Here is a 72,089-nt window from a genome sequence, read left to right as displayed (position 1 = left end):
CTGAAGTTATTTAGTTCATTTGCTAAAACTTCAGACTAAACATGCTGAAGTTATTTAATTCATTTGCTAAAATTTCAGACTAAACATGCTTACGTTATTTAGTTCATTTGCTAAAACTTCAGACTAAACATGCTTAAGTTATTTAGTTCATTTGCTAAAATTTCAGACTAAACATGCTTAAGTTATTTAGTTCATTTGCTAAAATTTTATATTAAACATGCTTAAGTTTTTTAGTTCATTTGCTAAAACTTCAGACTAAACATGCTTAAGTTTTTATTTTGTCGTATGTAATTTTCTAATGAGTTTTTGCTAATGCATGCTGAAGTTATTTAGTTTATTTGCTAAAACATCAGACAAAACATGTTGAAATTTTTTAGTTCATTTGCTAAAACTTCAGACTAAACATGCTTAAGTTTTGTCTTGCAGTATGTAATTTTCTAAAGAGTTTTTGTTAATGCATGCTGAAATTATTTAGTTCATTTGCTAAAATTTCATACCAAAACATACTGAAGTTTTGTAACGTAGTCTACAATTTTGTCCTGAGTTTTATCCGAAATTTCAGTCTAAACAACCTGAATATTTTTAGTTTATTTGCTAAAACTTCAGCCTAAACATGCTTAAATTTTTGTCCTGTAGTTTGTCAATAGTCTTTTATTAAAGAAGGGTAAAATCGTCTTTTTAAAACGCATTTAATAAAAAATGGGTACGAATGCAAACGAAAAAATAAAATAGGTATAAGTAAAAAATGGGCGACCAAATAGGCTCCCCATGTAATTTTTACACTTGACATGGACCGCATATCTAAATTTCAGCTTTTATGTATTTTTGTTGCATTTTCTTTGAAACCATGGTATCTTCTGCTACTTAATTGTCTCACCTCATTATGTTCTATACACTATAAAGTTTGTACTTATTTTCACAAAACCCATATTCACAGGGGCGGACATATGGTGGACGAAGCGGTATCACGCGACACCGCTTCATCGAAATTTTTTATTAAGCATATGTAATTATATTGTGTTGAGACCAGTAACAAATATAAAATGACATTACTTGACATATATTCTTGTCCGGCATGCTAGTTAAGTTCCTAATTTTGCTTTAAGAGGTCCGACTAGAACATATTTTTATCAAATATTTGAAGAGCCTCTTGTTAAAAGTTGTGGTTAAGTAGAACTGAACTCGAGACCTCTTTTAACATAAGACTCCACAAAATTAATGCACTAAGACTATTACTCATTTAGAAATACGATAATTAACGTTATTTATTTTACACTTTTATGTAAATATCGACACCGCTTTACAAAATATTTTGTGTACACCCCTTATATTCATATTTGCTTATGAGCATAGGAAAACTCGCTTAACTCTGTACTTTTATTTATAGGGTAAACCTCTATTTTTTTCTTTATATTTGTCAGACTTGAGCATGTTCAAAAGAGCTTTTCAGTTTTCAACAATTACAACAATAATAATAATAAATTCAGTATAATCCCACAAATAGAATTCGGGTAGGATAGTATGTACGCAGACCTTATCCCTACCCTAAACAGATAAAACGACTATTTTCGGTTGACCCTCAACTCAAGAAAAGATAGAAAAAAAAAGTGGTAGTTAAAGGAGCTTCTGGAAATTGTTATATTGGGCTTGAGAGGCCTCACATGTTACCTTAAATGTGATTGTCCAGCAGAGTAGTCCAAGGACAGCTTGCAGACGATAATACAAGTGTTGGGATCCAAGAAGACGGATAAATAAAGCCCTTATATTATAGTAGTGCTGGCCCATGAGTTGGTAATATCATCTATAATGTGTGATTTAATTCTCAAAGTTAAAAATAGTAGTTTAGGGCAAGTTATCTAATGATAGTAAAGATATGTCATGTTTTTACCACGTAGTTATGTCACTACTAATTGTGTAATTATATAATATATCATTGTACAATTACAGAATAGCAAAGACATGGAAAGAAAGATCCCATTGTCAAAAGCTCTAAAAGTCATCAATAACTTTTTATTAATAATAATAAATTCGGAAAAGGGAATAACGATGACCCCACAAACACACAATGTTATGAAAATTACTAGAAAGACTCTCTGTTAAGTCTTCTCCATTATTTAGTATATGTATTTTCGTTTTATCTACTATAAGCCTCTCCTCCTTTTTCTTTGTCTTTTTTATTTTTATTTTTTATTTTCAATAGTAAGCTCTCAAAAGATTGTTTCCCAAAATCTGTTTCATATGCATGGACTACTTAAAGTTGAATAATTGTAACAAATTAAAGTTTAAGAATAAACCTATCATATTTGATGTTTTCTCAGTGTTATGAAAACATCCCAGTTACCTACTATATATTATTTGAGAGAGAAAAGCAAGTATTAAAGTATCAAACGGCAAAGACATTTGCAGAAAAAATCTACAATTAAAATTAGCTTGCGTTTAGCCAAAAAGTTACACTGAGAATTGGTGAACTTTAATCGTTGCTTCGATTACGTCCTTGGGCAAAGAAATCAATAGAAGCTTTGGTCAAAGGGCATTAATAATATGAGAAATTGAATGACTTGTTTCATGGTTGTATTAATATCGAAAGAAAAGGATAGGGGAAAGGAAGCCAAATGCCACTTAAATAAAAAATGTTTTAAAGCAAACATTGAAATACTTTTTTGGAAAAGCTTCTTCCAATCCAACGTAATTACAGAGAAGTCAGGTTTCTAGTTTTTGCAACCAAAAGGAACGCTTTATTTTTTATTTTTTTGTGAAACAAATGCCAGATAAAAATTGTTTTTAAGGATAGTATGAAAATTAATCATCGAAATACTTTCCAAAAAGATAGTCTAAATGTATAAAGAGGAATGGACTCATATGCAAAGACGAGAGGAAACGACAGATGTGATGATTCCTAAGTGCCATTACATCCTGGAAAAAGAGGACCAAAGAAAAGTTACGATGACCAAGACTATATAAACCAATGAACGTTTAAAGATCAAAATGCTCCGTACCAAATCTTTTCTACCTTTTGTAAAAAGTTATTCGTACCATATATTTATATATTAACCAAAATGGATGCATAATACTTATTTGAACATATATTTTATTTTTACTTAATTTTAATTTATTAATATTTAATTTTATTAAATTATTTAAGTATAATAAGTTGAATTAATTTAATATAAACACCCTATACATATTAGTATTTATAATTTCCTCGCCCCCACCATTCCCCGTCTTCTAACTCTTGCTTCCCAAGTTTGATTTCACATATGACACTAGTAAGGCAAGTATATTTCGCTGATAACGGATGCCGACATGAGCTTTTCCAATTTCTTGCTTCTTTCCTTCCATTTTTTCCACAATGCCGTTCATTATTTTATACTCCACATAGCTTGTTTGACAATAGATTACTGATCATTAACAATTAAGTTGTACTTTAAACCTGTATTACACGCATAATAGATAGCGAAAAAATGACTTTAAATTAATAAGTTCTAAATTAATAATATTATATATTTAATAAATATTTTATACCAAATACATAATTTGAAATAAAGTTATTATGTTCGACCGAATCCATAGCCGCTAGCTCCGCCCTTGAAATTATACATGTGTTAGTTTATACTTTATAGGCACAAAATGACTTGTAATTAAATAGGATTGGGTGCGTATGCCTATGAAGATTTTAAGACTTTATTTCAAGTAACAAATTGACATTTACACTTTGTATTGTTTTCTAGTAGAAATGGAAAACATAAAGGGAAAAAGAGGGAGGAAAAAAGCATGGTAATTGTCCTTCCCAATATTCGTTGAAAAAGACATGAAAAGCAGTGAATACATTTAAATCTCATGCAAGTCGCTCTTCTTAATTCCCTGTTTACCTCCTTCTGGGCGAAGTTTCTTTCTTTTTCACATTGACTCATAGATTGTGTGAAATAGAAATGAAATGGAACGGAGATTTGTTCATGTTGAAGTTTACGCTTTAGATAGTTATGTATAGGTCAAAATCTGCTTAAGGATGTTCGACACGAAGTGGCATTGCAGAAAGTGATTTGACCGAGGTCGATTAATAACCAGTGGAACTCACAGCCGAGCAGTCAATCATGGCTGAGGTCAAGTATCGAAAGGGGTAGTAACGACTAGTTTAGTGAGCGGATATTTAAGAGAATATTCCGTTGAATATTCTCTATATTTATACTTTTAGGGTTAATTGGGGGCATGTCCCTTATAAATAGAAAGAAAGATAAGGGGAAAATGGGACAATATTTTCTGATAAGAACATTCTTGATAAGGCAAACTTTCTACAAACACTACCATTCTAAAGAGATTTGATTGTTGATTACTCTATACTTTTTCCATCAGATCCGAGAAAGGTCCCGATATTCTTGTATTTGTCTGTCATTCGTCATTGTTAGAAGGAGAAATCACCCACCTCATTCAATATTGGATGAATCATTCTCCTTATTTACCTTAGTGCCATTTATTGTTATTTATTGCTTGATATTCCCTTTTCATCGTTGATCTTAACATTATATGCACACTGCATTTAACTTTCTTTCAACGCTGCTCAACGTTATTCACATAAATCGATTATAGATCTGAAGTTATTATCATTAATTAGGTTTAACCCCTCATTACATAAAATTAATTAGTCTAACTAAAAGTTTATAATTTTTTTGGTCAAATAATTTGGCTCTGTCTGTGGGGATTTCCTAGTAAGAATTTTAGTTTCTTCTAGATCTATTACTGGAAAAAAAAAATGCAAAACCCCTACTCCCTTGTACACACAAATCTGTCATGGCCGGTAACGAAGGAGAAAGGATGAAGGCAGTGGCTGACCTCACTACCAACCTCTTAAATACCATCAACGAGGTTTCTGAAACGGAGGGTGAAGATGTAACGCCAAATGCCTCTCCCAGGCGAAGTGGTTCACCCCTACCTCATGGTACGTAGTATCACAATGTCCCACGGTAAAGGGGCTTCCAAATCTACAGCAGAAGAGGCGCCACCGGTAGTGAAGAAATTACTTGAGGCTTGGCTGACAAACACGTTGACCAGCATCCTCGACAAGCCCGCCCAAAAGGCGATCAGAGAAAATGCAAGAACTGGCGTTGCACCAGTAACGACCTAGCAACACGGCCCTCTCCCTCCAATAACAAGTACCACTCATAATGTTAGTAATGCAGGTGCCGACACCCTCACAACCATTTTGAAGAAGATGAAAGAAATGCAAAACGAAAACAAAATGCTTAGAGACCAAATGAAAGAGCATCAAGAAAGGGTAGACAAAATACCGGGGGCCCCAAAACTCTTACCAAAAAGAGATGCTGGTCGGTTCGTTGAACAACCTTATAGTAATGAAGCCGCCCTGCATGCCATACCCAAAACCTTCAAAATGCTGCCGTACTTAAAAATATACGACGGTACGACCGACCCTAAGGATCATGTGACTCACTATGTCATCGCAGTAAAAGGCAACGATCTCGCCAAAGAACAAGTATCCTCCATCCTATTGAAAATGTTTGGCGAAACCCTCACCGGGGGCACATTAACTTGGTATTCACAGCTGCCTGCGCTCTCCATTGAAACATTCGAAGAGATGGCTGACAAGTTTGTAACGGTCCATGCCGGAGCTAAAAAGGCGGAAACAAGAGCGAATGATATATTTGCCATCAAGCAATCACCTGGAGAAGGACTGAGGGACTTCCTCGCTAGATTCAACTATGTAAGGATGACCTTACCAAATGTATCAGAAAGCATGGCTGTAGCAGCTTTTCAAAATGGGCTGAGCAGAAACGGTTCGAGGGCGACCAAAAAGTTGCTGAGTCGGCTTATGAATATCCCCCAACCACTTGGGATAAAATACACAATGCCTATTGCGCCAAAGTCCATGCTGACGAAGACAACCTAAATGAACCAACCCAACAGTTGACCTCAGTACAAGCCGAGTCCAGAAAAAGACCGAACAAATGATACTCGAAGGGATCTAGCGATTCCACGACCCAACCGAGAAAGGCCTCAGCCATATATTAGGGGCGCCATCATGCCTCCCTCCCGTCACGAAGAGGGCCCATCTAGGCCAAGGACATGGACTCACCGGAGCGAGAGAGGTATGCCCCCTTTACTATCTACTCACAATTTTTGTGTCTCACCTTCAGAAATAGTCTACGCAATGGAGAAGCTCGGCCCAAAAGTGAAGTGGCCACAAAAGATAAGGTCCGACCCAAACACCAGGAAGTCAAACGCCCTCTGCGAATTCCACCAGGAACGAGGTCATAAAATCGAGGATTGCATCGCCCTAAGGAAGGAGGTCATAAATATGCTTCACCAAGGACACTTGAAAGAGTTGATGAGCGACCGAGGAAGGGCCAACTTCGCCCGAGGACGTGAACAGCACCAGGGGCCGCCAAAACCACCTTCACCAACTCGCACCATTCAAATGATCATTGGAGGTGGCGATGGAGCATCGATTAACAACGTAAAGTTCACCACAACCCACAGACTCAAACATTCGATCACTCATGAATGGTACGACGAACTCGAAGAAAGTATCATCTTCGATAAGTTAGATACTCACAATTTGGTTTTCCCTCACTATGATGCTCTCGTTATCACTTTACGAATATTAGATACATATGTGAGATATATTACAGTAGACGATGGGATTGGCGCGTGCATTATCCACCCTCAAGTGCTTGTACAGATGAAACTCGAGGATAAGATAGTGTCACGCTACATCATGTTAACTGGTTTTAACAATGCACTTAAACGAACATCTGGAGAAATCACACTCCCCTTCCTTGCCGGAGGCGTCACCCTGGAAACCATATTCCACATCATGGATCAGGACATGGCGTATAACTCCATAATAGGTCGGCCTTGGATATACTCCATGAAGGCCATCCCCTCCAGCTTGTACCAGATTATCAAAGTTCCCACCTTGTGGGGAGTGTTCAGCATACGAGGCGAACAACGCACGTACCGAGAATACCATTGCATCACCCAGGACTGCACATACACCCAACAAATAAAGGGAAAAGTAAAAGAGGCATAGCAATTAACAGGGTCGAGGTCGAGTAATGATGAAAGAGCGGACGTCATCAAAGACCCCGAAACAATAGAGGCCACAGGGTCAACCGTAGAAGGCCTTGACCCCATCTAATTTGATGATAACGACCACAACAAGAAAGCTTATATTGGTTGCAAGCTGCAAGAACCAGGTAAATTCCGTCATTTCTTAATTAATAACGCATACTTGTTTGCTTTTTCCCACACAGACATGCCAGGTATCCCAAAGGAGGTCGCGACACACAAGTTGAACGTATACCCATTCTACCCACGGTAAGGCAAGTTAGGTGAAAGTTCAATTCCATAATAAACGATGCAATTCGTGAGAAGGTTGAAAAATTGTTGAAAAACGGCTCCATCAGAGAATCAAAATACCCCCAATGGGTCACCAACGTGGTCTTGGTAAAAAAGAAGAACGGGAAATGGCGGATGTGCGTATACTTTAGAGATTTGAACAAAGCATGCCCAAAAGACTCATTCCCGCTACCCCATATCGACCAGCTCATTGATGCAACAGCCGGGCACGGATTGCTAAGCTTCTTAGATGCATACCCGGGCCATAACCAGATCCACATAGAAGAGGAGGACTAGGAGAAGACCACCTTCATCACCCACCAAGGAATGTATTGCTACAGAGTGATGCCTTTTGGACTGAAAAATGCGGGGGCGACATACCAAAGGTTGGTAACAAGAATTTTCAAGGACCAACTCAGCAAGACCATGGAGGTCTACATAGACGATATGTTGGTCAAGTCCAAAAGGAAAGAAGTTCACACCGACCACCTAAAAGAGACCTTCGACATACTCAGGCGATATGACATAAAACTAAATCCAGAGAAGTGTGCATTCGACGTAACCTCAGGAAAATTCTTGGGCTTCCTGGTATCACAAAGAGGCATTGAGGTCAATCCCGACCAAATCAAAGCCATAGAAGGAATACCAAAACACTTAACCAGCAAATAACAGGTTCAGAAGCTGACCAGCCGCATCGCCGCCTTATCGAGATTCATCTCATGATCGTCTGACAGATGTCATAAATTTTTCGGCCTGCTCAAGAAGGACAACAACCTCCTATAAACATCTGAGTGCGTTCAAGACCTGAAGGAGTTAAAAACTTATCTATCATCACCGTTGTTGCTTTCCAAAGCAGAACATGGGGAACGCCTACTAGTCTACCTCGCCGTATCCGAAGTAGCGGTGAGTGCAGTCCTGGTCCGAGAAAATAAAGGTACACAATCTCCCATCTATTACATTAGCAAAACCCTAATCGATGCCGAGACGAGGTACCCCCACCTCGAAAAATAGGCCTTGGCCTTGGTCGTAGTTTCACGAAAGCTTAGACCCTACTTTCAGTGCCATCCCATCTCGGTAGTCACAACTTTCCCCTTAAGAAGTATCTTGCATAAGCCCGAGCTAGCGGGAAGATTAGCTAAGTGGGCCATAGAATTAAGCAAGCATGATATCACATATCAACCACGGACGACGATAAAATCATAAGTCCTCGCCGACTTCATCTCAAAAATAATGCCTGATGTCGAAAAAGAAGTCGCCCACGCTTCTCTGCAAGCACAAGATCTATGGATTTTGTACACCGACGATGCTTCTAATACATCGGGGTCCGGACTGGGACTCGTGCTCGAGGTCCCGACAGGCGAAGTGATTTGCCAATCCATAAGGTGCCCATACATGACTAACAATGAGGCTGAGTATGAGGCGTGATCGCAAGATTACGGCTAGAACTCAAGTACGGATCGAGGCGAGTCATCCTACGCTGCGATTCTCAGCTCGTCGTCAACCAAGTCACTGGAACTTTCCAGATCAAAGAACAAAGGTTGCAAAAATACGAAGCCAAAATATGCAAATTACTGCTCGAGTTTGATGAATGCCAGCTCGACCAAATCCTTCGGGTCGCAAAACACCGAAGTCGATTGCCTTGCCAAATTAGCGGCAGCCACTAAAAGCATAATCGGAGAAGGAAACGTGATCACCCTCCTCCACTCATCGATAGATCAAATTGAGGTAAGGACTATAAATCTAACTTGGGACTGGCACAACCATATTATTACATACTTGTAGGATGACATACTCCCAAATGACAAAAAAAAAGCCAAGAAACTTCGGATGCAAGCAACCATGTATAACATCATTCATAACGATCTGTACAAGAGTACGTACGGCATCCCCCTAGCGAAACGCTTAGGCCCCAATCATACGCGGCATATCCTAGAAGAAGTCCACGAAGGCCACTACGGGGCTCATTTCGGCAAGCGAGCTCTGGTAAGGTGTCTCATACGAGCCGGTTACTACTGGCCTACTATGAAAAAAGAGGACGCAGACTTCGTGAAAAGATGCGAGCAATGCTAAAAATACGCCCCTATGATCCACCAAGCAGGCGAGAAACTCCACTCGGTCACTTCCCCTTGGCCTTTCATCAAGTGGGGAATGGACATCGTCGGTCCCCTCCCCGCAGGACAAGGTAACATACTTTTCCTTTTAGTTTTAACTGATTATTTTTCTAAATGGGTAGAAGCAGAAGCATTCACTTAGATACGCGAGCAATTAATGATCACCTTCATATGGACGAATATTGTGTGCCGCTTCGGCCTCCCCAAAGAGATTAGCTGCGACAACAGACCCCAATTTACTGGAAAAAAGGTCACCGAATTTTTCGAAAAGTGTCATATCAAAAGAATACTATCCACCCCATACCACCCCGCGAGCAACGGGCAAGCAAAGTCCTCAAATAAATCAATACTGAGCATCATGAAGAAAAAGCTCGAGGACGCCAAGGGACTTTGGCCAAAACTACTGCCAGAGGTGGTATGGGCCTACCGCAAAACACCAAAGATGAGCACAGGAGAAACTCCCTACTCGTTAGTCTGTAGGACTGACGCAGTAAGACCAGTCGGAGAGCCCCGTTTGAGATACTCCCATGAGAGCGGGCCGAGGGCAAGATCTCGATGAAGCCGAAGAACGGAGAGACATGGCCTACATAAGGATGATCTCCCAAAAACAACAGGCAGAATGCTACATTCGACTGGCAAATGTACGTTGAGCCCGAAAAATATGTAAATTTCTCTAAGTATGAGCAAACACAAATGTACGTTTGCCAGAACAATACCTCAACATTTACCCGGCCTACGTCCGCAATTGAATAAATTACATTCGACCTCGATCGAATTAAATTACATTCGACCTCGTTCGAATTAAAAAACATTTGACCCCGTTCGAATTAAAATACATTCAACCTCGTTCTAATTAAAATACATTCAACCTCGTTCGAATTAAAATATATTCGACCTCGTTCAAATTAAAAGACATTAGACCTCGATCGAATTAAATTACATTTGACCTTGTTAGAATTAAATTATATTTGACCTCGTTAGAATTAAAAAGCATTCGACCTCGTTCGAATTAAAAAACATTCGACCCCGTTCGAATTAAAATACATTCGACCTCGTTCGAATTAAAAGAGACTCGACCTCGATCGGATTAAAATATATTCGACCTCGTTTGAATTAAAATACATTCAACCTCATTCAAATTAAAATACATTCGACCTCTTTCGAATTAAATTACATTCGACCTCGATCGAATTAAATTACAGTTGACCTCGTTCGAATTAAAATACATTCGACCTCATTCGAATTAAAATACACTCGACCTCGTTCGAATTAAAATACATTCGACCTCGATCGAATTAAAAGACATTCGACCTCGTTTGAATTAAAATACATTCTACCTCGTTCGAATTAAAATACATTCCACCTTGTTCGAATTAAAATACATTTGACCTCGTTTGAATTAAAATATATTCGACCTCGTTCGAATTAAAAAACATTCGACCTCGTTCGAATTAAAAGACATTCGACCTCGTTCGAATTAAAAGATATTCAACCTCGTTCGAATTAAAAGACATTCGACTTCATTCGTATTAAAAAATATTCGACCTCGTTTGAATTAAAAGACAATCGACCTCGTTCGAATTAAGAAACATTCAACCTCGTTCGAATTGAAAAAATATTTGACCTCGATCAAACTGACTAACATTCAACCTCGATTGAATCAAATAATATCGACCTCGCTCGAATTCACATTCGACTTCGTTCAGGTCAACTGCAGGTTATATTTTACTTTGTCTGAATTAAGCTCATATGAACCTCGGCCATTGTTGGGTTTAGGTCACGTTCGACCTTGCTTATATTAACTAAGTTACATTTCAAACTAAGCTTCGACTATGTTTGATTTCGTTTGACTTAACACTTATTGGCCCCAGGTTGCGATTACCAAGTTCGACATCTGACCTCGTTCAATATACGAGCCGAGCTTCTACAACTAAAAGCAGCCAAATGGCAGGATCAAGGAAAAGAACATACAAGCTCAAACAGAAGAAAATAACATTCAATACTATCAATATTCATTACAAGGGCTAATACAGACGCCCGCAAAATTGTACACAAAATCCACAACAAAAAGAATAATTACTCGCCACTTGATCTAACAACATCAAGCTGCACGCGCCTCTTCCTCGTACCAAGCCTCCTGCTCAATATCGTCCGCATCCTCGCCGTCACCAGCCATGGGGGAAGCAGGGTCATAGCAGCAGGATTCGAGCTGCACGCGCCTTAGTATGAGTATCTTCAAAATCAATTTCAAGAACTTTCCTGGTCGCCATCAAACTTTTAAATATATCTTGTTGAGCCTTGACATGGATCCAATTCTCATATAAATTCCGTGGGACATCAAGAAAAGTAGAAGCATGAGAGGAGGATGGCTGAGCCAATAATTGTGATTTCTCGGCCTCGAGAACAATGACTTGGTAGCCAAGACTAGAAACCTCTTTTTCTAGCTCCCCTATCTGTTCATCAAGCTGAGATTCTCTAAGTTTAACCGTCTCCAAATCGTTTGCCCGCTCGGACTGAAGAATGCGGATCGCAGTCTCCAAAGCCTCTACTTTTGCTGAATCTGCCAGCCTAGCCAACTCGACCTTATCCAAGTCGGCTGTCCTCTCAACAACCTACGCTGCATTCTCGGCAACCTCGCCACTAATAAGTGGGAAATTTGAGTACTTATTTGCGGCTTTTGACTTTCGTTTTAGTTCAAAAATGCATAAAGGTATTCCCGAAAACTGATGAAATATGCTTACTTGCAGAAGTATTGAAAAATGAGCCAAAGTGATGAAATTCAACTCAAGAAGGAGTGATTTTGGACAAGGACAAAAATCAAGCAAAATGGCTAAAGTGCGGACCATAGAATTTTGTCTGCGGCCGCTGAACAATAAGAAAATTTGACAGTGCTGCAATGCAAAGTGCGGACCGCACAATAATTGTGCGCTCACAGAAGTCAAGGTTGAGAGAGATGGGAATTCAAGACAATCAAGATCTGTGGACCGCACTATAATTGTGCGACCGCACTCAGAATTGTGCGGTCCGCAAAAACTCAAAATGTGCGACCGCACCCAGAATTGTGCGGTCCGCAGAACTCAAGAAGTGCGACCGCAGTTTAGAATTCTGTGGCCGCACAAACCACTCCTGTCAAGAGCTGCACCAAAGTGCGGACCGCACACAGAATTGTGCGGCCGCAGAACCTCCTAAAGGGCAATTTTGTCCGAAAATTCCCACTTTGTATGAATAGACTACTTTCACGAAATTAGGTCATGTTTTGGAACATCTGAAAGTTGGTAGCCGTTTTTCTTTACTATTTTATGAAACTTTATCACTGCTTGTCAATTTTACATTGTATTTTCATCTATTTATCATTAAATATGAGTTTAATCATCTTTTCTTCTTTATTTTCTTCATCACCCACTATGAGTAACTAAATTTCTAGCTAGGGTTGTGATCCAACCCTAGTGTAGGTACCTAATGGGTGTTTGATTTAGGGTTTGTTTATGGTTGGGTGTGTAATATTTAGCCTAGCTCTTGCTATAATTGTAGAATTAATGGTTGCAAACATTGATTCAAGTCTATTTGACTTAGTCTCTATTTGAGAAAGAGAGACTTAATTTAGGAAAACTTGGCTAACAATATATTAGGATGAACTCAAGAAATTGATAGTCCCAATTAAAGAGTTGAATCTAGAGATAGAAAACCTGACTTGAGCATCTATCAATTGTTTTGTGTATTATCCATTTGGACTTGAGAAAGCCAAATTGGAAAAAATCACTCTATTACCGAGAGGTATTGAGTGGGTAATTGTGTGTTGATTGCTATAATACACCCCGGCCAACAAAACCCGCTCTAAAGCCCACAACCCGTTAGGCAAACACCTAGGTGGAAGTCATAGCTCTAGATCATTTACATACTTAAAAAAAGCACCAAAAATATTATCCTCTAGCTTTACATTTTCAAACCGTAGCATAATTTAGAATTAGAATCAAAACACAGTTTGTGGAAGTGCATCTTAGACACTCTACGTGCTTAGTCCAAATATATACCTAATGGATTCGATCCTGACTCCTAGTTGGGTATTATTATTGCAATCGACCACTTTACAACTCCAAACTAAGGTATGATTTGGGCAAGATCAATTTTTGGCGTCGTTGTCGGGGAGAATAAAAGACGGATTTAGCTATATATTTAATTTTGTGTGTGAATTGTCTTCTTTTCCTTCCATGTTACTAATTATTTTTGGGGAAACAATTGTAGGTAAAACAATGGCTCTCAACAATAATGATCATCTCAGAAACATGCCTTTGGGGGATGTGGACGTGGAAGATGACCAAGTTGAAGAGGTTCCTCCTGAACCTCAAGCAAATAGACGAGGCAGACCGCCTCAAGAAAACGTTCCCATTCCACCCCCACTTCTACCAAGCGCGGCTCCACACCGGGTGTTGCCAAATTTAGGGTATGCAAGTTCCATAGTCCTGCCCCGCATTAGGGCATGTAACTTTCAAATCACAAATGTTATGCTCACATTGCTAGAGCAATGGAGATTCTTCACTGGGGCTCGGAATCAAAATGCATACAAACATTTGAAAGGATTTGTGGACACTTGCTGGGGGAGTAAACAGACAAACGTCTCCGAAGATGCTTTAAGGTTGAGGCTATTTCCTTTCTCACTACGCGGGAAAGCCTTGGATTGGTTAGAAAGGATTCCTAACCATTCCATCCATACATAGGATGAATTGGCGGAGAAATTTATTTCCAAGTTCTTTTCTCCCAGGAATATGGCTACTCTTAGAGATGAGATTCTAGCATTCAAACGAGAACCCAATGAGCCTTTGCATGAGATATGGTAGAGGTACCGAACTATGGTGTAGGAGTGCCCGAACAATGACATGATTGAGGCTATGATTCAACAAACATTCTATAGAGGGATCAATACTACCAATCAATGCATGGTCAACCAACTTGCCCATGGAAATTTCATGACAACACCATATGCCGAAGCTTGTGATATCATAGATGAAATGGCGGATACTTCATCGGCATGGCAAAGTAGAGAAAATATTCCTCAAGGTGATCCAAATGTGATTCACCTACATAAAGAATTACATGATCACGTGCAAGCAATTGCCGAGTTGACCACCACAATGAATCAATTAGCCAAAGCTCAAATTCAATAAGTTCAAGGTCCTAAGAAAGTAAATGCAATGGAAGGAGTAAATATGATGGTGAACAAGCGAACGTAAAAGGGTCAACAAGTGCAAAACAATGCGGAACAATATGTGCAAGAAGATAGTGGGTTTGACCAAGATGAATCTTATAATGAACAAGAGGAGGAAGTACAATATGTGAACAAATTCCAAGGGCAAAGAAATAACTCTCAAGGCCCGAATCAACAACAGTGACGATCTCAAGGTAATCAAGGGAATTGGAACAATCAAAACAACCAAGGTAATTGGAATGATCAAAACAATCAAGGGCATTGAAACAATAAAAACAACCAAAGAAATTGGGTTAGCAAAAGTCAAGGATATTGGGGAGGCAACAACCAAAGGGGATGGAACAATAATCAAGAGAATCAGGGGTCGGGTTTACAAAGTCCCCTGATGTATCAACAACCAAGCAACCCGCCTCCTTATCCTTCCCATGGTTCTAGCTCTTCCAACAATGAGCTAGGGTATATTGAGAACATGTTTAAACAAATGATGGAGAAGAATGCCGACTCTGATTCTCAACTAGCTTCTCACAACACTTCAATTCGCAATTTGGAAGTTCAATTGGGGCAAATCTCGTAAGCTTTAAACACTCGTCCTAAGGGGGCACTACCAAGTGACACAGTGGTGAACCCGAAGGGTGGGAACAACACGGGACATGCCATGGCCATGACTATAAGGAGTGGAAAATGTGGGGATGTAACCACATTAAGTCAAAGAAAAATTGTGGATGATGAATAAGTGATTCAAGAAGATGAGATTCCAAATAGTGTGGTGCAAGCAAATGATGAATGGAGAATTGATATTGATGAAATTGTGGAGGAGACTCAAGAAGAAGTGAACCCATCTAGGGAACACATTGTTGACATACCGGAACTGGTAGTGCCAAATGCTAAGGCACCAATGCCAAGGCCTCCTCCTCCATACCCTCAAAGGCTTGACAAACAAAATGGAGAGAATCAATTCAAAAAGTTCATTTACATGATGAAGAGCTTATCTATTAATGTGCCATTGGTTGAGGCTTTAGAGCAAATGCCCGGATATGCAAAGTTCATGAAGGATCTGATAACAAAGAAGAGGTCGATGCATTGTGAGACTATAAAGATGGCACATCAAGTGAGTGCAATTGTGCACTCAATGACTCCTAAATTGGAAGATCCCAGCGCTTTCACAATCCTTTGCACCATTCGAAGCGCCGACTTTGCCAAAGCTCTTGGTGATTTAGGGGCGAGTATCAACTTGATGCCCTACTCGGTTTTCAAAACATTGGGGATTGGGAAACCAAGACCCACTTCTATGAGGCTACAAATGGCGTATCATACTATGAAGAGACTATTGGGTATTATTGATGATGTGTTGGTTCGAGTTGATAATTTTATCCTCCCGGTAGACTTTGTGATTCTGGATTGTGAAGTGGACTATAAGGTGCCTATTATTTTGGGTAGAACTTTCCTTGCTACGGGGAAGGCATTTGTTGATGTTGAAGCTGGTGAGCTCACCTTCCGGGTGGGTGATGAAAAGGTGGTTTTCCATGTGTGCAAATCTATGAGGAAACCAAATAGCAATGGAGTTTGTTCGTTTGTGGACTTAGTGACCGAGGTGATTGTTGATGATGCTAGTGCCATGATGAATGTTGATGATACTTAGGAGGTCGTATTTCTTAACCAATATGATGATGAGAATGATGGCTATGTGGAATGTGTGAATACATTGCAAGGAATGGGGTCGTATACTTATGAACCCCGCAAATTGTCCTTAGATCTTGAAAACCGGAAGACTCCTCCAACAAAGCCCTCAATCGAGGAGCCTCCCACTTTGGAGTTAAAGCCATTGCCTTCATATCTTAGGTATGAATTCCTTGGCCTATGTTCTACTTTACCGGTTATTCTTTCCTCTTGTTTGACTAACGTGCAGGTAGACTTTACTTTGGCGGTGCTACAAAAGAGGAAGAAAGCTATCAGATGGACATTGGTGGATATTCGAGGTATAAGCCCTGCCTTTTGCATGCACAAGATTATCTTGGAGGAGGATACCAAACCCTCCGTTGACCATCAAAGAAGACTAAATAAACCAATGCAAGAGGTGGTGAAGAATGAGATCATAAAGTGATTGGATGCCGGTGTTGTTTACCCCATTTTCGATAGCTCGTGGACCTCACCGGTGAAATATGTCCCAAAGAAAGGGGGAATGACTGTGGTCACCAATAAAAAGAATGAGTTGATTCCTACAAGAACAGTGACCGGGTGAAGAGTGTGTATGGACTATCGCAAGCTCAACAAAGTCATAAGGAAAGATCATTTCCCACTTCCCTTCCTTGATCAAATGCTTGATAGGTTAGCCGGCCGTGCTTTCTATTGTTTCCTTGATGGATATTCCGGCTACAATCAAATTCTTATTTCTCCGGAGGACAAAGAGAAAACTACTTTCACATGTCCCTATGGTACTTTCGCATTTCGCGGATGCCATTTGGGTTGTCCAATGCACCGGCGACTTTTCAATGGTGTATGATGGCTATCTTCACCGACATGGTGAAGGATTTTCTTGAGGTATTCATGGATGACTTTTCTGTGGTTAGGAACTCCTTTAATGATTGCTTGACAAACTTGGATAAGGTCTTGACAAGATATGAAGAGACAAACTTAGTGCTCAATTGGGAGAAGTGTCACTTCATGGTCGAGGAAGGCATTGTCCTTGTCTACAAAATTTCAAAGAATGGTATTGAGGTCGACAAGGCCAAAATATAGGTGATTTCTAAACTCCCACCCCTACATCCGTGAAGGGAGTGTGGAGCTTCTTGGGTCATGCGGGGTTCTATCGCCGTTTCATCAAAGATTTTTCCAAAGTGGGGAACCCCTTGTGTAAGCTTTTGGAGAAGGATGCCAAATTCCATTTCAACGAGGATTTCATGAAGGCATTCGAATTGCTCAAGTTCAAATTGACCACTACTTCTATTATCACCGCACCGGATTGGATCTTGCCTTTTGAGCTCATATGTGATGCAAATGATGTGGCGGTCGGAGCAGTTTTGGGGCAACGTATCTCCAAAATCTTCCATTTGGTCTTCTATGCTAGTAAGACCATGAATGATGACCAAGTCAATTACACGGTGACCGAAAAAGAGCTCTTTGCTATTGTCTTTGCTATGGAGAAGTTCCGCCCGTACTTGATGGGTACAAAGGTGATTGTCCACATTGATCATGCGGCTCTTCGCTACCTAATGAGCAAAAAGGATTCAAAAGCGAGGTTAATGTGGTGGGTGCTTTTATTGCAAGAGTTCGATCTCGAAATCCAAGACCGCAAAGGCAGTGAAAACCAAGTGGTAGACCACTTGTCTCGCTTGGAAGAGGATGGGAGGCCACATGACGGCCTTGAGATTAATGACTCCTTCCCCGACGAGTAACTTCTAGCCATTTCAATGACCGAGATGCCATGGTTCGCCGACTTAGCAAATTATCTTGTGAGTGGTATTGTACCGAATGAGTTCTTATCAAACCAAAGGAAGAAACTCAAACTGGACTACCTTGACTATTATTGGGATGAACCGTATCTCTACCGAATTTGTACCGATGGTGTAATTCGACGATGTGTGCTGGAGGAAGAACAAATGGACATTCTTGAGGCTTGCCCTTCTTCACCATATGGTGGTCACCATGGTGGAGCGAGAACGTCGGCAAAAGTGTTGAGTTGTGGATTCTATTGGCCTACCCTCTACAAAGATGCTAGTGATCTAGTCAAGCGTTATGATGAATGTCAAAGGGCTCGTGGGATTTCTAAGAAACATGAGATGCCCCTCACCACCATCTTGGAAATTGACATTTTTGGTGTGTAGGGGATTGATTTCATGGGACCGTTCGTAAGCTCCTACGGGAACACATACATTTTTGTAGTTGTGGACTATGTGTCAAAGTGGGTTGAGGCCATTGCTCTACTCAACAATGAAGCTCGAAGTGCCGTGAAAGTTTTGAAAAAGAATATCTTTACAAGATTTGGCACTCCAAGGGCCATTATAAGTGATGAGGGATCGCACTTTTGCAACAAAGCTTTTGATACCTTACTCACCAAGTATGGTGTCACTCACAAAGTCTCGACCCCCTATCATCCTCAAGCAAGCGGACAAGTGAAAGTCTCCAACCAAGAGATCAAGAATATTTTGTCAAAGACCGTGAATGCCAACCGGACGGATTGGTTGATGAAACTTGATGATGCTCTATGGGCTTATAGGACGGCTTACAAAACACCGATTGAGATGTCTCCATACTGGTTGGTGTTCGGGAAATCTTGTCACCTTCCGGCGGAACTTGAGCACAAGGCTATGTGGGCATTGAAGACGCTTAATCTTGAGTGGGATGTCGCCGCTAACCTGAGGGTGGCACAATTGAATGAGCTTGATAAATTATGGTACCATGCATATACAAGTTCTTCCTTATACAAGGAGAAAATGAAGTACCTCCATGACAAGTACATCCAAAACAAGGAGTTCAAAGAAGGTGATCTTGTGTTATTGTTTAATTCTCGGTTACAGATATCGCTGGGAAAGTTGAAGTCTAAGTGGCGTGGTCCGTTTGAGGTTGTGAAGATGACACCCTTTGGTGTATTAGACTTGAAGAATAAAAATGATGAAGTGTTTAGAGACAATGGTTATCGGGTGAAGCATTATCTTGAAAAAGTTGATGATGGCCACGTCGTGGCATTAATTCATTTCAAGTGATTGATAGAAATTTGCGTCATGCCGCGTTGTTAAATCAGGTGCTTCTTGGGAGGCAACCCATGTTTATTTTTATTTCTCTTTTTCTTCTTTTAGATAGGTTATATTTTGTGCTAACTGGTTTTGAAGTGAATTGTAGAAATGAGCGTGCTTTATAGGAACTGTGCTTGAAAAAATGGCTAAGTGTTGAAAAAGTACGGACCGCACAATCTTGCATGCCACAGCAGAAAGGAGTCTACGACCGCATAATTCTTTGTGCGGCTGCACAACTGGAGACCCAAAAATGCAATCTCTAAAGTTTGAAATTGTAGAGAATTGGGCCAATCTACGGCCGCACTTGAAATTATGCGGTCCGCACAAATATCTGCGGCCGCACCCAATTGTGCGGATCGAGATCTTCAGAGGGACCAAGTAAAGAGTGCGGACCGCACCTAAAATTTTGCGTCCGCACTCAGCTGCACATTTTGACCTATAAATAGGCACTCCTCTCACTGTTCCAAACTTTACGTACTTTGAACTCGTAACACCAAAGCAAGCACAATGCACAAAAATTGTTTCAAACATCATACTTATTTCATCATCCTAGATTCTCCCCTGCATCCTTCATCACTAAAAATGGTTAGATCAAGAGGACGTGGTGACATTTCCAAAGGAAGGCGTGAACCCTCCCGAGGCCGAGGCAGGGGTACCCTACCACTCTCCGTGCAAAGATTCATTAGTAAGAAAGCAACAATAGGCCGACGTAGACTTCTAGAGACCTCCGAATAAAGTTCATATGCCCCGTGTAGGGAAGCATCAGAGGGCAACTCAGTGCAAAGGCAGCCTGCTGCGCCATCACATCCACAGATGCCCCAGGACAGATACCGACTGAGAGACGAGCCTACCTCTTCTGAGAGTAATTCTGAGGGATCGGAAGGGAACAATCAGGCTACAGAGCCCTCATCTACTCATTCCCCCGCGACACCAGTCACAGTTGATGATGATGATGATATTCCGGATGACGGTCAGGGGGTGGGGTTGGGGTGATACCAGAGTTGCAGGCCTGGAGAGGTCAAAGAAGAAGGAAGTTTGGGAAGATAGATTTGTGAACTCGACTACATTCAATAGATTCCGAGAGTGGTGGCCACAGAGATCGCTCACTCTTGAGCGACAATTTGTGTTGAAAGATCTGGATAGATACAACCCGAATGTGTTAAGACAATTTCGGGAAAGAAAAGGGTGGAAATGGTTCATGAAAAGCGTATTGGATGCCAAAGAGCACTTAGTATGGGAGTTCTATGCCAATTTGGTGCACATCGAGAAGGGGACTAAGGTGACTAAGGTGCAGAACTTGAAAGTACGATTTGATCAGAGCACCCTAAACACTTATTTAGGGTTCGATGATATGGAGCCGGTGCAGTATTTACAGAAGTTCTCACTTGGTGACGCAACCCTCCCTTGGCTTGCTGAGATACTGGCAGCTCCAGGACTACCACCACCATGGATCACAGTAGGGGTTCCTATTCTGCGGAACACCCTCAACTTTGAAGCAAAAGGGTGACAAACATTTGTATACTGTCACACAGACCCAAGACGGAATGAAAACAACCTTCCAATCCCCCGGGCAGTCTTTGTTGCATCTATCATGGTCGGTACCCAATTAATGTGGGTGCCATCATGTAGGCTAAAATGTCTCTGGTTGTCAAGCAGGGTGAAAGCTCCTATCCGTATCCCAACACTATCACGGAGTATCTCACGGATGCAGGGGTAGAGCCCAAGAGGTTTGATATGAAGGTAAGGGCTAAGCAGCCCTTCTCCTGGTACTATTTGAAGGACCCAAGTAACCCAAAAACAAGGGTAAGTAGACTACTACCGTAGGCCAGTCTGATGAGCCATCGATGGTAGTTGTAGATTCTGCTGCTATGCCTTTTACAGATTCTATGCCTTCCACAATAGCTGGGCCTTCCACTGAGATAGCTGCCATGCCACCACCTCCATCTTCAGGGCCATCAGCATCAGTATCAGTGCATTCCTCCTCAACTTATCCACTCTCTATGCTGCGAGTCTCTTAGATGCTGGCGAGTCTTAACAACTGGATGCAGATAGCTACTGCAAAACTATTTGACCTATCCAGTGCTGTTGCAGCTCAGACTTTTACCTCAGCACCCCAGATTCCTCTGTCAATAGAGGAAACATTGAAGAAGATTTTGGATAATCAGAAGACCATCATGGATATATTGGTGGCACATGGGGGAGCTATTGAGGAGTTGGGTAAACAGGTGAAGAAGATGAGGAAATCACATGCCTCAAGAAAATCAGTGGACAAGTTGAGACAAGAAGTGACCAAGATAACAACCGATGAGGATCTTCCATTTGACTTACTGATGGAGACACATCTATCAGTACCAGTAGACCCAACAACATCAGTGGCACCAACTGGCCAGTCTGAGGAGCCAGACAGCGCTACCCATAGTACTGAGGCAGTTCTACAAAAGTTCACCAACCCAACTACTCCCCGAGCAGAGGATGATGAGATCTAGTTGGAGGAGCCTGAGGGAGGTGATGTTGCTATAGATACCGAGACCACATAGGGAGTCCTCTCTACTCTTTCCCCTCCTTATTTTGATTTTTGTTAAGCATTGAGGACAACACTTATTCTTATTCAGGGGGTGGTCTATTTTTGATTTGATATGACATTTGACCTTGGCCTGTAATAATTATAATACTATTTTTTTTATCTTTATTTTCTTTTTCATTATGTATATATTCCTCCCTTTCTATATATATATATATATATATATATATATATTCTTTTTCCATTCTCGGCTTGTATATTCATTTTTGCTTTCAGTAGTTATTTCATAGCTTCTTTATTTTGTTTCTTAGTAGTTTAGCTTCTTATTTACTTTAATAGCTTCTTATTGATTTGGTAGATTCTTTTATGTTTAAGTGATCAATAAGCCTTTGGTTTTCTTAATGCCACGGTTCTTTCCAAAGGTAGTTTTTGTGTGAACCGGGTGACTCTTCCCAACGATGGATGGCGTGACAACCTTCTTAAGAGATTGAGTCCGTTTTTGATGATTAGGTAAAAACAGTAGTAATAATGAATAAGAGGGTCAAGCATACTTCACTTGGTACCAACACACTTAACTACATGCTTATGGTTAAAAACAAGTTCTTGGAAAAAATGGATCTAGTTAGTGACCTTGTGACTCTTGTGTTGACTCAGGCAATCATCGAGTGGTTTAGTAGAACCATTAGCGATTTTCAATCTTGAATACGGTTGTTGTGGGCCCTTGCCTCTGTCCTCTTGAACAATCCAACTATGTGAGAGGTGAGATGTTTTGTTACAAGTCCAAGTACCCGTGCGAATGGTCTAGAACTTTCCCCGAATGTGTTTCTAGGCGAAATTCTAAGTTTTTCTTGGCTTGAGAAATGATTGTAGGCTCTCCTTGGCCCATTTTAAAAAATTTTCATGGCCCACCAATGATGTTATCCCTATTCAACCCTTTTAAGCCTAAAGCGTGTATCATTTGATAACCATGTTGCAAGCATTTACCAGTTTTGTAGTGACCCTCTCTTGGCACCCGAGCTTTCCTTAACACTTATGAGAAGCAAGTTGGCGAAAACATAAGTTTGGGGGAGAGATGAGGAGTTTGAAAGTAGTATCAAGGTACAAAAAGAGAAAAGAAATTAAGGAAAAGAAAGAACAAAAGAAAAACACAAAAAAGAAAGTGAATAAATTGAAGAGTTGAAGGGATTCAAAGAAAAGCAAAAGTGCAAAGCATGGAGAAAACAAAGAAGGAGAAAATGAATATCATGACCAAGAAAGAGTGATGTCAAGTCTCTCTAGTTCCCCTAAGAAAAAAGAAAATGACTCAAAGAGTCGGCAAAGCATGGGCCAAAATGAGAAAATGGAGTACTTAAGGAAAGATGAACCCGTTCTATTCCAACATTTCCTACCTTAATCCAACAGCCTTTATTAAATGCAGAAAATCCCTACGTGATTTCAAGCCGAGTGAGCTTATATTAGTGATGATTTATATTAGGGGCAAACATATAGTACTTAGAGCCGTACTTGTGACATTCTTTTGAGGGTGATGAACGAACGTTTCACAAATTACTGAATTGAGTGCTACATTTTTAAGTGAGATGAGCTAATGGAGAGTATAGGAGGAGGAGTTTGGGATTCATAGTGACCTACATGAAAGTGCGAACTTCCTTGATGAGTAAAGTCAACTTTTGATGATCAAGTGTCACATTAGAGCTATTTGTGCTTTAATCTTCAAAACATTGCCTTGTTGATGATTCATGAGTGTGTGGGTAATTGTTGGTCCCAATTAATGTGTGTTTAATTTACCTTAGCTTAGCTGGAATAGCTCTTTTCTTGTGGAGGTGGGAACTATCTTATTTGCTTGAGGACAAGCAAAAGCTTAAGTTTGGGGGAGTTGATAAGTGGGAATTTTGACTACTTATTTGTACCTTTTGACTTTCGTTTTAGTTCAAAAATACTTAAAGGTATTCCCGAAAACTAATGAAATATGCTTACTTGCAGGAGTATTGAAAAATAAGCCAAAGTGATGAAATTGAACTCAATAAGGAGTGATTTTGAACAAGGACAAAAATCAAGCAAAAAGGCTAAAATGTGGACCATAGAATTTTGTTTGCGGCCGCAGAACAAGAAGAAAATTTGACAGTGCTGCAATGCAAAGTGCGGACCATATAATAATTGTGCGGCCGCAGAAGTCAAGGTTCAGAGAGTTGGGAATTAAATACAATCAAGATATGCGGACCATACTATAATTGTGCGGCCGCAGAAATCAAATGTAAGGCCGCACTCAGAATTGTGCAGTTGCACCGAGAATTGTGCGGTCCGCAGAACTCAAGAAGTGCGACCGCACACAAAATTGTGCTGCTGCAGAACCTCCTAAAGGGCAATTTTGTCTGATAATTTTAACTTTGTATAAATAGACTACTTTCGCGAAGTTAGGTCAAGTTTTGGAACATCTGAAAGTTGATAGCCATTTTTCTTTACTGTTTTAGGAAACTTTGTCATAGCTTGTCATTTTACATTGGATTTTCATCTATTTATCATTAAATATGAGTTTAATCATCTTTTCTTCTTTATTTTCTTCATCACCCACTATGGGTAGCTAAATTTATAGCTAGAGTTGTGACCCAACCCTAGCGTGGGTACCTAATGTGTGTTTGGATTAGGGCTTGTTTATGGTTGAGTATGTAATATTTGCTTAGCTCTTACTATAATTATAGAATTAATGGTTACAAACATTGATTCAAGCCTATTTGACTTAGTCTCTACTTGAGAAAGAGAGACTTAGTTTAGGAAAACTTGGCTAACAAGAAATTGGGATGAACTCAAGAAATTGATAGTCCCAATTAAAGGATTGAATCTAGAGATAGTAAAATCCGACTTGAGCATCTATCAACTGTTTTGTGCATTACCCATTTGGACTTGAGAAAGCCAAATTGGAAAAAACCACTCTATTACCGAGAGGTATTGAGTGGGTAATTGTGTGTTGATTTCTATAATACACCCCGACCAACAAAACCCTCTCTAAAGCCCACAACCCGTTAGACAAACACCTAGGTGAAAGTCACAACCCTAGATCTTTTACATACTTAAAAATAAAAAACACCAAAAATATTATTCTCTAGCTTTACATTTGCAAACCGTAGCATAATTTAGAAGTAGAATCAAAACACAGTTTGTGGAAGTGCATCTTAGACACTTTACGTGCTTAGTCCGAATATATACCTAATCACATCTACGCTCCCTGTGGATTCGATCCCGACTCCTAGTTGGGTATTATTATTGCAATCGACCGCTTCACAATCCCAAACTGAGGTGTGATTTGGGTGAGATCAGCCACCCAAAGCCTCCGCCCTTATCAAACATTGTTCGAGGTCGGCCTGTAGAGAAAACACTTGAGCTGAAGGTCCGCGTATTGAGCCTCCACTCCCCTGCTCACCTCAAGATCATCTTCTTTGTCCATGAGCGCCCCTTCAAGGATGCTGCATTTGCTGATGACTCTTATTAGCTCATCATCTTCCTGCTTCATCTCGTCCCTGAGAGCTTGTAGGTTGCCACTCTCGCCGAACCGCCTACAGATCTCGCGATGCTTACTGCGGTATTCACGGTACTTCTTCTCCATATTCTTGAAAATGGTTTTACTCCTCTCCTCTCGGTGAGCACTCTCAATATCCAAGATAATGGTCTCAAAAAAGAGGGAAGAAAGTCAATCTACCAAAAATACTGTTAAGGTACGGAGACTAAAAAGGTCGAAAAACATACTCTAAAGATGAGGACGGCTATGCTCGATGACAGGGCAGCATTGTTCAACAACTCGAGGGTCTTGCCCTCTACATCGGAGCATAGGGGACCTAAGGAAGGGACCACATCTTCCGTGTTCACCAACAGGTCACGGTCTATGGGGACCACAATGGTGCGAGTGGATCCTTCCAACCTCACTTCCACCCGAGTGAACCCCTCACTCAGCATCAGCACCTCATCGGGGTCAATGTCAAAGCCGGTTTTATAGCCGTTGATCTCATCTAAATCACACCTCTATTTGAGGTTATAAAACGGTCGATGCAATAATAGTACCCAACAAGGAGTCGGGGTCGATGTTCCACTGGGAGCTATGAATAAAATTTAGGAGTATATACTATAGTGAATGAGCTTGAATTATCTCAAGTTGCACTTTCACAAAATTGGTTTGTTTCTAAGTCTATTTTAAATTAAGAATAACAACTAAGAATTGAAACTAGGAAATTTTTTTTGTTTGTTTTCAAATGATAAAAAGGCATAGGACTATGACCGTCACCTAGGTATTCACTTAATGGGTTGTAAGACTTAAGGCTTGTTTTAGTGGCCGGGGTGTATTATAGCTATCAACACTCAAGTGCCCACTCAATACCTCTCGGTCAGAGAGTGATTTTTCCCGATTTGGCTTTCTTAAGTCCAAACGGGTATTGAACAAAGCAATTGATATTAAGCTCAAGTCGGGTTTTACTATCTCTAAGTTCAACCCTTTAGTTGGGCTTATCAATCTCTCGATTGACCCAATTTCTTGTTAGCCAGGTTTTCCTAGACTAAGTCTCTCTTTATTAAGTAGAGACCAAGTCAATTAGGCATGAAATAATATTTTCAACCATTAAACCTTCAAATAAAAGCAAGAATAAGGCTAGATAATCAACACCCAACCATAAACAAGAAATAAATCAAAAACCCATTAAGTTTACACACTAGGGTTGGGTCACAACCCTAGTGAAAATCTAGCTACTCATGCTTAAATTAGAAGACAAAGAAGAAGAAGAAGTGATAATTAAACCCATATTAATGATTAAGATGATAAAACTAATATTCAAAAAGCTTAAAATAGCACACATTACTAAAATGAGTAAAGTAAATGGCTACTGATGTCAAAAGTTACCAAAATTGACCTAAAAAAATAAAACTCTTATATTTATACAGTGCTAGAATTTTCGGATAAAATTGTCCTTTCGGAGGTTCTGCGGTCGCACAATTCCATGTGCGGTCCGTACTTTGATTCATCTTGACAGGATTGGAATATTGTGGCCGCACAATTCTGAACCGCGGCCGCATCTCTCTCTCTTTCTGCGGTCCGCACGTTTCTGAGTGCGGCCGCACATGGCTCTTCTGCAGACCACACAAATGCAATTGCGACCGCACAATAATTGTGCGGTCTGCACTTCCGTTGAACTTCATATGCATGTTCTCTGAACTTTTGGTCTTGCTTTACTTATGCGTCCGCAATTCTCACAGATCTCTGATGGACTTTGCTTCACAATCTGTGGCCGCAGATAAGAATTCTGTGGTTCGCACTTTAGAGCTCCTGTGCCTGTTTTTGTCCTTGGTTCAGATTACTCCTTCTTGAGTTGGATTTCATCTTTGAGGCTCATTTTCTACCATTCTTGCAATTAAGCATATTTCATCAGTTTTCGGGAATACAATTAAACGCTTTTGGACTAAAACAAAAGCAAAAAGGTGCTAATAAGTAGTCAAAATCCCCACTCATCAACTCCCCCAAACTTAAGCTTTTGCTTGTCTAAGAAAATAAGGTAATTCCCACCTCCACAAGTTAAGAGCTATTCCAGCTAATCAAAAATGCATCAATCACACATCAATTGGGACCAACAATTACCCACACACTTATGAATTATTAACAAGGCAATGGGTTGAGCTTTTAAGCACAAATAGTTCTAATGTGACACTTGAGCATCAAGAGTTGACTTAATTCATCAAGGAAGCTCGCTCTTTCATGTAGGTCATTGTGGACCCCAAACTCCTCCTCCTCTACTCTCATCTTGCATACCTCACTTAAGAATGTAGCACTCAATTCAAAGATTTGTGAAAGGTTTGCTCATCTCTCTCAAAAGAATGTCACAAGTACGGCTTTTAGTACCATAGGCTTGCTCCTCATGTAAATCACCACTAATGTAAGCTCACTCGACTTGAAATCACGTAGGACTTTTTTCGAAATTCAATGAAGGCTTTTGGAATAAGGTTGGATATGCTATGATAGAACAAGTTCATATTTCCTTAAGCAATCCATTTTCTCTTATCGGCTCATGCTTTGCCACTTTTTGAGGCATTTTGTTTTCCATAGGGGGATTAAAGAGACTTAGCATCACTCTTTCTTCGTCATGATATTCATTTCCTCCTTCTTTGTTTTCTTCATGCCTTGCATCACTACTATTCTTTGAAATCCCTTCAACTTTTTAACTTATTCACTTTCTTTTTATATTTTTTTCTTTGTTCTTCTTTCTTTTTCTTGCCTTTCCTTCTCTTCATTTCTTTTCTTTTTTTGTGCCTTGATACCTTTTTCAAACTCCTCATCTCTCCCCAAAACTTACGTTTTAGCCAATTATTTCACAAGATTGTTAAGGAAAGCTTGGGTGTCAAGAGAAGGTCACGATAGAACGGGTAAAGGCATGTAACATGGTGATCAAATGGGAAAGGTTTTAGGATCCAATGAGTTGACTAGGATAACAACATTGGTAGGCTATGAAAAATTTCAAGCAGGTCAATGAGAGCCTACAATCACTTCTCAAGCCAAGCAAAACTTATAATTTTGCCTAGAAACACATTCGGAGCAAGTTCTATACCATTTGCACGGGTACTTGGACTTGCAACAAAACTATCTCACCTCTCACGCAGCTGGATTGTTAAAAAGGATAGAGTCGAGGGCCCACAACAACCATATTCAAGATTGAAAATCATTATGGCTCTACTAAACCGCTCGATGATTGCCTAATTCAACACAAGAGTCACAAAGTCACTAACTAGAGCTATTTATTTTCAATAACCTTATTTTAACCATAAGCACATACTTAAGTATGTTGGTACCAAGTGAAACATGTTTAACTCTTCGAGCTTGACTCAATTAGGTCTTTTTATTCATTACTACTACTATTCTTACCTAAATACCAAAAACGGACTCAATCCCTTAAGAAGGTTGTCACGCCATCTATCATTGGGAAGAGTTACCTGGTTCAAATAGAAACTACCTTTGGAAAGAACCGTGGCATTAAGAAAACCAAAGTCTTATTGACCACTTAAACATAGAAAGAAACTACTAGATTAAAAATAAGCTATTAGACTAAACAAGAAGCTACCGAATTACACATTGACTAATAAGAAAACAAAATAAAGAAGCTACAAAATAAGCTACTGAAAGCATAAATGAATATACATAACGAGAGAGGAAAAGAGAAAATATATACATAAATAGAGAGAGAAGAATATATACATAATAAAAAAAATAAACAAGGAAAATGTTATCAGTTATTACAAACCAAATGTCAAATTATCCAAATATCAAATAGACTCCACCCCCCCGAATAAAAATCGAATAAAAATAAGCATTGTCCCTAATGCTTAAAAAAAATAAGAAAAAGGAAAGGTAAGAGTAAAAAGGACTCCCTATGTGGCCTTGGACATCTCTGTGTCCATAGCAGCGTCACCACCCTCAGCCTCCTCTAACTGGATCTCATCATCCTTTGCTTTAGGAGTAGCTGGGTTGGTGAACATCTGTCGCACCGCCTCAGTAGTATCGGCAGCCAGGTCTGGCTCCTCAGACTGGCCAGCTGGTGCCACTGGTGCTGATGGTGCGGCTGGATCTACTGGTGCTGCTGGATCTGTCCCCATCAACATATCAAATGGAAGGTCACCAACTATTGCTATCTTAGTCACCTCTATCATCATTCTGTCAACTGATTTCTTGGACGCCTGGGATTTCTTCATTTTCTTTACTTGCTTCCTAAGCTCCTCAATAATTGTTCCATGTGCTACTAGGGTGTTCATGATGGTGGTCTGGTTCTCCAAGATCTTCCTCAATGCGTCCTCCATTGTCAAAAGAATCTGGCACTGGATATGTCAATCAGTTTTGTAGTGGCTGTCTGCATCTAGTTGTTGAGGCTCGCCAGTGTTTGGGAGACTCACATCGTAGATAGTGGATGAGTGGGCATGGCCACCGGCTTCAAAACAGATGTGGAAGTCTCTGATGCTGAAGGACCTGAAGAAAGAGGTGGATGCATAGTTGCTGCACTATTAGAAGGATCTGCTGAAGTAGATGGCATGTCAACTGTCCTAGTAGCTACCCCGGTAGGCTCATCAGACTGGCCTACAGTAGTAGAGGGTTGACCCTTCTTCTTTAGGTTTCCACCATCCATCGAAGAATACCATGAGAAAGGCTTCTTCGCCCACACTTTAGTGTCAAAATTCCTTGGTTCCACCTCTGCATCTGTAAGGTAATCAGTGATTGTGTTGGGATACAGGTAGGAGGTGTCACCTTGCCTGGCGACCACATACACGTTTGCCGACATCATGACACCCACATTTAATGGGTACCCGACCATGATAGAGGCGACTAACACTTCCCACTGAATTGGAAGGTTTGTTTCATTTCGGCATGGGTCTAGTCTGCTACACACGAATGTCTGCCATCCCTTTGCCTCAAAATTTAGGGTGTTCCATTTAATTGGAACCCCTGCTGTGATCCATGCTAGAGGCGGCCCCGGAGCTGCAAAAATCTCAGCTAGCCATGGTCGAACTGCATCTCCCATTGCTAACTTCTCCAGGTATTGCACAGGCTCCACATCCTCAAACCTTAAATATGTGTTGAGGGTGGTCTGATCAAATCTCACCTTCAGGTTTCTCGCTTTTGTTATCTTGGTCCCTTTCTTTATATGCGCCACATTGGCGTAAATCTCTCGGACCAAGTATTCCTTGGCAACTTTCACACTCTAGGTGAACCAAATCAACCCCTTTCTCTCTCTAAACTGTCTCAATACTGATGGGTTGTACTTATCAAGGTCTTTCAAATTTAACTGACGCTCAAGAGTGAGCGATCTTGCTAGCCACTACTCTATGAAGCTCGTGAAGGCAGCCAAACTCACGAATCTATCTTCCCACATCTCTTTGTTCTTTGACCTCTCAAGGCCGCCTGTTCTGGTATCACCCCCTCGACCATCATCTGGGAGATCATCAACATCCACTATAGTAGAAGGTGCATCAAGGGCATGTGTAGATGAAGGCTTCGAAGCCTGACTTGCTACCTTCCGACCCCTCAGAAGTGTTCTAAGAAGAGGTAGTCTCGTTTCTCAGTTGGTATCTGTCCTGAGGCAGTTGTGGATGTGACTGCATAACAGTCTGCCTTTGCACCGAGTCGCCCTCCAATGCTTCCCTAGACGGGGCATATGAATTTGATTCAGAGTTTTCTTACTGATTACTTTTTGAAGGGCGAGGGGTAAAGTGCTTTTGCCTCTGCCTCTGGAAGGTTCAACCCTCCCCTTTGATGTATCACCACGACCACGTGATCTAACCATATTCAGTGATGAAGTGGTGTTAAGGAATGATCCAAGATGCTCAATTAAGTTGCAAATGATTGACTCAGTAGTGTGCAAGCTATTGGCCCTTATTTTAATTTCTCAGAGAGTGAAAAGTCTCAATAGTAGCCTTAAGGCTACTATTTATACTATACGAGATTTGCTGAGGGTTCAAGAGATGAGTGCGGCCGCAAAATTCCTTCTCCAGTCCGTACTCTATTACCTGGTGTTCAATCTCCCTCTTTTGATCTGCGGTCCGTAGATTTACGTGTGCGACTGCAGATTTTGGTACGGACCGCATATTTCCTTGTGCGGCCACACTTTGGCCATTTCTCTAATAGAAAAACTTCAGAGAGTTTGCAATTTTGCATCTCAATTTGTTCGGTCCGCACAAGAATTTTGCGGCCGCAATTGCCTTTTGCTACAGCACCAAGAATTGTGCGGCCCACACTTTTTTCTTACTTAGCCAATTTTCCTGAGCCCAGTTCCTGTAAAGCACACACATTCTTGCAACACACTTTGAATCCAATTAGCACAAAATAAGACCTATCTAAGAAGAAAATAAAAAGAAAAATAAAAAAAAACATGGGTTGCCTCCCAAGAAGCGCCTGATTTAACGTCGCGACACGACACAAATTACCATCACTTCAAATGAATCACTGCCACCACGTGGCCATCATCAGCTTGTCCCAAATAATGCTTCACCGGGTGACCATTGACTGAGAATACCTCATCATTTTGTTTAAGTCCAATGCACCAAAAGGTGTCACACCCACAATTTCAAAGGGACCACTCCATTTGGATTTCAGCTTTCCGGGAAACATCCTCAATCGTGAGTTGAACAACAAAACAAGATCACCCACCTTGAATTCCCTGTTTCGAATCTATTTGTCATGAAGGCACTTCATTGTTTCTTTGTACAAGCACGAACTTGCATATGCATGGTACCGGAATTCATCCAGTTCATTCAAATGTGCAACCCACAAGGTGGCAGCTGCATCCCAATTAAGATTTAACTTCTTCAAAGCCCACATGGCCTTGTGCTCAAGTTTCACTGGAAGATGACAAGCTTTTCCAAACACGAACCTGTATGGAGACATCCCGATAGGAGTTTTAAAAGCAGTCCGATAAGCCCATAGTGTATCATTAAGCTTCTTTGACCAATCCGTCTGATTAACATTCACTGTTTTGGACAAAATACTCTTTATCTACCAGTTGGAGACTTCAACTTGACCGCTTGCTTAAAGGTGATAGGGAGTCGTAACTTTATGAGTGACACTATACTTGCTGAGTAAGGTGTCAAAAGCTTTGTTATAAAAATGCGACCCCCCCATCACTTATGATAATCCACGGAGTGCCAAACCTTGTGAAGATGTTCTTCTTCAAAAATTTCACCACACTTATTGATTCATTGTTGGGTAGAGCAACGTCCTCAACCCATTTTGACACATAATCAACAGCTACCAAGATGTAGGTGTTTCCACAAGAACTCACAAAAGGTCCCATGAAGACAATGCCTCACACATAAAAAAATATCATTTTCCAAAATGTTGGTAAGGGGTATTTCATTTTTCTTTGAGATTCCACCAGTCCTTTGACATTCATCACAATGCTTGACTAGATCACTTGCATCCTTGAAGAGGTGGGACAATAGAAACTGCAACTTAGCACTTTGGCCACCATTTTTGCTCCATCATGGTAACCACCATACAGTGAAGAATGACAAGCCCCAATAATTTCAACTTGTTCCTCTTCCGGTACACATCTTCTAATCACTCCATCCGTACAAATACAGAAGAGGTACGGTTCATCACAATAATAGTATTGACAATCCTGTTTGAGCTTCTTCCTTTGGTTTGAAGAGAACTCATTCGGGATAATACCACTCACAAGAAAATTTGCTAGATCCGCGAACCATGGTACCTCTTTCATTGAAATGGCTAAGAGTTGTTCATCGGGGAATGATTCATTGATTTCAAGGCCATCATGCGGCCTCCCCTCCTCTTCCAAATGAGACAAGTGGTCCGCCACTTGGCTTTCACTTTCTTTTTCGGTCTTGGATGTCTATATCGAACTCTTGTAACAAAAAAACTATCTCATAAAGTAACGAAGTGCTGCATGATCCGTGTGGACAATCACCTTTGTACCCATCAAGTACGGGCGGAACTTCTCTATAGCAAACACAATGGCACGTAGCTCTTTTTTGGTTACAATGTAATTGCCTTGGGCATCATTCATGGTCTTACTAGAATAGTAGACCGGATGAAAGATCTTGTTGATACGTTGTCCCAAAACTGCTCCAATCACCACATCACTAGCATCACACATGAGCTCAAAGGGAATTCTCTAATTCGGGGCGGTGATAATGGGAGTAGTTGTTAACTTGAACTTGAGCAATTCAAATGCTCTCATCCAATCATCATTGAAGTGAAATTTAGCATCTTTCTCCAAAATCTTGCACAAAGGGTTCACCACTTTAGAAAAATCCTTTATGAAACGCCAGTAGAACCCCGCATGACCCAAGAAACTTCTCACGCCCTTCACGGATGTTGGAGGTAGAAGCTTAGAAATCACCTCTATTTTTGCCTTGTCGACCTCTATCCCCTTCTTTGAAATCTTATGTCCAAGGACAATACCCTCCTCGACCATGAAATGACATTTTTCCCAATTCAACACCAAGTTCGTTTCTTCACACCTTGCCAATACCTTATCCAAATTTGCCAAGCAATCATCAAAGGAATTCCTGAGTACCGAAAAGTTATCCATGAAGACTTCAAGGTAGTCTTCTACCATATCTGTAAAGATCGCCATCATACACCGTTGAAAAGTTACCGGTGCATTGCATAAGCGAAATGGCATCCGCTTGAAAGCGAAAGTGCTATAGGGACAAGTAAAAGTTGTTTTCTCTTGATCTTTCGGAGCAATAAGGATTTGATTGTAGCTCAAATATCCATCTAGAAAGAAATAGAACGCCCGACCAGCCAATCGATCAAGCATTTGGTCAAGAAAGGGAAGTGGGAAATGGTCTTTCCTTGTGACTTTGTTTAGCTTCCGATAATCCATACACACTCTCAATCCGTTCACCGTTCTTTTTGGAATCAACTCATTCTTATCATTGGTGACCATAGTTATGCCCCCATTCTTTGGAACACATTGCACCGGAGAAGTCCACGACCTATCAAAAATGGGGTAGACAACCCCGACATCGAACCACTTTATGATCTCCTTTTTGACCACCTCTTGCATTGCTTCATTGAGTCTCCTTTGATGTTCAATGGAGGGTTTGGCATATTCCTCCAAATTAATCTTGTGCATGCAAAATGCGGGGCTTATTCCCCGAATATCTACCAAAGTCCACCAAATAGCTTTGTTCCTCTTATGGAGCACCACCAATATAGAGTCAACCTGTACGTTAGTCAAATAAGAGGAAAGAATAACCGGTAGAGTAGAACAAGGGCCAAGGAATTCATACATGAGATGTGGAGGCAATGGCTTCAACTCTAAGATATGAGGTTCTTCAATTGAAGGCTTTGTAGGAAGAGTTTTCCTATTTTCAAGATCCAAGGAAAGTTTTCTAGGTGCATAATTGTATGATCCCATCCCTTGCAAAGAATTGACATATTCTATGAAGCCATTCATTTCATCATCATCAAAATTTAGCAAAACGTCCTCCAACATGTCACCCACATTAATCGTGGCACTAATATCATCAATAATCACATCGGTCACCAAGTCCATGAACGAACACACTTCATTACTATTCGGTTGCCTCATAGATTTGCACACGTGGAACACCACATTTTCATCACCCATCCGGAAAGTGAGTTCACCGGCTTCCACATCAATAAGAGCCTTCCCCGTAGCAAGGAAATATCTACCAAGAATAATCGGCACCTCATAGTCTACTTCACAATCAAGAATCACAAAATCCACCGGGAGAATGAACTTGTCAACTTGAACCATTATATCTTCAATCACCCCCAACGGTCTCTTCATTGTACGATCGACCATTTGTAATCTCATAGATGTGGGTCTTGGTTGCCCAATTCCCAATGTCTTGAAAATCGAATAGGGCATCAAGTTGATACTCGCCCCAAGATCATAAAGAGCTTTTGCCAATTCAACACTTCCAATGGTACAAGGAATAGTAAAATCATCGGGATCTTCCAACTTTGGAGCCATCAAATGCACAATTGCACTCACTTGGTGAGTGACTTTGATAGTTTCAAAATTCATCGATATATTCTTTGTCACCAAGTCCTTCATAAACTTAGCGTATCCGGGCTTTTGTTCCAAAGCTTCAACTAATGGCACATTTATAGAGTGACTCTTCATCACATCAATGAACTTCTTGAATTGATTCTCGCCATTTTTCTTGGCAAGCCTTTGAGGATAGGGAGGAGGTGGCTTAGGCAATGGTGCCTTAGTTTTTTGAACTACCAGTTCCGGTATATCAATCACATAATGCATATACAGGTTCACATCCTCTTGAGTCTCTTCCACCGTGTCATCAATATCAATCCGCACTTCATCATTTGCTTGCACAATATTGTTCGGAATCTCCTCTTCTTCTACCACTTGCACATCATCCACAAGTTGCCTTTGACTTGAGGTAGGTGCATTTCCACCTTTTACACTTCTTATAGTAACCGCAATGGCATGCCCCATTATGTTCCCACCCTTCGGGTTCACCACCGTATCACTTGGTAGTGCTTCCTTAGGATGAGAATTCAAAGCTTGAGAGATTTGACCCATTTGCACTTCTAAGTTACGGATTGATGTGTTGTGTGAAGCAAGTTAGGCATCGGAATCGACATTCTTCTTCATCATTTGCTTGAACATGTTCTCAATACGACCCATTTCAGTGTTGGAGGAACTAGGACCATGAGAAATAAGGAGGTGGGTTTCTCGATTGTTGGTACATCGGGGGCCTTTGAAAACCCGACCCCCGATTTTCTTGGTTGTTGTTCCACCTGCTTTGGTTGTTGCCTCCCTAATTGCCTTGATTATTATTATTTTGCCAATTCCCTTGGTTATTGCTTCCATTTCAATTGCCTTGATTGTTTCCACCATTCCAATTACCTTAGTTTCTAGATTCCAATTGCCTTGATTATTTGAAGGTCTCCATTGTTGTTGACTAGGGCCTTGGTAGTTGTTACTTTGCCCTTGAAATTTGTTCACATATTGGACCTCTTTATCTTGATCATTGTAAGAATCTACTTGATCAAACCCACTATCATCTTGCATGAAATTATCCACTCTTTGTTGCACTTGTGGGCTTCTTGTTCTTCTCTTGTTTACCATCATGCTGACTCCCTCCATAGCATTAACGTGCCTCGGGTTTTGCACTTGTTGAAGTTGAGCCTTTGCCAATTGGTTCATGGTGGTTGTCAACTCGGGTATGGCTTGCCCATGGTCATGTAACTCTTTATTAAGAAGAATCACATTTGGATCACCTTGTGGAACATTGGCTCTAGATTGCCACGATGATGAATTATCCGCCATCTCATCCAAAATATCATACACCTTTGCATAAGGCATAGTCATGAAGTTCCTACCAGCAAGTTGATTCACTATACATTGGTTGGTGGTATTAATCCCCCGATAGAAAGTTTGTTGAATCATGTTCTCCGTCATATCATTGTTGGGGCACTCTTTCACCATTGTCCTATATATTTCCCATATCTCATGTAGTGGTTCATTAAGCTCTTGCTTGAATGCTAGAATTTTATCCCGAAGAATAGCCATGTGCCTGGGAGAGAAGTACTTTGAAATAAATTTCTCTGCAAGTTCATCCCAAGTACGAATTTAATGATTTGGCAATCATTCCAACCAATCTAAATCTTTCCCCCTGTAGAGAGAAGGGAAAAAGCCTTAGCCTCAAAGCATCCTCGGAGACATTTGTTTGTTTGCTTCCCCAACACGTATCAACAAACCCGTTCAAATGTTTATATGCATTTTGACCCGGTGCACCGGTGAAGAAACCTCCTTGCTCAAGCAAAGTGATCATCACGTTGGTTATTTGAAAGTTGCCTGCTCTAATATAGGGTGGGACTATAACACTTGCATACCCTTCATTCGGCAACACCTGGTGTGGAGCCACTTGTGGTGGAGGTGGGGGTGGAACGGGAATATTTTTGGGAGGCGGTCGGACTCGTCTATTGGCTTGAGGTTCAAGAGGGACCTCATCCATTGCATCATCATCAACGTCCACATCCCCTGCGGCTATGCTTCTGAGCTCATTATTTTCCATGATTACACCTACAATACTCACACTTTAGTAACAAGGAAGGAAAATGAGACAATTCACACACAAAATCAAATATATAGCTAAATTCATTTTTAGCTCCTCGGTAACGATGCCAAAAATTGATCTCGTCCAAATCACACCTCTATTTGAGGTTATGAAACAGTCGATGCAGTAATAGTACCCAACAAGGAGTCGTGGCCGATTTTTCACAGGGAGCTATGAATGAGATTTAGGAGTATATACTAAAGTGAATGAGCTTGAATTATCTCAAGTTGCACTTCCACAAAATTGGTTTGTTTATAAGTCTATTTTAAACTAAGAATAACAACTAAGAATTGAAACTAGGAAATTGTTTTTGTTTGTTTTCCAAATGATAAAAAGGCCTAGGGATATGACCGTCACCTAGGTGTTCTCTTAATGGGTTGTAAGCCTTAAGGCCTGTTTTAGTGGTCGGGGTGTATTATAGCTATCAACACTCAAGTACCCACTCAATACCTCTCGGTCAGAGAGTGATTTTTTCCAATTTGGCTTTCTTAAGTCCAAATGGGTATTGAACAAAGCAATTGATATTAAGCTCAAGTCGGGTTTTACTATCTCTAGGTTGTACCCTTTAATTGGGCTTATCAATCTCTCGATTGACCCAATTTCTTGCTAGCCAAGTTTTCCTAGACTAAGTCTCTCTTTCTCAAGTAGAGACCAAGTCAATTAGGCATGAAATAATGTTTGCAACCATTAAACCTTCAAATAAAAGCAAGAACAAGGCTAGATAATTAACACCCAATCATAAACAAACAATAAATCAAACACCCATTAAGTTTACACCCTAGGGTTGGGCCATAACCCTAGCGAAAATCTAGCTACTCATGCTTAAATTAGAAGATAAAGAAGAAGTGATAATTAAACCCATATTAATGATTAAGATGATAAAAGTAATATTCAAAAAGCTTAAAATAACACACATTACTAAAAGGAGTAAAGTAAATGACTGCTGATGTCAAAAGTTACCAAAATTGACCTAAAAAAATAAAACTCTTCTATTTATACAGTGCTGGAATTTTCGGACAAAATTATCCTTTCGGAGGTTCTGCGGCCGCACAATTCCATGTGCGGTCCGCGCTTTGCTTCATCTTGACAGGATTGGAATCTTGCGGCCACACAATTCTGAACCGCGACCGCATCTCTCTCTTTCTGCGGTCCGCACGTTTCTGAGTGCGGCCGCACATGGCTCTTCTGCAGACTGCACAAATGCAACGGCGACCGCATAGCTGATCTTGTGTGGCCGCACAATAATTGTGGGTTTGCACTTCCGTTGAACTTCATGTGCATGTTCTTTGAACATTTGGTCTTGCTTTGCTTCTGCAGCCGCACTTCTCACATATCTTTGATGGCCTTTGCTTCACAATCTACGGTCGCAAATGAGAATCTGCGGTCCGCACTTTAGAGCTCATGTGCCTGTTTTTGTCCTTGGTTTAGATTACTCCTTCTTGAGTTGGATTTCATCTTTGAGGCTCATTTTCTACCATTCCTGCAATTAAGCATATTTCATCAGTTTTTGGGAACACAACTAAACGCTTTTCGACTAAAACGAAAGCAAAAATGTGCTAATAAGTAGTCAAAATCTCGACTCATCAGCCATCCTCGGTAATACCTTTGCCTCTCTCCTCAGCCGACGAGGGAACATCAATCGGTTTCGAGGATGACGACTCATTTCTCAGTACGGTGTTGCCAACCTCCACAGACGACCCTCCAACTTCAACCTCAACTTCAGGAAAGGGTGCACCTTCCATCACCCCCGTTGACAGCGGAACTCTGTATGACAGATTCGCGTCACTTTCAGGCACAACAATGGCCGGCTCATAGTCGTCCCTTGTAGAGTCCACTGCTCGAACCGTCCCATCGCCAACATCCATGGACCTCATTTTATAGGGATTCAAGTCTTCCCCGCTCAGCGACGACTCATCTACTAAATGCAGCACAAAAAGAGCCGAAGTCTCAGATGCTGAGGCCGTAGATGGTTGAGTTGATCTCGCCAAAATCAGAGGTCGAACATGGGCAGATGACCGGGCAAGCTTGGTCGTGGTTGCAGCTAGTACAGATTCCGTTGTAGCGGTCGCTTGGCAGAACGCAGGAGTAGGATCTTTCGAGCTCCTCAGACCTCCCTATGCTGAAAACAAAAGAGAGGAAAAAGGTCAGAATCAAACCCCGCAACGATAAAAGGTGACCTATCAGAAAGCCAACGACGAAGACATATGATAAGCAAACTTACCGAGAATCTTGGGACCGAGCTTATTGCGGAAGGACGATCACTCGCGAATCCCCACTATATGAGGAAGGACTCGGCTAACCCACTCGTAAATATCTTCGACCAATGGAGGGGGTTCATCCTCAGCTGCGTAAAAAGAGAAATAAAAGTCAATACAACCAGATTCGACCAACACGAGGTGCAATAGAGGAAAAGGGAAAAAAAGTGCTTACGAGCATAGTTCCAAAGCTCAAGAAACCCGCTTGCATTTATTACCATGTCCTCAGCTTTGACGTAGAAGTAATTGAACCAAAACTGGAGGTTGGCCTTGTCATCCATTTTTACCACAAGAAATTTGCCGCCTCGGTGGCGAAGATGTAATATCTCCCCCTGTAAAATCTGGGGGCGAAGAGATGCATCAAGTGACGTATGGTCACCTCAATCCTGATCAACTCTGCGAACTTCGAAATCATGCGAATGAGCTTGTAAATATAGGGGGAAAGTTGAGCCGGGCACACCCGGTAGTAGCAAAAAATTTCTTCGGCCACGGGAAGGATAGGGAAAGAATAACCTACATAGAAGGGGTATGCGTAGAAGGCATAGTACCTAGGGCGATGTATTTTCACCACGTCGTGCCCCGTAGGGGTAAGGTCTATGTGGGCGGGAATTTTGAATTTAGCCCTAAACTCAGTGAGGGCCTCCTTTTTCATCAACGATTCCGAGATTTCGGGGTCATCCTCGGGCAACTTTGAGAAGTTAGACCTAGCCTTCTCCCCACGGGGAATTATTTCCTCCATCGTAGGAAATTTGTCGTGTTCAGCAACCATGGCCACCCATCGACATAGGGAGGCATGCACACTGCCAAGGGGATAGGATCAGGTGATCCCCATGAACTATAAGACACGTTAACCATTTTGGGTCGAGGGTAGAGAAGATGCAAACGAGGTAGGGTTAAGAACAACAGGAACCGCCAAAAGCAGGGAAAGCAAGAACAGGGAAATCGAGAAAACATAAATTTTTAATGTGGGAGGAAGAAGAGGGTATGAAGATCTGGACTCTTAAAATGCAAAGAGTAAACCAAAGGGTATGTATCCCTATTTATAAGAGTTTCAGCACCAATATCGAAAAGGCCAACCATCGTTAACTGGCTCTAGAATCGAAACGGCAGAGGCACAGAAAACGACGCGGGGCATCGAGAAAACGTGTAATAATGATGCATGATGTCATGACGTCATTATGAATCTAAGTAACCATAAGTTACGGCCCGCAAAGGGCCACACTACCACCTCGTCATGAACGTTACTACTCGACCCGCTCGCCTAGCTCTCTCAACTACGACTAAATAAAATTCGCTCATCAAGGTCATCCGAGAGACGGCCTCGACAAGCAGAGGGACTAACTATATAGGTCAAAATCTGCTTAAGGATGTTTGACACGAAGTGGCATTGCAGAAAGTGATTTGGCCTAGGTCGATTAATAACCAGTGGAACTCATAGCCGAGCAGTCAACCATGGTCGAGGTCAAGTATCAGAATGGGCAGTAACGACTAGTTTAGTGAGAGGGTCTTTAAGAGAATATTCCGTTGAATATTCTCTGTACTTATACTTTTAGAGTTAATTGGGGGCACGCCCCTTATAAAAGAAAGAGAGATAAGGTGAAAATGGGGCAATATTCTCTAATAAGAACATTCTTGATAAGGTAAACTTTCTACAAACACTACCGTTCTAAAGAGATTTGATTGTTGATTACTCTACACTTTTTCCATCAGATCCGAGAAAGGTCCCGATATTCTTATATTTGTCTGTCATTCGTCATTGTGAGAAGGAGGAATCATCCACCTCATTCAATATTGGGTGAATCATTCTCCTTATTTACCTTAGTGTCATTTATTGCTTGATATTCCCTTTTCATCATTAATCTTAAAACATTAAATGCACATTGCATTTAACTTTCTTTCAACGCTACTCAACGTTATCCACATAATTCGATTATAGATCTGAAGTTATTATCATTAACTAGGTTTAATCCCTAATTATATAAAATTAATTAGTCTAACCAAAGATTTATATTTTTTTTGGTCAAACAAGTTACATATATAAAACATAGTGCAAAGTTATTAGGTTCCCACTTTCTATTTAAAACTTAAGAAAAGGGGAGAAAATTGAAATTGGTTCGCTGTTAACAGTATCGGTGAAGATTGCATCTCACGCTTTATTTTGTTTATACTAGGGAATTAATCGTAATTTAATATGTAACTAACATGCCGGTAAAACTCGCGCGTGGAAAAATACAAGTTGATAATAAAACTAGACGTTCATATACGATTTTCATTATTTCGTTTGTGATAGCAAGTTTATGTCCACAGACCACTTATGGGAGTAGTTAAAATATTAACAAAGTATATGGTAAAACTCCTATATTAAAAGCAAAACAGGACTACTCTTCTAATTAAAATTTATGAAAATAGAAATATTCAAAGAGTAGATGGGGACTGATCAATACCTCTATGAAAGATGATCATTCACTACTAGAAATTCGGCAAAAATCGACCAAGGTCGACCGACCAACTTTGGTCGGTCAAAAAACGACCAAAAAATTGATCAAAGTTGGTCGGTTTTTCAAAATATTTTTTTAAAATTTTTTTTTTCGAAACCGACCAACTTTGGTCGGTTTTAAAAAACGACCAAAAAATTGATCAAAGTTGGTCGGTTTTTCAAAATATTTTTTTTAAATTTTTTTTTCGAAACCGACCAACTTTGGTCGGTTTTCTTTGGCGCAAAAATGCGGGAAACTATTTTTGAGTCCCGTGAAATTTATGTTTCAAGAAACCGACCAACTTTGGTCGGTTTTTCAATTAAAATAAATAAAAATTAATATTAAAAAAACAGACCAAAATTGGTCGGTTAATTCGGCCGGTCATTTAAAAAAACCGACCAACTTTGGTCGGTAATTTTCCTTTTTAATAAAACCGACCAACTTTGGTCGGTTATTTTCGTGCAAAAATACAATTAAAGAGTATAAATCAAATAAAAGACAGTCTTAAAACAAAATGTACTAATGGTCTAGTAGTAGAATAGTATCCTGCCACAGTACAGATCCCGATTCGATTCCCAGATGGTGAATCTTTTTATTACATAATTAAAATACCGACCAACTTTGGTCGGTTTTTTTTTTTGCAATATTTTTTTTTTTTGAATTTAATTGACCGACCAAAGTTGGTCGGTAATTTCCGACCAACTTTGGGGTATGCCTTTCCGACCACAAAAATACCGTCCACACGTAAATGATCGCATTTTGGTCGGTTTTTGGCCATTACCGACCAACGTTGGTCGGTTTTTTTTTATCGATTTTTATCAGATTTCTAATAGTGATGGTTCGTTTTGGATCGATTTTCACTTGAAAAAAACCAAACCAATTAAGTCGATTTTTTAAATTTTGAAGTCAAACCATGCCGATTAAGTCTGTTTTTCACAATTATGTCGGTTTCTGCGGTTTTTTGTCAGTTTTTTCCTTCAATATGACATACATTGCCACACACATATTTCGGCAACTACATTCGAGCATAACACTATCAAATCGATTAATCTTTGAGAAATTTTCCAATTATCAAGATATATTGATGTTATTTGAATTAAATAGTGATGGATAATTTAAGGACTCAGTTAAAGACAAGTTATATTTAACTACTAGATTCTTGGACTTAAAAAAATTACAAATCAAACTAGAATTTAAAGGCCAAAAATTAGATTATTATAAAGGTAAAGAACTAGACTACCAACTAATAAATGATTAATATATACCATAAAGTTTGAAGAACTTTATAAAAATACACACACATATATATGTGTGTGTACTACTAAGTTTTAAATAGATATTTCTTTAGTCGGTTTAGTTCAAATAGTTTCGAAAACCAAACCACATTTAAAATTCAAAATCAAAAATTAAAATCAACCGTTTTTTTGTCTGTTTGATTCAATTGGTCATGAACACCCCTACCTCTATGTATCAAATTTGAGAAAAGAGGACATAAGCTAAATTTTTTATTTTTATTTTACATTTTATTGAACATATTAAATTTGTGAAAATAGATATGTGTGATTTTAATATCGCAAGAAATGACTGGGATCAATGATCATCAATGTATAATCATATATGTTTTTATTTCAAGTTCATATTACCAATACCACTCCTTCCATCTTCAGCCATGCTTTTGAGATAAAACTACCGTTTTCACTCGCTCTTGGAAAAAAAGAATAACTACTAAGACTTTAAACAATAGAAACAAGTTAATTGACTTAACCTTTTGAACTTCCAATCAAATTCATTAGGAATATATGGAAGTTACATCATTATTAAAGAGGAATAAGAGTTGATAAAGTTTCTAACTATTGTCCAGCATGATCTAAGTAGAATTAAAGTACAATAAGGGGTCGTTTGATTATGGAATTAGAAAAGTTATTCCAATATAAAATTTGAGATAATTTTTAGTTTAGTGTTTGTAAATTACGTGTATTAATTAAAACTAGAATACAATTTATACTAAAATCATGAATTACCCTATAAAACATAGAATTATCTATCCCCGTGAGGACTATAATTACAAGATTAATCTTGAGATAACTTAGTTAAGTTTTGAAACCAAACCGCAGCTAAGAAATTAAGTTTCCTTCACGTAGTGGGTTTTCAACAGTCCAAAACTGTCACGACCCGAAGGTGTGCCGCACCGTGTTGCTGTAGGGGAAGATGGGGTTCTGCGAATGTAGGGTCGTATTTGTGTGCCTAATGTGGATGGGTTTCGTGAATTAATTCTTGAAGAAGCACACAGTTCCAGATATTCTATTCATCTAGGTACCGCCAAAATGTATCAAGATTCGCGGCAACATTATTGGTGGAGGAGAATAAAAAAGGATATAATTGCATATGTAGTTCGGTATCTGAATTGTCAGCAAGTTAAGTACGAGCATCAGAGACCTGGTGGTTTGCTTCAGAAGTTAGAAATTCCTGAGTGGAAGTGGAAGCGTATCACTATAGATTTTGTTGTTGGGCTCCCACGGACTCAGAGAAAATTTGACGCAGTTGGGTCATTGTGGACAGGTTGACCAAGTCAGCACATTTTATTCCAGTGGCAGTTACCTATTCTTCAGAGAGGTTAGCTGAAATTTACATTCGTGAGATTGTCTGCCTTCACGGTGTGCCCGTGTCTATTATTTCAGATCAATGTACGCAGTTTACCTCACATTTCTGGAGGGTTATACAGTGTGAGTTAGGCACGTGAGTGGAGTTGAGTACAACATTTCATCCACAGACAGACAGACAGTCAGAGCGTACTATTCAGATATTGGAAGATATGCTCCGCGCTTGTGTTATAGACTTTGGAGGTTCTTGGGATCATTTCTTGCCACTTACGGAGTTTGCTTATAATAATAGCTACCAGTCTAGCATACAGATAGCTCCATATGAGGCATTATACGGAAGGCGATGCCGATCGTCAGTTGGTTGGTTTGAACCGGGAGAGGCTCGGTTGTTGGGTACCGATTTAATACAGGATGCCTTGGATAAGGTCAAGATCATTCAGGATCGACTTCGCACAGCCTAGTCTAGGCAAAAGAGTTATGTCGACCGTAAAGTTTGTGATATTGCATTCATGGTTGGAGAAAGAATATTGCTCCGGGTTTCACCTATGAAGGGTGTGATGAGGTTCGGAAAGAAGGGGAAGTTGAGCCCTAGATATATCGGACCCTTTGAAATTCTTGAAAGGGTGGGTGAAGTAGCCTACAAGCTTGCATTATCACCTAATTTATCAGCGGTTCATTCGGTGTTTCATGTGTCTATGCTCCGGAAATATCATGGTGATCCGTCCCATGCGTTAGATTTCAACTCAGTCCAATTGGACAAAGATTTGACTTACGAGGAGGAGCCGGTGGCTATTCTAGCCGGCAGGTCCGACAGTTGAGATCTAAGAGTTATCCTTCAGTTAGGGTGCAATGAAGAGGTCAGCCGATAAATGCATCTACCTGGGAGTCCGAGTCGGACATGCAGAGTAAATATCCACACCTTTTCTCCAGTTCAGGTACTTTTTCTAACTCCGTTCGAGGACGAACATTTATTTTAGAGGTGGAGAATGTGATGACTCAAAATGTCATCTTTAAATTTAATAAGTAATTCTGTATTTTAAGACCTCGAAAAGCACCATTTATCATTTCTCGACTTGCGTGCGCAGTCCATAAAATTTTTTGAAAAGTTTTTATGTGAAAAATAGATTAAAATGTGAAATAAAGCTTTAAAAACTCAACTAAGTTGACTTTAGTGAATATTTTGAGCAAACGGACCCGGATCAGTATTTTGATAATTTTGGTAGGTCCGTATCGTGATTTGGGACTTGGGCGTATGCCCGGAATCGAATTCCGAGGTCCCTAACTTGAGATATGGAATTTTGAAGAAACATTAAAAGCTTGAAAACTTAATGATTTTTAAGAAATTTTTGATATTGGATTTATTGACCTCGGGTCCGTATTTTAGTTTCGAAATCCAGTATAGGCCCACTATAATATTTATGACTTGTCTGCTAAATTTGGTGAGAATCAGAGTTGATTTGACATGATTCGGACGTCCGGTTGTAAAAATATAAGTTTTAAAGTTTTCTTGAAAACTTCCTTTGATTTGGTGTCCGATTCATAATTCTTGGTGTTATTTTGACGATTTGATCGTGCGAGCAAGTTCGTTTGATGTTTTAGGACTTGGGTGCATGTTTGGTTTGGAGCCCCGATGGCTCGGGTTGGTTTCGAGTGATTAACGGATCATTTTTGGACCTGGGAAAACTGCAGAAACCTGCTTCTGGTTTCCTTCTTCACGTTCGCGAAGAGAAAATTGGGGATGGCACATTTTGTGCTTCGCGTTCGCGACAGAGAGAACGCGTTCGCGAAGGCTTGAGGTGCGAAGCTTCGCGATTGAAGCCTCGCATTCGCGAAGGGAAAGGGGCTGGCCAGGACATTTGCCTTCGCGTTCGCGAAGGGCATCTCGCGTTCGCGAAGGCCAAGCCAGGCAAGCTTCGCGTTCGCGAAGTAGCCCTCGCATTCGCGAAGAGTAAAATTGGGCAGTAGAAATTTGTGCTTCGCGAACGCGAGGAACTGACCGCGTTCGCGAAGGGTAAAAGTCCCAGAGACAGAACTTAAGTTCTAGAAATTGGGATTCGTCCCATTTTCAACCTTTTTTCATTTTTGAGCTCGGGTAAGACGATTTTTGGGCGATTTTTACGGAAAAATATTGGGGTAAGTGTTCCTTATCCTATATTGATTATATTTCATGATTTCATACTCATTTATATCATGAATCCGTGAATTTATGGAAGAAAAATCAGTTTTTTTATAAAATCTTCCAAAAAACGAAAATTTAAGATTCAAAGGTCCATTTGACATCGGAATTGGATAATTTTTGTATGGTTGGACTTGTCTCGGAATGGATGTTCGAATTTCGTAAGTTTTTCCGGGATTTGAGACGTGGGTCCCACTGTCGAATATTTAAATGAATTTCGGATTTTTATCCAGAAAATTTATAAATTCATATGGAATTAATTCCTATGATTAATATTGAATATATCGAATTGTTTGTGAATAGATTTGAAGCTTTCGGAGTCAAATTTAAAAAGAAAAGTTGTGGTTGAGTAATTGGTTGGAATTTGCAAAGCGAGATAAGTGTCGTGGTTAACCTTGACTTGAGATAATAGAACCCTTAATTTAATTATTATATGAATTGCATGTGAACGACGTATAAGCGAGGTGACAAGTGTCTATACGTCGTCAAATTAATTGTTTGCCTGATTACTTGAAAAATCATAAATTATTTTAAATCATAAATTAATTATTATAATAACTGTTTCTCTCCTATTCTTGTCAAATATTAATTCTTGAATTCCTGCATTAATTGTTACATGCTATATGAATTATGTGTTTTAATTGTTATTTGACATTTAGCATATTAAATATTAAACTGTCTATTTTCTCCCTGATTTCTATAATAATCTGCTATTTGTCATTGTTTGTTTCATAATTAAATTATAATTATTGTATGCTTGTTGTCTTATAATTTTATATTAATTATTGCATTTATTGGAGAAATTTCTTCTATAAGAATTGGTAAATGAATATGTTGGAGGAGCGGGTTGCATGCCGCAACAGAATTAATTATAATGAATATATTGAAGGATCGGGTTGCACGCCGCAACAGACTAATTAAAAAGTCGACATATATATATATATATATATATATATTGAGGGATCGGGTTGCACGCCGCAACAGATTTGATTAAAGGAATATATTGTGAGAGCGGGTTGCACGCTGCAACAGAATTGAATGTGAATATATTGTGAGAGCGGGTTGCACGCTGCAACAGAATTGATAGAAATGATAATTGGTTATGACTGCTGGGTTGACTTCAATTATTATAAATGAATTACCTGATTTATTTCTATTATTGTTGTTATTACTAATATTACGTACATGTTAATGTAAGTGAACCGCCTTAGCCTCGTCACTATTTTGTCGAGGTTAGGCTCAGCACTTACCAGTACATGGGGTCGGTTGTTGGAGGACCCCATGTATTGGAGGAGCGGGTTGCATGCCGCAACAGAATTAATTATAATGAATATATTGAAGGATCGGGTTGCACGCCGCAACAGACTAATTAAAAAGTCGACATATATATATATATATATATATATATATATATATATATATATATATATATATATATATATTGAGGGATCGGGTTGCACGCCGCAACAGATTTGATTAAAGGAATATATTGTGAGAGCGGGTTGCACGCTGCAACAGGATTGAATGTGAATATATTGTGAGAGCGGGTTGCACGCTGCAACAGAATTGATGGAAATGATAATTGGTTATGACTGCTGGGTTGACTTCAATTATTATAAATGAATTACCTGATTTATTTCTATTATTGTTGTTATTACTAATATTACGTACATGTTAATGTAAGTGAACCGCCTTAGCCTCGTCACTATTTTGTCGAGGTTAGGCTCAGCACTTATCAGTACATGGGGTCGGTTGTACTGATACTACACTCTACACTTCTTGTGCAGATTTTGGAGTTGGTCCCAGCGGCGTACCATAGACTTGCTCGGATTCCAGCTACCAGAGGAGACTTGAGGTATAACTGCACGGCGTCCGTAGTTCTGAAGTCCCCGTCTATTTTATTTTAGCTGTGTGTTTATTTCCAGACAGTTTTATTTTATTCAGACCTTTATTTATATTTATTCTAGAAGTTCGTACACTTGGACACCAAATCTGGGATGTTATTTAGACACCGTTATTTTTATGGATTATTTTACTATATTTCAAACTTTGCTTTCGCTTTTGGTTCCTTGATTATTAATAATATAAAGACTGTTTAGAAGTTGGTTAATATTATTCTAACGTTGGCTTGCCTAGCAAGTGAAATGTTAGGCGCCATCAGGGTCCGAAGTTGGGAATTTCGGGTCGTGACAAAAACTTTCCATCTACTCGCTACCACTCTATAAATCCCTCAAAAGTCGAGACACAACCTCTCATAAACTGCTAACACTTCTCTGGTATAAGCACAATCATACTTTTCGAGTTGGGTGAGAAGTGAGTGATCAGACGTTAATGGCGACGGCAAAAGAGCACATTGAAGAAATAAGAAGAAACAAGTTCTCCATTGGAGGTGAAACTAATCCACTCACTGAGGACCTTCATCAAGCTGTCAAAAATCTCTCAGCTGAGCTTTACGCTAAGGATGTTCACTTTTTCATGGAACTCGTCCAGGTTATTTTTTCTTTCTCCCCTCTCTCTGCATTTTTATATCTTTTTCCATCTTTATAAACGTCCGTGCCTCTACTATTTCGCTTATTACCAGCAAAATGTATTTTCATGAAAAATATTTTGTCATACTTAATTATCAAATCAATTTTATTTTTTTTTGGGTCATTTTTTATTTTATAAAAGTATGTATGATATGATTTCCTAATAAAAATAGTTGTCATTGTGTAATTGCAGAACGCGGAGGATAACGAGTACAACGAAGGCGTGGATCCTTCACTGGAATTTGTGATAACTTCCAAAGATATAACGGACACCGGAGCTCAGGCGACGCTTTTGATATTCAACAACGAGAAAGGATTCTCCCGCAAAAATATCGAGTCCATTTGCAGCGTCGGACGTTCTACTAAGAAGGGCAATCACAAACGTGGCTACATCGGCGAGAAAGGTAATAAAAAACTTTGTACAATTTTCGTCTACTACTTGTACCTATCCATGGGCATGTGTATATCAATTGATTGTTCCTAAATGTTGACTCTTCGTTTTACCCCCTATATATGATCGTGTGTTCATTTATGTGTATACCTGGCTCGGTCTGTTTTTGCTTTACTAGTTTGATTACTAGAGAATTCCTAATTTGTTTGTAAGATTGTTTCGTAGTATTGGAATGAGATCGGCCTGAATAGAGTAGAAGGAATATAAAGCTGAACCCAACTTGATTTTTGAACGAAATGCACTTTAGCGGAGTAGAACTGCATACAATTTTCTGCCTCCACATATATGTATTCATTTAAACTTAAATAATTCCCGTGCTTTAAGTTAGCCTATACAAAGAGGTTAAAAGTAATTCATAGTCATCATAAGTTATTTTTTCCTTGATGATTTCCCAACAGTTTGGAGAACCTATAGTTTTAGAGAATCCCTTATATGTTTAAAAAGACACATTATGTTGTTCTACAAGAGTTACAGGACGGAACAAATGATATCTTGTTACTCCATTTTTTTCTGATAATTAGTGAATGCGTCATATCTTTTCAAGAGGAGATTAGGTTTGTTTCGATTTAACCTCATCTTCTGTATTTTTTGTGCCAGAATATCTGTTTATCTACGTTAGATTTCAGTTTACATCCCAACTTAAGATGTTCTGTCAGTCTCCAATCTCTAAAATCTAACACATAAATATTGGAAGAAAGGCACTCAAAAGAGTCCCCGTCTCTGCATACTTGGTTTTTTTTTAGCGAGAAGTGCACTTTACAAGAAGTAAAACTGCACGCATATTTCTCCCTTGGAAACAAGTTTAAAATGTATTCACATCAACTTCAATAGGTCCTGTTCTTGTTCATGGATTTTATAACTGCCCTTTGTAAGCTGCTTCTTAATTTCATAACATGTTAGCATTTGAACAGAGAACTGATATTTTTCTAGTTTCTTGATGAATCCAATGTATCCGATTGCATTCTTGATTTGATTATTCCTTTCAAATTTCCTTAGAAATGCATTTACCTTGTGCGGTTTTGGTTTCCCCCCATTTTTTATTTATTTTCCAATTTTTTAATTCTGAAATATCACAACTATAATGTCATCACAGAATTATAAATTTATTGATATCCAACAGACTTGAAATATACGCGAAATCGCGCATTTACATTTACAGTAAAACCATAACTAGGAGCCCCAACAATATAGAGGGCCCCCTCTTTAATGTCTCCTATGCCTCCTTCTCTAGTATTCTTCCACTCCGTCGTCACACCAAGTTTCTTGAAGAACTTGGTCTGCCGATCCACTTGTTTAGCTGGGGCAGCTGGTGTAGTGTAGGCCTTTGACGGATCTAATCCATTAGTCGATAACTGGACAGACCGCGTCTTCTTAACCACAAACCTATGACATACGTCCCGTGACACTGTCCATGTAACTGGTTCGGTGTTCAGAAACGAATCAAATATAGCTCCCGCCGTAGGTACAGTACCAGTAGGGGCCTTATCATAGACTAACCAATAGTACATACGAATAGTGGCAATATAATTAAGAAATTTACTATCCACGGAAGATACTATTTTTGCCTGCACCTTGTAGGTGATAGTTCAGTCGGGAAATATTAAATGCATTTACCTTATTCGTAAATATTAAATGTTTCTAAAAGCACTTGATGCATTGTTTTTTCAGGCATTGGCTTCAAGAGTGTGTTTCTCATCACTGCTCGGCCCTACGTCTTCAGCAATGGGTATCAGATACGATTTAGCGAGGAACCTTGCCAGCATTGCAAAGTAGGCTATATTGTACCTGAATGGGTGGAAGCAAATCCAACTCTTTCAGTTATAACACAAATTTATGGGTCTGCTACCCTTCCAGCCACAACTATAGTGCTACCACTGAAACCTGACAATGTGAAACCTGTTAAGCAGCAGCTTTCAAGCATCCATCCTGAAGTTCTTCTTTTTCTTTCAAAAATAAAGAAGCTTTCAGTCAGGGAAGACAATGAGGATCCCAGGCTTAATACAGTTAGTGCTATTTCGATATCTAGTGAGACCGATTTTGTTAAGAAGAAGAATATTGATGCTGAATCCTACCTGCTTCATCTCTCAGCTGATGAAGAATCTGGTATGGGGGAATGCAGTTACTACATGTGGAAACAGAAGTTTCCTGTTAGGCGGGAGCACAGGGTGGATAGAAGAATGGATGTCGATGAGTGGGTAATCACTCTGGCTTTTCCTAATGGAGAGCGCCTCAACAGGGGAACCAGCTCCCCCGGTATTTATGCTTTTCTTCCCACGGAGATGGTGACGAACTTCCCTTTCATAATTCAGGCAGACTTTCTTCTAGCATCATCAAGGGAGTCAATCCTTCTTGATGACATATGGAATCAGGGCATTCTTGACTGCGTCCCTTCTACTTTTGTCAATGCTTTCACATCGCTTGGGAGAGCTAATGAAGGTGCTCCAGTTTCTACTCTAACTCATATGTTTGGCTTTTTACCAGTCAATGCATCTGCTTATCCAATTCTTAATGATGTGAGAGATTCCATTAAAAGAAAACTGCTGGATGAAAGTATCATTCCATTTGAATCATGGTTGTGAATGGTTAGGAGAGCGTTTTGGTTGGTGTGCCCCTCTGTAGATGCCAAATGGGATTTCTGTTGCTTTCTGGTCGGGCGAGAGTTCTCCTTGCTAGTTTTTAATGCGTTTTGTTTTGTATTTTGCTGCTCTATGGGTTCCTGTGTAATTTACTAAATTTGCACTCAAGGGATACAATTGCTGAAAAGCTTTATTCCTCAGTTCCATGTTCTTAAGATTGGTCCTCACTCTGCATCTTTGTTCAGCTCTATAGTAATTAAAATTATTCTCTTAGTTTGCATGCGTATCTACCATAATGTATAGTGTGTACTCGCTAATGCGCGTGTAGAGGAGCCATTAAAATATTTGGTCTTGAAACTGTACTCGCTAATGAAAAGTTGCACATCCATCCTGTATGAAATGCGAGACAGTATTTACTGCTAATCAATCATTTTGATTTGTTATATGTCCAATGCTGTTGGTTCTGTTTATGTTTTGCTATTCCAGTTTTTGTGCAACTTTGATCTTTAACGAAATATTTTTTCGTTAGATGCATGCCTCAGTGTGTGTCCATTAACTTCCTCAGAAGAAAAAACTGATTCAGAATAAATTGGATAATTCTACAGCTTTTAACTAACAGTTTATAATCTCTCTGTCATAAAAGTCATTCTCTTCGGATGGTGATAAGCTATGTGGTCATTCTATGGTTATCGCGGAAATTCTTGACGGTATTGTCCTCTCTGAAGGTGTTCCAATAACCATATTTGCAGCAACATATTGCAACCCTCGAAATGCCTATATTCCTTTTTGCAACGGTCTAAGGCTCGGTACATCTCAGCCACGATCATTGGAATAATAGTGTAAGTTTGCCCCTCAATTCCTTCCATTAGGGTCTTAGTGACCATAGCTAGGCGAGTGTGGATCCTTTCTCCTTGTATCGGGAATATCAGCATCCCCAGAAAACAGACAATGAATACAAAAACCCGGCGGTGAGTCCAACTCAAAGAAGTGATGGCAAATTCATCATGGTAAAGACGATATGACTTGCTGTGACTATAACGCTCGTAAAGGAAGTCGAATGGTTTGTAAAATTTCTTCAGACAGACTAACTCATCATTTTTCCTGAAACCTATCATTTTTAGGAAACTTCGAGAAGTACGGTTTTTCGGTACCAACAAGCCAGGTGGAGCCCAGTGAAGCCTCATATTTCCTCTAGAAGGGGAGTCATTTCTATATCACCAAAACGAAATACGACCCTCTTCTCATCCCAGTTGATGGTGGCAGCTTCAATTAACACATTGTTCGGCTGAATATCTAACAAAGAAGGTAAATTCCTGAGAACCCTTTTCATATGGTTTTTGTCACTTGGCGAGAGATTTTCCCACCAATCTAGCAACAAAGGCAGGATACTTCGAACCATGCCGAACCTGGGGACTTCGTGCCTCATTTCTGCAAAACAAATAAAGTTAGCCTTTCCCCCCTCCGGATTTGACTATTTACACATTAATGATTAGCATATCGGAATGTTTTCTCCAAATAATGAACATATCATGATTGTACCCATTGGGATTTAAGAAAATTCCGACGGGCTTTGGACAAGGCTTGTCTTAGAGAGTTATTACGCGGACAACATTCTAACCCATACTAGGTTTAGACATGATGCATGCATAGTTAATATTAGAGTGGGGGTTTCTAGAAGAGTCTAGATCGGTACCCTCAAGTAGACAACTTGAGAGAGGAAGGCATGGAACCGTCAATTGCACCGTTGATCGACTAATTTTACCGCAAATAAGCCTTTTCAAATTTAAAAGGGTGATTTAGGAAGAGCGCGAACACTCATCAAGCGCCGCTATGGTATTAATTACGCACGAGTGGAATATGATGTGGAGCATACTTTATGTAAAGATAAAACAACACGTTGCCAAGTATTTTGCATGATGAAGACAATAAACGCAGTATTAAATTGAGCTTAAAGATATAAAAAGAAAGGAAAACAAGGAAGAAGTTAGTTTGCGCAATATGAAAGAATTGCAATAAAGCAAACAAAAGGGTATGGATAGGGAAAGACATGATATAGCAAAATTTTAAAAAAAAATAATTCAGAGCAAGTGAACATAACTCGAAAATAAAGGGAAAACGCATATTGTAACCAAATTAGGCAAAGATTTGCATATTAATATGAATTCACATAAAGAAAAAATAAGGAAAATGATGTGCATGTAGCAATAAAAGGAAAACGGGAGCGGGATATTCATGTAACAGCAAAATAACAAAGATACGCTTATCAGAGAAAAATAATTCATATAGACCAAGTTCGCTATCGTAAGAGCCTAAAATAATTTCCCCAGCAGAGTCGCCATGCTGTCGCGCCCCTCTTTCTCGTGAAATCGGGCTTCGACATGTGACAACTCTTTTAAAGGAAGGTGTTAAAAGAGAGAGTCGCCACCTAACGGGTTTGAGGTGCGTTAGGTCACCTATTTGCAAATAACTCTGGTTTAACCAGTTTGCGTCAGCAAAGGGCTCAAATTACCTCGAAGAGAAGGTGTTAGGCACTCTTCGAGATCCACAATTGTGGGTCCCGACCGAATTTGAATGATATGAATTAGTCAAATAGTCAGATAGAAAAATAAGAAGTTTAAAAAAATTATTATTAGAAAGTCCTTGAGTAAATACAGATAATTGGTTTAAAGACAAGATAGGGGTCCTAAGTTTTTTAGCCTAAAAGATCACCCCTGCAACATAAATAATACTTCGTAACTCCCTCGAGGTGGGGTGTTACTCGTATTATTCAGCGGGCACAGACTATCATCTCCTGCTACCCGATTACTATCTTTAAGCTTTTACCTAAAGCGCACTAGTTGATTCTAAACCATGCCCTATGCGTGCACTACCCCTCCCGTACCTATGGCCCGGGAGGCATTTGGACCTCTATTTTGGATGGTTTCTAGAATTAGCTTAGGCTGCTCAGAAATGATAAAACTAGGCGACATACAAAATAAGTTGGACTTCATGTAAAAGCAATTAAGGGCTCAAGTTAACCTCCACACTTAGACAACAAGTGCACGCGAACAAATTTTCACATTAAACGTTAGACAATTTCAGGATTGAGGTAAATTAAAGCCATTAGACCCTATAAACATGGTTTCTATGTGACCTTGGGATTCGAACATGCAGGCAGTTTCAGATGCAAGATGCTACCTTTATAGACGTGATTTCTGAACAACTATACTTTTTAGGGAATCTGGTATTGCGAGCTGATTGTTGAAATTACAGATTTCAAGTGGTTAAACTTATAGACATGATTTCTAGGTGATTTACGCAGTAGTTGGCTATGATAACTATTGAAAATACTCAAAATTACCCAGTTTGATCCCATAGGCATGCTTTCTAATAGCGGCAGAGTTAAGCAATGAAACAATGTTTGAAAGTTCAATATTAGCACTTAAAGCAAGATTTCTACGATTAGTGATTGAAACTGATTTTAGCTCCTATAGGCATGTTTCCTAAATGAGCAATTATAACAACAACACATTAACCAATTAAACCCTATAGGCATGATTTCTAAAATGCAGATTTGGTAGAACATAAATTAACAGAACCCTATGGCCGTAGCACCTAATGAATATACTGTAATGCACACTGAGACATTGGTCATTTTATTTTCTATAGGCAGGACATCTAGCATGTAGAAACAGAATATGTTAAACAAATTAAATACCTATAGGAAGGTTATCTAACACATACAATAGCAGAACATGTTTGAGCAAAGTAAACACCTATAGGCAGGATTTCTACCTGTTTTATGCAAATATTAAAATAAATCCCTTTTCCCAATATTACTAACACCCCAATTATTATTATAACATTATTACAATCCCAATGAGTGAAATAAATTACAGAATTACAGAATAGTTATAGTGGGCCTACGGCAGGCCCAATGTATACCTAGCCTAGCTAGGCCTTCAACACAGTTTCACAACAGCCCAGGAACAATCTCCATTCACACAAAATAGCCCACATCCAGTAGCCATAAAAAGTCCCAGAGGTATAGCCATTTACACAAACCAACTGGTTTATCCAGTAGGTGAGAAGATGGGGCAAAGTTGAGCAATTAGGGAAAAGGTGGAAAAGAACCTTGGACTCTAGTGTGTCAGAGTTTCCAAGGGCTTCAAGAACCCAAGGCAGTGCTCACACTAGGGAGGTTGATAGAGGAGACTTAGGGGAAGGGCTTTGGCTTTCAACTAGCCCCATAATTAAACAAGAAACAACCAGTGAAAATAGGAGTAGGGTAATAGGTTTGGAAAATATTTACAAACTTGTAAGATAATCACATAATGAACTCCAAAAGAAAATTAACACACTGGGCAGGGTGACATATGATAAGGAACAAGGAGCCTAGGATTGCAAGGTCAACAGGCAAGGGCATTAGACTAGTAAAACCAAGTAATGCAACCAGTGTAGAACTTAAAGGATCAGATTATACAAAACTAAGGATTACACAGTATAATACAAACAAGATTAGATATCATAGAGGGTATAAGTCAAGGAGGATTAGTTTAAAGGATAACAGGTTGTTAGAGGTGCAGAATTATACATGGCAAGAACACATAGAGTGGCAACCATAGTTATAGGAGCATACTACACTTAGAGTAAGGTCTTAAACAAGTTAAGGCATGCTAATAATATCAATTAATCACTAGAAGTTCAGAATTAAGCAGAGAATCATGGATAAAACCATATAATCAAGGCAGAACATTCGAATTATCAACAACACCAAACTAAACATGCTTCATTCTATCTAAATTAACTAAGTTAGGTGCAGAGACATTATTAGGCTAGCAATTATAGGCAGAATCACACATAAAGAGAGTCAAGGGAATACATTAAGTCGTGCAGTTTCAAAGAACATGCTAACATAAGAGAATAAACATTGTGAGGGTTTAGAAACTAACCAGTTATTGTTCAATAAATAAGAAAGGAACAGCAGTAAGGACCCTGAGTCTCAAATGTGTCAATTTCCCAAGGGTTTCAAGAACCCAAGGTAGTGCTCACACCCAAGAGATGGTCAGAAAAGTAAAAATCCGGTGGCCTTGGCTTTCAGCCGGCCAAGAGCCAAACAAAACAGAATAGTAAACAAATACAGAATAGAAACCTCAATTTTTAGTGACTTTTTGTCTGTTCAAAAAGGGGAAAGGGAATGGGTTTATATAGTGGTAAAAATCAGCACATAAGTAAGGAAATACGAACAATCAGACCATAAAAGTAAAGAAGAACACATAAATCAATTTAAAATCAAATTAGGAGAATAAGCCGGTAAACCCTAGTTTTTTTAGGAAAAATAAATATCAACGGAATATACACAGAAATGGTAACATAGGACGAATATAGACACAAATAATACCCAAAATCAGATAATCGAACCAATTTTGGTTCGATTTGAAGAGATCTGTAAACCCTAGTTTTTTTAGGAAAAATAAGAATAAAAAAAAATGCACAAATATTCGTACTCACAATAGAACAAAGGATGAACATAGACAGAATAGTAGAAAGATCAGTGATTTGAACCTATTTTGGTTCGATCTTGTGGAGATGTGCTTGCCATGTTTAGGCAAGAAGTATAGGAGAGTAACCAATACCCGTAGGAGGTCATATATGGCAAGTAGTAGCCATAGAATCCCATATTAGACGGGATTATGAGAGGATTTAGGGCGCGAGGGCTAGGGTTCTTAGGAGGGAGAAGGGAGGTAAGGGATATTAGGGCGGTGGACGGGGGAGAATGGGACTAGGGTTGTGGTTTGGGTTAGTTTAAAGGGGAGGGTTTGATATGGGCCGTTGATCTCAGAGATCAACGGCCACGATTAAAGGGTAGTTGGGCCGGGTTATTAGAAACGGGTCCCGACCGGGTTAGGGGTTGGGTTAATTTGGTTTGGGCTGGCGGTTGTATGGTCTAGTGTATTAGGCTTTGGGCCTTTGTTTGGTCCGAAAATAAGTTCAAGAGTGGACTAATTTTTTAAATACCCAATATTTTAGCAAAAACAAAATAATTTATAAAAGTAATTAATAAATAACAAAAATATTACTTGTGCACTAAAATGATTAAAAATAATAACTTACATTATAAAAATATAAAAAATTATTTTTTGCATAAATAATGTAATTATACATAAATATGGGCTATTATTGCAAAAATATGCAATTAGCCTAAAAATACAAATGTAATTATAAAAAATGCAGTAAAATATTTAAAAACACACATATTGGTATAAATGATAAGTTTAGATGATTAAATCATCATAAAAATAATTTGAAGGATAATTATTGGATATTTATACAATAAAATACAAAAAAAAATTGATTTAAAGCCTTTAAAAATTATGAAAAATTATAAAAAAAAATAAAAAAATTGTATAGGTTTATAAACTAAATGATAATGCAAATATACTATTTTGAAAGTATATATATATTTTAAAAATATGAGGAAAAATTGGGTATCAACACTCGGTATGACTAGAAGCTTTTCCCAAAGTGCTTGTTTAAATGTTCTTAGACTATAATTTTGCCAAGCGTAACCTTTGAACCAATTTGGAATTTTGAGGGCCTTATGTTTTAATTACGGGCTTTGGACTTCTCCGAGCCATTTTTAGGAGTGGTCATAGTCTTTTAAGTTCACGCACTACCTAATAGACTTTGTACCTTCGGGCTTCGATAGCCCAAGCAGTCCGAGTTTGTCTTGGACGACTGTCCCTTAGTGGAGGTGGTTGTATCCTTTTAAGTTCAGGCACTGCCTTATAGTCTTTGTACCTCTGTTCTTCGATAGCCCGAGCCGTCTGAGTTTGTCTCGGACGAAAGTCCCCGAGTGGGGGTGGTCGTAGCCTTTTAAGTCCAGGCACACTGCCTAATAGGCTTTGTACTCCCGGGCTTCGATGTCCCGAGTCCTCCGAGTTTGTCTTGGACGATAGTCCCCGAGTGGGGGCAATCTATTGGATCCGAATAGAGGCGACCCTTGGGCTCGATATCCTTAAGGAACATAATGTAATAGTCTTAAGGGATAAAATATAAATCTTCAAGGTAGAAACTTTCTTTCATTCTTGTGCGTATTATACAAGATTGTAAGTGTGTAAAATCTTCGTGTTATGTTTTAGGTGGTCTATGCGGGCACTGTTCATTTGACCCTTTAAATAAATCCTATCCACCGAGCCTAGACTGTTCAAGCACAAAGTTTCCTTCCTTGCTAAAAATCATTACCCGAGGGTGATAGCCCCCAGTATTCGGGGTCGATCATCGAGAAGGCTCGGATACTGTTAAGGTGACTGATAAGTGGGGATTTTGATTTCTTATTAGCACCTTTTAGCTTTTATTTTAGTCCGAAAGTATTGAATTGTGTTCCCGAAACTAATGAAATTGTGCAAATTACAGGAATGCTCGAAGTTTGGTCTCCCATGATGAAATCCGACTAAAAATAAATTTTTGAAGCATAAGAAGGGCGCAGAAGCAAAGATGTGCGGTCCACAGAAGGGCGCATTTGCGGCCGCAACCCAGGCAGCAGAACCCAACATGCTTTTCAGCAATGTGCGGAGCATACATGAATTGTGCGGTCGTAGAACTGGGCTTTCACTGACAAAGATTCAATGTTCAGAGAATATGCAAGAAGACCAAGTCCTGAAGCCTTTGTGAATTGCGGACCAAATCATTCCATTTGTACTTGGGATGAACTAGAGGAGAAATTCATTTCAAAGTACTTATCTCCGGGCACATGGCCATTCTTCGGGATGAAATTCTAGCATTCAAGCAAGAGCCCAATGAACCACTACACGAGATATGGGAAAGATATAGGACAATGGTGAAAGAGTGCCCCAATAATGATATGATGGAGAACATGATTCAACAAACTTTCTATCGGGAAATCAATACCACCAACCAATGTGTAGTGAATCAACTTGCCGGTGGGAACTTCATGACTACACCTTATACAGAAGAGTGTGATATTTTGGATGAGATGGAGGATACTTCATCAGCATGGCAATCTAGAGCCAATGTTCCACAAGGTGATCCAAATATGATTCTTCTTCATAAAGAGTTACATGACCATGGAAAAGCCATAACCGAGTTGACAACCACCATGAACCAATTGGCAATGGCTCAACTTCAAAAAGTGCAAAATGTGAGGCAAGTCAATGCTATGGAGGGAGTCAATATGATGGTAAACAAGAGAAGAACAAGAAGTCCACAAGTACAACAAAGAGTAGAGAATTTTGTGCAAGATGATATTGGATTTGGTCAAAGAGATTTGTACAATGATCAAGAAGAATAGATCCAATATGTGAACAACTTTCAAGGGAAAAGAAACAACTTCCAAGGCCCTAGTCAACAACAATGGAGACCTTCGAATAATCAAGGCAATTGGAATTCTAACAACCAGGGTAATTGGAATAGTGGAAACAATCAAGAAAATTTGAGTGAAAGCAATAACTAAGGGAATTGGCAAAACAATAATAACCAAGGTAATTGGGGAGGCAACAACCAAGGCGGGTGGAACAATAACCAAGGGAATCAGGGGTCGGGTTTTCAAAGGCCCCCGATGTATCAACAACTGAGCAACCCACATCCTTATCCTTCTCATGGTCCTAGTTCCTCCAACATTGAAATGGGTCGTATTGAGAACATGTTCAAGAAAATGATGGAGAAGAATGCTGATTCCGATGCCCAACTTGCTTCACACAACACATAAATCCGAAATTTGGAAGTGCAAATGGGTCAAATCTCTCAAGCTTTAAATTCTCGTCCTAAGGGGGAACTACCAAGTGATATAGTGGTGAACCTGAAGGGCGAGAACAACACGAGGCATGCCATTGTCTCCTTATAAGAAGTGGAAGATGTGGGGATGCATCTACCTCAATTCAAAGAAAACTTATGGATGATGAGCAAGTGGTAGAAGAAGAGGAGACCTCGAACAATGTTGTACAAGCAAATGATGAAGTGCGGATTGATATTTATGGCACGGTGGAATATACTCAAGAGGATGTAAACCCGTCTAGGGATTATGTGATTGACATACTTAAACCGGTAGTGCAAAATGCTAAGGCACCATTGCTTAAGCCACCTCTTTCCTATCCTCAAAGGCTTGCCAAGAAAAATGGTGCGAATCAATTCAAGAAGTTCATTGATATGATGAAGAGTCTCTCTATAAATATGCTATTAGTTAAAGCCTTGTAGCAAATGCCCGAATATGCAAAGTTTATGAAGGACATGGTGACAAAGAAGAGAGAAATAAATTTTGAAACTATCAAAGTAACTCACCAACTGAGTGCAATTGTACGTTCGTTGGCTTCTAAGTTGGAAGATCCCAATGGTTTTACAATTCCTTGTACCATTGGAAGTACTGAGTTTGCAAAAGCTCTTTGTGATCTTGGGGCGAGTATCAACTTGATTCCCTATTCATTTTTCAAGACATTAGGAATTGGACAACCAAGACCCACATCTATGAGATTACAAATGGACGATCGTACAATGAACAAACCATTGGGAGTGATTGAGGATGTATTGGTTCTAGTTGACAAGTTTATTCTCCTGGCAGATTTTGTTATTCTTGATTTTGAAGTGGACTATGAGGTGCCGATTATTCTTGGTAGACCTTTACTTGCTATGGGGAAGGCACTTGTTGATATGGAAGCTGGTGAACTCACTTTTCGGATGGGTGTTGAAAAGGTGGTGTTCCACGTGCAAATCTATGAGGCAACCGAATAGCAATGAAGTGTGTTCGTTCGTGGACTTGGTGACTGATGTAATAATTGATGATACAAGTGCCAGGATTAATGTGGGTGATATGTTGGAGGCCGTTTTGCTCAATTTTGATGATGATGAGATGGATGGCTTCATGGAATGTGTTAATTCTTTTCAAGGGATGGGGTCGTACAATTATGCACCTCAGAAGCTTTCCTTGGATCTTGAGAATAGGAAAACTCCTCATACAAAGCCTTCAATTGAAGAGCCTCCTATCTTGGAGTTGAAGCCATTACCTCCACATCTCAGGTATGAATTCCTTGGTCCTTGCTCTACTTTACCGATTATTCTTTCCTTTTGTTTGACTAACATGTAGGTTAACTCTACATTGGCGGTGCTCCACAATAGGAAGAAAGCTATTGGGTGGACTTTGGCGGATATTTAGGGAATAAGCTCCGCATTTTGCATGCACAAGATTAACTTGGAGGAATATGCCAAACCCTCCATCGACCATCAAAAGAGACTCAATGAAGCTATGCAAGACGTGGTCAAAAAGGAGATCATAAAGTAGTTACATGCCGGGGTGGTCTACCTCATTTCTGACAGTTCATGGACTTCTCTGGTGCAATGGGTTCCGAAGAAGGTGGGCATAACTATGGTCACCAATGATAAGAACGAGTTGATGCCAACAAGAACGGTGTCTGGGTGGAGAGTGTATATGGACTATCAGAAGCTCAACAAAGTCACAAGGAAAGACCATTTCCCACGACCCTTTCTTGACCAAATGCTTGATAGGTTGGCCGGCCGGGAATTCTATTGCTTTCTAGATCGATATTCGGCTACAATCAAATCCTTATTGCCCTGGAAGATCAAAAGAAAACAACTTTCACTTGTCCCTATGGCACTTTCGCTTTCAAGCGGATGCCATTTGGCTTATGCAATGCACCGACAACGTTTCAATGGTGTATGATGGCGATCTTAATGGATATGGTAGAGGACTACTTTGAAGTCTTCATGGATGACTTTTCGGTAGTCGGGGATTCCTTTGATGATTGCTTGGCAAATTTAGATAAGGTATTGGAGAGGTGTGAAAAAATGAACTTGGTGTTGAATTGGAAAAAATGCCATTTCATGGTCGAGGAGGGTATTGTCCCTGGCCATAAGATTTAAAAGAAGGGAATAGAGGTGGACAAGGTGAAAATAGAGGTGATTTCTAAACTTCCACCTCCAACATCCGTGAAGGGCGTGAGAAGTTTCTTGGGTCACGTGGGGTTCTACCGGCATTTCATAAAGGATTTTTCCAAAGTGGTTAACCCCTTGTGCAAGCTTTTGGAGAAAGATGCTAAATTTCACTTCAACGATGATTGCATGAGAGCATTTGAATTTCTCAAGTTCAAGTTGACAACTACTCCCATTATCACCGCTCCTAATTGGAGCATTCCTTTTGAGCTCATGTGTGATGCTAATGATGTAGAGATTGGAGCAGTTTTGGGGCAACGTATCAACAAGATTTTTCATCCTGTCTACTATGCTAGCAAGACTATGAATGATGCCCAAGTCAATTACACCGTTATCAAAAAAGAGCTCATCTCCATTGTGTTTGCTATTGAGAAGTATCGCCTGTACTTGATGGGTGCAAAAGTGATTGTCCACACGGATCATGCGACACTTCATTATCTTGTGAGCAAGAAAGATTCCAAAGTCTGGTTGATGAGATGGGTGATTTTGTTTCAAGAGTTTGATATAGACATCCAAGACTATAAAGGGAGTAAAAATCAAGTGGCGGACTACTTGTCTCGTTTGGAGGAGGAGGGGAGGTCGCATGATGTCCTTGAAATCAATGACTCTTTCCTTGATTTTAAACTCTTGGCTATTTCAATGAAAGAGGTGTCATGGTTCGCTGATCTAGCAAATTTTCTTGTAAGTGGTATTATCCCAGATGAGTTCTCTTCAAACCAAAGGAAGAAGCTCAAATGAAATTGTCAAGACTATTTTTGGGATGAACCGTACCTCTTCCAGATTTGCACGGATGGGGTATTTAGAATATGTGTACCGTATAAAGAGAAAAATGTTATTCTTGAGGCTTGTCACTCTTCGCCTTATAGTGGTCACCATGGTGGAGCAAGAACGGTGGCTAAAGTGCTAAGTTGCAGTTTCAATTAGCCCACTCTCTACAAAGATGCAAGTGATATGGTAAAAAGATGTGATGTATGCCAACGGGCCAGTGGAATCTTGAAGAAGAATAAAATGCCTCTCACTACCATTTTGGAGATTGATATCTTTGATGTGTAGGGTATTGACTTCATGGGTCCCTTTATTAGTTCTTGTGGAAACACCTAAATCTTGGTCGCGATTGATTATGTGTCTAAATGGGTTGAGGTCATTGCTCTACCCAACAATGAAGCGAGAAGTGTGGTAGCATTTTTGAAGAAGAATATTTTCACAAGATTTGGTACTCCGCGGTCTATCATAAGCGATGGGGGTCGCATTTTTAGAAAAAAAAATTTCAACACCTTACTCACTCATAAAGTCATGACTCCCTATCATCCACAAGCAAGCGGTCAAGTGGAAGTCTCCAGCCAAGAGATAAAGAGTATCTTGTCCAAAACAGTGAATGCTAACCGGACGGATTGGTCAAAGAAGCTTGATGCTGCACTATGGGATTATCGGACTACTTTCAAAACTCCTATCGGGATGTCTCCATACCGGTTGGTATTTGGCAAAGCTTATCATCTTTCGGTGGAACTCGAGCACAAAGCCATATGGGCTTTAAAGAAGTTAAATCTTAATTGGGATGCAACCGCTAAGTTGCGGGTTGCACAATTGAATGAATTAAATGAGTTCTGGTACCATGCATATGCAAGTTCGTCCTTGTACAAAGAGATAATGAAGTACCTTCATGAAAAGTACATCCGAAATAAGGAGTTCAAGGTGTGCGATCTTGTTTTGTTGTTCAACTCATGATTGAAGATGTTTCCCGGAAAGTTGAAATCCAAATGGAGTGGTCCCTTTGAAATTGTGGGTATGACACCTTTTGGTACATTGGACTTGAAGAACAAAAATGATGAGGTATTCCGAGTCAATGATCACCAGGTGAACCATTATTTGGGACAAACTGATGATGGCCACGTGGTGGTAGTGATTCATTTGAAGTGATGGTAATCTGCGTGGTGTCCCGATGTTAAATCAGGCGCTTCTTGGGAGACAACCCATGTTTCTTTTTCTTTTTTCATTTATTCTTCTATAGATAGGTGTTATTTTGTGCTAACTGGATTTGAAGTGTGTTGCAGGAATGAGTGTGCTTTACAAGAACTGTGCTCAGAAAAAATTGGTTAAGTAAGGAAAAAGTGCGGACCGCACAATTTTGAATGTTACAACAGAAGGCAATTGCGTCCGCCCAATTCTTGTACGGACCGCACATATTGAGATGGAAAAATGCAAACTCTCTAAAGTTTGTTTGTCAGAGAAACAGCCAAAGTGCGGCCGCACAACGAATTCTGCGGTCTGCACCAAAATCTGCGGCTGCACAGCTAAATCTGCGGACCGCAGATCATCAAAGGAAAGTGAACCTCCAGGTAACAGAGTGCGGATCACAAAAGGAATTCTGTGGCCGCACTCGTCTCGTTGTTCCCTAGACATATCCTTTTTGTATAAATAGTAATGCTAAGGCTAGTGTACAAAAAAGGGCTAAAACTTTGCACGCATCTGTTCACTCATCTACCACCTAGATACGCATCTGTGATCATTACTTAGCACTATTTCATCACTGGTATACTCAAATCATTTCTAGGATCCTTTAATTTTCTTAGTTTAGTTTACAATTTGTTAGTTATTTTAGACCATTTGTCACTAGAAGTAAATTTTCTATCCATATGGGGTTTAAATTGTGTGGGTCAGCTCCTAATTGCTATTTGGGGAATGGGTATCTTGATTATCATGTTTAATTGCTATTACCATGTCCAATTTGTGCATAAATCAAAACTCTTAAAGAATCTGCCCGACCTAATTTTGAAATCTGTGGCCGCACAAGAAATTATGCGGTCCGCAGAAGTGTTGACTAGGGAAGTTGGTAAGGCAATAATATGCGGACCGCACTTGTAATTGTGCAGACCGCAGTAATCTCATCGCGGCCGCAGAAAAGTATATGCGGCCGTAGATCAGGCCAATCTCTGTCTTCAAAGAGTTGCCATTTTGAGGTACTCATAATGCGACTGCACTGACAATTGTGCGGACCGCACTTAAGATGTGCGATTGCTCTTAAAATTGTGCGGACCGTAGTTTCATCTCTGCGGCTGCAAGTCCAAATTGTGCGGAACGCACAACCCAGGCTATGGCCATATTTGCAATTGTGCGGACCACACTTCCCTTCCCTGCAAACATATTTTGTTCTATGAATGTCTGTTTATCTGCACTTGAACTTGAACTGACTCATGTTGTTGTTTGTTACAGAAAATGGTTAGATCACGAGGTCGTGGTGATACATCAAAGGGGAGGGGTAAACCTTCCAGAGGCAGAGGCAGAGGCAAAAGCAATTTACCCCTCGCCCTCCAAAGTGTAATCAGTAAGAAAGCCACAACAGGCCTGGGAAGACTGCCCGAACCTTCCGAGTCTAGTTCATATGTCCCATCTAGGGAAGCATCGGAGGGTGACTCAATGCAAGAGCAACCTGCTATTCAATCATAGCCACAACAGCCACATGATATATACCAACTTAGAGACGAGTCATCCTCCTCTAATAGCACTTCGAGGGTTCGAAAGGTGACAGTCAGGCTTCAGAGCCCTCATCCACACATGCTCCCAATACACATGCTACTACAGTGGTTGTTGATGATATTCCGGATGATGGCCGAGGGGGTGATACTAGAGTTGTCGGCCTTGAGAGGTCGAAGAAGAAAGAGAAATTGGAAGATAGGTTTGTTAGTTTGGCTACTTTCACAAGCTTTCTAGAGTGGTGGACAGTGAGATCCCTCACTCTTGAGCATCAATTCATGATAAAAGACCTTGACAAATACAACTCGGCAGTGTTGAGACAGTTCTGGGAGCGGAAGAGGTGGATGTGGTTCACCAAAAGTGTGATAGATGCCAAGGAAAACCTGGTCCGGGAAATTTACGCCAATGTGGTGCATATAAAGATTCGAAAATAGCCTCTTTACCTCTTCGGGGTAGGGGTAAGGTCTGCGTATACACTACCCTCCCCATACCCCATAAGTGGGATTTCACTGGGTTGTTGTTTGTTGTGGCGCATATAAAGAAAGGGACCAAGGTAACAAAAGTGAGAAATCTAAAGGTGAGATTCGATCAGAGCACCCTAAACACATATTTAAGGTTTGAGGATGTGGAGCCTGAGCAATACCTGGAAAAGTTAGCACTGGGAGATGCAGTTCGACCATGGCTAGCTGAGATTCTTGCAGCTCTGGGGCTGCCTCCAACATGGATCACAGCAAGGGTTCCTATTAAGCGGAACACCCTAAATTTTGAGGCAAAGGGATGAAAGACATTCATGTGTAGCATACTAGACCCATGCCAAAATGAAACAAATATTCTGATTCAAGGGTATGTGCTAGTCGCCTCTATCATGGCCGGGTACCCGATCAATGTGGGTGTTGTGATGTTAGCCAACATGTCTGTGGTCGCCAGGCAAGGCGACACCTCCTACATGTATCCCAACACTATCACTGAGTACCTTATGGATGCGGGTGTGGAGCCGAGGGATTTTGATACCAAGGTGCGGGCGAAGAAGCCCTTCTCATGGTATTCATTGATGGGTGGTGGAAACCCAAAGAAAAAGGGTCAACCCTCTATTACTGCAGGCCAGTCTGATGAGCCCGCCGGGGTAGCTGCTGAGACGGTTGACATGCCATCTACTTCAGCAGAGCCTTCTAATGGTGCAACAGCTATGCCTCCATCTCCTTCGCCAGGTCCTTCAGCATAAGTGCCTTCCACATCGGCTTTGAAGACGGTGCCCATGCCCGCTCATCCACTATTTGCACTGCGAGTCTCCCAAACACTGGCGATCCTTAACAATTGGATGCAGACAACCACTGCAAAGTTGTCTGACATATCCAGTGTTGTTGCAGCACTTTCATCCACTCCGACACCCCAGATTCCTCCGACATTGGATGATATATTGAAAAAGATCTTGGAGAACCAGACCACCATCATGGACAACTTGGTAGCACATGGAGCAACGATTGAGGAGCTGGGAAAGCAGGTAAAGAAAATGAAGAAATCTCAGGCGTCCAAGAAATCAGTTGACAGGCTGAGGAGAGAGGTGACCAAGATAGAAACAACTGGTGATCTTCCATTTGATATGCTCATGGGGTTAGATCCAGCAACACCATCAGCTCCAGTGGCACCAGCTGGCCAGTCTGAGGAACCAGGCCTGGCTATCGACACTACTGAGGCAGTGCGCCAGATGTTCACCAACCCAGTTACTCCCAGAGCCGATGATGATGAGATACAGTTAGAGGAGATTGAGGGCGGTGACACTACTATGGACACAGAGATTTCCAAGGCCACATAGGGAGTCTTTTTCACTCTTACCCTTCTTTATTCTTATTTTGATTAAGCATTGGGGACAATGCTTATTTTTATTTGGGGGGGGGGGGGGGGAGTTATTTGCTATTTGGATGACTTTTAGACATTTGGTTTGTAATAACTGATAATATTTTCTTCTTTCACTTTATTCTGTATATATATTCTCTCTGTTCTCTCTTGATGTATATATTCCTTTTTTTCCTCTCTCATTATGTATATCCATTATGCTTTCAGTAGTTTACTTTTAGCTTCTTGAAACAATAAGCCTTTGGTTTTCTTAATGCCACGGTTCTTTCCAAAGGTAATTTTTGTGTGAACCGGGTGACTCTTCCCAATGATGGATGGCGTAAAAAACTTCTTAAGGGATTTCGACTACTCATTAGCACCTTTTTGCTTTCGTTTTAGTCCAAAAGTGCTTAATTGGGTTCCCGAAAACTGATAAAATATGCATAATTGTAGGAATATTAGAAAATTAGCCCCAAAGATGACATCCACTTCAAGAAGGAGAAATCTGAACTTAAGGATAAAAACAGCACAAAAGCTCAAAGTGTGGTCTGCAGAATACCATATGCGGCCTCAGGTCATGAAGCAATTCCATTAGAGAAGATTGCAAGATACGGACCGCACATGAAATTGTGCGGCCGCAGAAACTGGGTAAAAGCCAAAGTTCAGAGAACCTGCATCTCAAGTTTAACAAGAGTGCTGGCCGCACAATTATTGTGTGACCGCAACCACATTTGTGCGGACCGCAGAAGAGCAAGGTGCAGCTGAGACATATTTGTGCTGTCCGTAGAAAGAGAGAAGTGCAGCCGCAGTTCAATATTATGCGGTCACAGGTTTCCAATCCTGTTAGGCTGAAGTAAAGTGCGGACCGCACATGGAATTGTGCGACCGCAGAACCTCTGAAAGGGCATTTTTGTCCGAAAATTCTAGCACTGTATAACTAGAAGAGTTTCACATTTTTAGGTTAACTTTTGACATCAACAGCCACACTAGACGGGTTCTTTTGCTCTTTTTAGTAGTTTTTGCTATTTTGAGCTTTTTGAATTTTGATTTCATCATTTTAATTATAAATATGGGTTTAATTATCATTTCTTCTTCTTCTTTTTCTTTCAATTTAAGCATGAATAGCTAGATTTTTAATAGGGTTGTCACCCAACCCTAGTGTGTAAACTTAATAGGTGTTTGATTTATTGCTTGTTTATAGTTGGGTGTTGATTATCTAGACTTGTTCTTGCTTTTATTTGAAGAATTAATGGTTGAAAATATTATTTCATGCCTATTTGACTTGGTCTCTCTTTGAGAAAGAGAGACTTAGTTTAGGAAAACTTGGCTAGCAAGAAATTGGGTCAATTGAAAGATTGATAAGCCCAATTAAAGAGTTGAACCTAAAGATAGTAAAACCCGACTTGAGCTTATTATCAATTGTTTTGTTCAATACCCATTTGGACTTGAGAAAGCCAAATTTGACAAAATCACTCTCTGACCGAGAGGTAGTGAGTAGGTACTTGAGTGTTGATAGCTATAATATACCCCGACCAATAAAACAAGCTTTAAAGTTTACAACCTATTAGGAAAATACCTAGGTGAAGGTCATAGCCCTAGGCCTTTTATATCATTTGAAAAATAACCAAAAATAATTTCTTAGTTTCATTCTTTAAATCGCAATCGTAGTTTAATTTAGATTTTCAAACAAAACCAATTATTGCGAAAGTGAAAATTTAGATATACAAACTCACGTGCTAAGATATATACTACTAATACCCATTCACATAGCTCCCTGCGAAATTCGACCCCGACTCTTGTTAGGTATTATTATTGCATCGACCGTTTTCATATCCTCAAATAGAGGAGTGAAATTGGAAGAGATCAGCTATCATGCCACAAAATCCATATGTTACTCTGTTACTCCCACTTCGATTAAACCATGTCCTTCTTCATCCTTCGCTACCCAAATGTTGCCTCAAATCAAAATACATCTTTGTAGCACCTAAACTAATAAATTGCTACAAACTCTAAGTCTCTTTGAAGATCATCTTTCTCGATCCATCGGCATTAGAAAGACCAATTCGATTCTGAAACCGGTACACACTGCCCTCTCTGACAATCGCTTCTCCGGCACCATTTCAAAACACCCTACCCCGAAGGCAAATCAAAGAAGACCATAACGCTGACGAACCTTAATATATTAAAACAAGGACGACGACACCACATAATATATGCGAATTCCATTACACTCAAAAATATCAAGTCTCGTTACTGCATCAACCAAAGCCTGAACATCCGAAGTCCGATTGCCTTTCCTCTGCTGGAATTAAATGCCGAACCTCTAAAGCATGCACTGAGAAATGCTCCTTTGGAGTCATTCACGGCCTCGACACATAAACAAGCACACTACCATTAAACCAATACTGTGGGATAACAATGCATGAACATTATGATAGTTTGTGCACAGCCTCGAAACCATATGAAATGCAGATGCTGGGCTGAAATGACAGAACACCCTTCCGCGAGGCGACGATAATAGCCCGCCCAAATACGTAGAGAGAAACATCTTACACCACGCCTGCAGTACCACTACAACTCCTTGATGCCCAATTGATAACAAGCTCTCCACGTCGCATAATATTGAGTAGGAAGGAAATGAAGGCATAAGCTCCAATGGAATCAAACCGCACGAAGAGGAATCAAGAAGGGAAGTGCTCCTAATAGCCTAGTACCCTCTCGAAAATAAGTACATACGTCTCTATAATGATCCGCAAGACTCTACTAGACTTTCTCATGACTCGTGAGACCCAAGTGAACCTAATGCTCTAATACCAAGCTGTCACGACCCAAAATCCACTATAGGTCGTTTGAAATCATATTACACTTTTAAATCCACAAAAACGTACATAAGTAGCAGTTTATAAAAGAAATGAAAGGCGATAATGATATATAAATCTGTAAGCAACAACTAGTATATCTCAAAACCCGGTGTCACTAGTGCATGAGCATTTACAAAGGAATACAATAATAATACAACATCTGTCCAGAATGTAAATGAGACAAGATAAAGTAAATAGTACGATGAAGACTATGTGGGTTGCGATACGTAGTGTGGAATGCAGCTGACCATAAAGTCTCCTCTGCAGGTGCACCTACGCACCAAAATGACCACCAGATGAACATGTCGGATCCAGCACATTTAGTTCAGAAGTTCAGCATGAGTACGTAAATCAATGCATACTCAGTAAGTATCTAGCCTAACCCCGGAGAAGTATTGATGAGGGGTCGACATCGAC

At 40.0% G+C, this 72,089-nt stretch overlaps 3 protein-coding genes across 3 annotated transcripts; all 3 read left to right on the top strand.

The window, feature by feature from the left end:
• Positions 1–5,587: 5,587 nt before the first annotated feature.
• LOC104108969 (uncharacterized) lies at positions 5,588–7,042 on the top strand. Its single transcript, XM_009618129.2, has 2 exons — positions 5,588–5,786; positions 6,147–7,042. The coding sequence occupies exons 1-2, from the start codon at positions 5,588–5,590 to the stop codon at positions 7,040–7,042; spliced, it is 1,095 nt and encodes a 364-aa protein (XP_009616424.2).
• An 11,803-nt stretch (positions 7,043–18,845) lies between these two features.
• Positions 18,846–19,364, top strand: LOC138908232 (uncharacterized). The gene has a single exon (XM_070198884.1). The coding sequence runs from the start codon at positions 18,846–18,848 to the stop codon at positions 19,362–19,364; it is 519 nt and encodes a 172-aa protein (XP_070054985.1).
• A 29,888-nt stretch (positions 19,365–49,252) lies between these two features.
• Positions 49,253–52,769, top strand: LOC104111018 (protein NO VEIN). The gene is made up of 3 exons (XM_009620615.4): positions 49,253–49,504; positions 49,736–49,946; positions 51,662–52,769. Exons 1-3 carry the CDS (start codon positions 49,346–49,348, stop codon positions 52,570–52,572), a joined length of 1,281 nt encoding a protein of 426 aa, XP_009618910.1. The 5' UTR covers positions 49,253–49,345; the 3' UTR covers positions 52,573–52,769.
• The last annotated feature ends 19,320 nt before the right edge of the window (positions 52,770–72,089 follow it).

Source organism: Nicotiana tomentosiformis, chromosome 3 (assembly GCF_000390325.3).
Source record: "Nicotiana tomentosiformis chromosome 3, ASM39032v3, whole genome shotgun sequence".
In the NCBI taxonomy this organism is placed as follows: domain Eukaryota; kingdom Viridiplantae; phylum Streptophyta; class Magnoliopsida; order Solanales; family Solanaceae; genus Nicotiana; species Nicotiana tomentosiformis.
The sequence above is the reverse complement of the archived record's forward strand: the minus strand, read 5'-3'. Positions and strand labels throughout refer to the sequence as shown.

Bases quoted from the DNA above. Each gene is read 5' to 3' on its own strand.
- LOC104108969 (XM_009618129.2), top strand. From the start codon at position 5,588: ATGGCTGACAAGTTTGTAACGGTCCATGCCGGAGCTAAAAAGGCGGAA. The intron at 5,787-6,146 runs GTTCGAGGGCGA...TCTCACCTTCAG, and splicing joins AAATGGGCTGAGCAGAAACG to AAATAGTCTACGCAATGGAG.
- LOC138908232 (XM_070198884.1), top strand. From the start codon at position 18,846: ATGAAACTTGATGATGCTCTATGGGCTTATAGGACGGCTTACAAAACA.
- LOC104111018 (XM_009620615.4), top strand. From the start codon at position 49,346: ATGGCGACGGCAAAAGAGCACATTGAAGAAATAAGAAGAAACAAGTTC. The intron at 49,505-49,735 runs GTTATTTTTTCT...GTGTAATTGCAG, and splicing joins TTTTCATGGAACTCGTCCAG to AACGCGGAGGATAACGAGTA. The intron at 49,947-51,661 runs GTAATAAAAAAC...TTGTTTTTTCAG, and splicing joins TGGCTACATCGGCGAGAAAG to GCATTGGCTTCAAGAGTGTG.